The 70364-nt window shown below is 50.3% G+C and overlaps 2 protein-coding genes and 1 long non-coding RNA gene across 3 annotated transcripts; 1 reads left to right on the top strand and 2 right to left on the bottom strand.

Annotated features, from left to right (window-relative positions):
• Positions 1-1987: 1987 nt before the first annotated feature.
• Positions 1988-9834, bottom strand: KRT8 (keratin 8). Its single transcript, XM_058742666.1, has 9 exons — positions 9389-9834; positions 6241-6449; positions 5565-5625; positions 5019-5114; positions 4219-4383; positions 3825-3950; positions 2916-3136; positions 2718-2776; positions 1988-2412 (listed from the first exon to the last, which is right to left on the bottom strand). The coding sequence occupies exons 1-9, from the start codon at positions 9728-9730 to the stop codon at positions 2222-2224; spliced, it is 1470 nt and encodes a 489-aa protein (XP_058598649.1). The 5' UTR covers positions 9731-9834; the 3' UTR covers positions 1988-2221.
• Positions 9835-41884: 32050 nt separating this feature from the next.
• On the top strand, positions 41885-45826 carry KRT18 (keratin 18). Its single transcript, XM_058742663.1, has 7 exons — positions 41885-42387; positions 43165-43247; positions 43604-43760; positions 44314-44478; positions 44585-44710; positions 45032-45255; positions 45645-45826. Exons 1-7 carry the CDS (start codon positions 41971-41973, stop codon positions 45763-45765), a joined length of 1293 nt encoding a protein of 430 aa, XP_058598646.1. The 5' UTR covers positions 41885-41970; the 3' UTR covers positions 45766-45826.
• On the bottom strand, positions 45821-48602 carry LOC131519531 (uncharacterized). The gene is made up of 3 exons (XR_009265692.1): positions 48545-48602; positions 46261-46359; positions 45821-46033 (listed from the first exon to the last, which is right to left on the bottom strand). It is a non-coding gene; the product is annotated as an uncharacterized LOC131519531 (long non-coding RNA).
• Between the last annotated feature and the right edge of the window lie 21762 nt (positions 48603-70364).

The raw sequence follows: 70364 nt of genomic DNA, 5'->3' as shown, positions 1-70364 counted from the left end.
TAAGCTCTGGTATTTTGTTATCTCCTGAGTGACCTTGATCACATAGTAGGTACACAGCAACTGGGACAGGAAGGAGGGGGAGGGAGGGAAAAGGAATTCTCCCCGAAGCTTTTCTGTCTTTCCCTGAACAAACACCTGGGGTGTGGAAGGAAATTCTAGGAGGCTACTGGTGGGACCCTTGGCTGCCCCCTGCATGCCCACTGTCCCGGGGGCAGGGCCTAATAAGACAGGTGGCTAGCTTCAAGAAGGATTGGGGAGTGCACAACAGACAATATTGACTCGGGGCCTCAGTGGGCAAGAGGTCCCTTTCACTTCGTGGTGGGCCTGCTCTGGGCTCTAACACTACCCTGCCACCTCCTGGGACCTGGTGAGTCAGTCACACGTGAGCAGAAGGCTGGTTAGCATTGTATATATACCTTTGCAAGTTGCGACAAAAATGAATTTCTTACTTCAAGCTGCTGCCACAATAATTAGAGAGATGATCCTGTTCTAAATTTCTTGGTTACATTTCTTTATTTTTGAGAGGGAGAAAGAGAGAGCACAAGCGGGCAAGGGGCAGAGAGAGAGGGAGACACAGAATCCGAAGCAGGCTCCAGGCTCTGAGCTGTCAGCACAGAGCCCGGCGCAGAGCTCGAACTCACGAACCATGAGGTTATGACCTGAGCCCAAGTCACTCAACAGACTAAGCCACCCAGGCACCCCAATGCTGTTCTAAATAATGGTGCTTAGTCTTATCATTGAAGAGAGAAGTCCTTTATTGCAACAGAGTCCAGAACCCTGGCCCCGGAAGGGGGTGGGGCAGTAGAATGAGGGGAATCAGTCTGGAAGCAGCTTCACTGAGGTGGGTGGCTAGGGAGGTAGCAAGATAGAGTCCAGAGGCTGGGAAACCAAGGTCTGGGGACAGAAACTTGGGAGACCCACAAGCAGGACCAGAACTTGAACTTCCAGTGCCAGCTGTCCACACTTCTATATTGTCTTTTTTATTCTCCCGTGGTGTTTCGGAAAGTAAATAAGGGCCTGTCCACACTTAGTCTAGGGGGCCAACATATCAGCCTCGAACTCCCTGGTCGTGGCAGTGAAACCACAGGCCAGGGATGCGCTGCCCCACCTCGCTGTGTCCTAAACCTCTGGTCCTGCCCTAGACCTTGGAGGCTGCATTTCAGCAAAAACAGGCAAACCCCTTTACACATTCCACAGAATATATCCACACCCATATACACACAGCACACCCTCCACATGCAAACACAGAATGCACACGCCCTTCGCATACTCAGCTGTGTCTATAATATAAAAAGTGCATTTAAAAGGGTGGAAAGCGGGGGCAAAGACCACTGTAGGGTGGGTGCAACCATGAGTGGAACAGGGAAGAGCCCACTTATCAATGCCACGTCCTATACGATCTCGGCTTCTAGAAATTGCAGGTGTGACACACACCCAGTTACTAGAAATGGACTCTGGGCTTCTGAAGGGATGGGAAAACCAGGACTGCTTGGTCCTCAGCTGCAAAGGAATCACGACGGTAAAGAGACATCTGTGACCACCAAGAAAATGCCATGTGCCTGGCTGAGGAGGAAGAGGAGAGGCTTGGGAACTGAACTGGGTTCCAATACCAGACCCTCCTCTTTCTAGCTGGGCCAGTTACTTGGCCCTATGTGCAAGCGGTCCTGTGATGCTATAGAAAGGAAACTGAACTCTCTCCTGATAATTCCACCCAAAACCTGCTCTGCTGGCCTCGAAGGCTTTGTTGCACAGGTAAAATGGAATGGGTATTTAAGAGCACATTAATGGGCAAGGCGTCATCTGGCTTTCAGCAAAGAATTCTCTCTGGGAGCAGCCTAGAGAAGGCCAGACTTTCCTCCCCGGTGCCCCCTACTTTCCAGGACCCCCTCCCCCCAGCTTCTGAGTGCCAAGAGAGGCCTCCCGACCACCTCTCCCCCACCCCACCCCACCCCACCCCACCCCTTAACACGGGCTGCACACAGCCAAGTGGGATTGGCAGAGCCATCTGAGGCTTTATTTGGGAAAAGACTCTTGAATTGGCTTTTAGCTGGGGGCAAGAGGGGGTACCCAGGGCAGTGGACTCCCCCGAAGGGTAGGCCGAGGACTGGGGCGAGGCTTAGGTGGGCCTCCCGTTCCCGATGCTCCCCTGCACAGCTCCTTCCCCCACAGGCTCTATGGCAGCCACTGGAGCGGGGAGGCTGGGAGAGACCACAGTGGTTGTTCACTTGGACAGGACGTCAGACGACTCGGACACCAGCTTCCCATCACGGGTCTCGATCTTCTTCACCACCACAGCCTTTGAGGAGCTGACACGGCTTGAGGAAGCAGAGCTCCCACCAGAGCCCAAGCCAGACTGCATGGCATAGCTGAGGCCAGGGCTCATGAGGCCCCCGTAGGCTGAGACCAGCCCACCTGGTCAGGGATAGAAGCAGTCACATGAGCACACAAGGCCATGTACACATCAGACTCCGTGTCCCCTGTTCCCTGTCACTCCCTACATAGTCCGCAGGCCTGGGAAATCACCCTGCTTCATTATTTTAGGATTACTGGGGGGAAACCAGGAGCAGGGTAGGACAGAGCTTTGAATTAGTTATGTGACCTTGGACAAGACATCTGACTGCACCCCAGTTTCCTCACCTGTACAAGAGGGAGACGTATAGGAGCTGGCTGAAAAGGCCCCACCCTCCTGCCCTGCACCCCAGGGCCAGGACACTCACCTGAGTAGCCGGTGGAGGTCTTAGTGTGGATACTCATGTTCTGCATCCCAGACTCCAGCCTGGACCCAGAGGACACACGGGACATCAGACCCAACTCCTGACCCTTGTTCCAGGACCACGGGACTCAATTCCCACCCCTCCCCACGCCAGGTCCCAGGGCTGGGGCGCCAGGGCCGCTCAGAGACCCCCAACACCCACCTGCTCTCCTCGCCCTCCAGCAGCTTGCGGTAGGTGGCGATCTCGATGTCCAGAGCCAGCTTGACGTTCATGAGCTCCTGGTACTCCCGCAGCTGCCGGGCCATGTCCTGCTTGGCCCGCTGCAGGGCGGCCTCCAGCTCAGCCACCTTAGCATTGGCATCCTTCACAGCCAGCTCCCCACGCTGCTCGGCATCAGCTACGGCGGCCTCCAGGGAAGCCCTCTGTGGGGGCAGAGAGAAGGTAAGCAGGTCAGGGCAGAGCCTGGTTATCTCCTCCCCCTGTACCCACCTTCCCTTTCCCTTTTTTAGGGACCAGAGCCTCTCCCTGACCTAGATTAACCAACTCCACCTAGCACCAAGAAAATGCTACCAATGAGCTTCAGGAACCCAAATAGAGTGGGGCGGGGCAGTGGCTGGCGGTGGTGGAGCATGTGACTCTTGATCCCAGGGTCATGAGTTCAAGCCCCACATTGGGTATAGTTTACTTATTAAAAAAAAAAAAAAAAAAGGAACCAGAATAGGGAAATCCAAGCAGTTCCCAGACTCTTCCTTGCACAAACTTCTCACCTGGGACACCATGAAGCATCATCCCCGCCCTAACTGGGCCAGCTCTCTGCTTTCCAGACTGTGTTAAAAGCAGCAGAGCCTGACCTTACCCTGATATACAAAACAATAAAATAAAGCAGACTTGAGAGAACCCATTCTGGACCCCAACCTGCCTGTCCCACCCCCTCTGGCCCCTGCGACAGCCCCAGGAACCTCTTCCGCACCCTTCAGCCTCCCAGCAGCAGCCTGAGAACCTGGAAGTCCGGTTTAGGATTCTTTCCCAGGCCCCTCACTCCCTGCTGCATTGCTCGCTGTCACCCACACATGTCCAGGCATCCTCTCCCACCGCCAGCCCAGCCCATACCTGGTTTTTGAGGCCCTCAATCTCCGCCTGGAGTCGGTTAATGTTCCGGTTCATCTCGGAAATCTCCGTCTTCGTGCGACGGAGGTCATCCCCATGCTTCCCAGCCAATGTCTGCAGCTCCTCGTACTGCAGGTATGAGGCAGGAGTGAGGCAAGTGCCCTGCTCATCTCACCTCACTCCTGCCCCACCACACACACACACACACACACGCACACACCACTGCTGGCCTTCTTCCAGACCTCCAGGCACACGGATATCCCTGTCTCCACAGTACCCACTCAGCAGGCCCAGCTCACAGCAGGCAAGGTCAACTTTGAAATCCTGCTCCCTCCTTAAGTACTAGGGCACAGAACCAGCCAGAGGGGAGGGCCAACCTAGTGACCCCACTCTTCACCTTGATCTGGTACATGGTCTCAGCCTCAGCCCGGCTGCGGTTGGCGATTTCCTCGTACTGGGCCTTGACTTCGGCAATGATGCCATCCAGATCCAGGGAGCGGCTGTTGTCCATGGACAGCACCACAGACGTGTCCGAGATCTGGGACTGCAGCTCACGGATCTCCTGTAGGGGGCAGGTGGGGTGGGGGTGGGGGGGTGGGGGTAAGGCCCTGTCCCTGCACCCAAGAAGTCCCCTCTGGCAGAAGGGACTTCTTTAGGGACAAAACAGGGAGGCCAGCAACAGAGGAGAGAAGCAGGTGGAATTAGAGCTGGGGAGAGGGCCACGTTCCTGAAGAAGGAAGACATGTCAAAGACCTGAAACCTGGGGGGAAGTTCAGGTGAAAGAAGATAAGGATAATAAGGCAACCTGGCTTCAGGTGAGTAACCTGAGCAGCAGCACCCTTCCACACTCAGCTACCAGCAGTAAGCCCCTGAAGAGCTTTCTAGAAGGCCCAAAGATTCAGAACAAAGGCTCTGGGGACAGAGCAGGTTCAAGTTGTAGCTGGGTCACCACTCTGTATGAAGACCTTGGACAAGATACTTCATTCCCGAGCCTGTTTTCTCACCTATGAAATAGGGTAATAAAGCCTCCCTCACCCTCATGCAGGGGGGGCAAAACATATAGAACCACCATGCTGGGTTATGTCAATAATTGTAATCATTCAGTGGTGATACTCATCTGCTGATCCACTGGGGGCTGGGAGGAGCCTCTGATGGGGGGCGGGGGGGACCCTCAGTCCTCAGCCCCCAAGAACATACCTCTTCATACAGCTGCCTTAAGAAGTTGATCTCGTCGGTCAGCCCTTCCAAGCGGGACTCCAGCTCTACCTTGTTCATGTAAGCTTCGTCCACATCCTGGGTGGTAGGGGAGGGGCAGCCTGAGCTGAGTGTCCACACACAACCCCAACCAGGGACACCCAATGGCCCAGACACAGAACCTCTAACCAACTGACTTTTCCACCTCACTCCATGGCCTGATTCTCCAGCCTCAGCCCCATCACACCTGTATCCCCAGCCCAAACACGTTTACCTCAGTTTCTGCAGCCCTCCTCCTCCTCCACTAAGAGGCCCTTCCATGGCCAGACCTCCATTTTCTTAACCACGTCCTAACATCAATGTTCAGAGTTCTGTCCAAATGTACCCAAGTATCCCTCAGTCCTTGTCTATCTTTCTATGCTGTATACCTGGGAGGCACCCAAATGCCCCATTACTTGGACACATTTAGGGACAGAACCCGGAAAACCTCCTAATCCAAGTCTCTAAGCCCCGCCTTCCATGTCTGGTCGGGGAGGAGTGTTCCCTCACCTTCTTGATGAGGACAAATTCATTCTCCATGTCTGCACGTTCTTTGATCTCCTCCTCGTATCTGGTGAGGAACAGAATTAGAATCAGAGGGTGAAGGCAAAGGTGAGGTTATCCTGAGTATTTGGGGAGGCAATATCTAGGAAACTCAGTTCATGAAGGATATGAAGGCTGGTCTGGTGCTTCCGCCCCAACCAGTCAACTCTTTCCCCACCCCTACCCCAGGCTATCATCACCCAGGGGGGAGGCCTGTGGCAGGAAATCCCTCTCTGAACCCACGTGTGCACATTGGATTAGGCATATGAAGAGGGTTAGCAGCGGGGATTGACAGGAGACCTCAGACAGAACTTTCTGGGGTGTGCTGGAAATCAAGGGTAAGGAAAAAATAAGGCTAGGGCTGCAGGTACGTACCAGAGGCCTCTCCCATCTGATGCTTATGACGTAAATATTAACATATACCTTGTTGTCCAAATCTGGACAGTTCTGAGATCGAAAGGGGGTGGGTGCTGTTAACAATTATGCCTGGACAACGGGCATAAACCTAGACTGCCCTGGAAAGCCTGGTCCTCTGGTCACCCTCATTACATAGGACTGCACTGCCCAACAAGCAGAGGGCCCTGGGGTCTTAGGCAGGGCAGGAGGACTTCAGTCGGTAGGGGGCGGTGGGAGGGCAACTCACTTATTCTTGAAGTCCTCCACCAGGCCCTGCATGTTGCCAAGCTCCACCTCTAGCTTCAGCTTCTCCTGGCCCAGGGTGTCCAGCTGCCGTCGGAGGTTGTTGATGTAACTCTCGAACATGTTGTCCATGTTGCTGCGAGCGGTTTTCTGCTGCTGCAGGAGGTTCCACTTGGTCTCCAGAATCTTGTTCTGCTGCTCCAGGTGCCGCACCTGCATGAGGGAAGGAGGGAGCAAGAAGGTCCACATCAGGCCATCAGGTGCAGTGTGGGGGGAAGCAAGCACTGTCCTTTCCTCTAACCCACTTCCCGGGCAGTGGGGTCTCCAGAACCCAGAGAGCTGGTTAGCTGTTCTGGGAGAATCACCAATGGCGTGAAAGAGACAGCACGGTGGTGAGTGGACTAGGGGGCCATGTGCCTCTAGTGCTGGGGTGGGGACAAGTGGGGATGATAGGCAAGCGCATAGACGGAAGGGATCAGCTAGGGGAGTTACGTTGAAATGACACTTGTAGAACGAATAGGTCTTCTTTACTTACACTGTGTATTACAAATCAGCAAGAATAGCCAAGTTGCGATTAATACTTTATGTAAGGTTGAAAAGGAAATTCAAGGGCTCATATCAACTATTACTGTCATCATCATTATTATTGGGAGTAGCCCTGAGGGACTCCTAGAGATTACAGAGAAACTTGAGCTCTTCGGCCTGGAGAACACTGACCAGAAGACCCAGGTTTTAAATTTTTTTTTTTTTAACGTTTATTTATTTTTGAGACAGAGAGAGACAGAGCATGAACTGGGGAGGGTCAGAGAGAGGGAGACACAGAATCCGAAGCAGGCTCCAGGCTCTGAGCTGTCAGCACAGAGCCCGACGTGGGGCTCGAACTCACGGACCGTGAGATCATGACCTGAGCCGAAGTCGGCCGCTTAACCGACTGAGCCACCCAGGCGCCCCCCAGGTTTTAGCCAAATGCTGCTACCAACCTGTGCCGAGCAACATTCAGTTGCTTATTCTCTCTGAGCCTGGGTCTCCCCAACCCTGTGGTAGCCTAGAGAAGCCCAGGCGGGCCGTTTCAGGAGCCTATCTCTGTGCAGATGTCACTGGGCGTTGGGAAAGGGGCAAGAGACCAGGCAGATCTATGTGCAAACCAAACACCCCCATCTCCACCACACTCCCTTTGTGATTCTCCAGCATCACGGAGGTCTTCCCACTAACCTCCCCACAGAATCCACAGCCCTCTCTTCCTGCCCCAAACACAATGTTTCTGGGTTCCTTGGGCTCAAGGGATCCAGATTTCAGGAAGAAACTAGGACATATCAAAAAGGATTTTTTTTATAAGATTTTATTTTTTAAGTAATCTCTACACCCAACATGGGGCTTGAACTCACAACTCCGAGATCATGAGTCACATACTCCACTGACTGAGCCAGCCAAGCTCCTCAGAAAGGAAATTTTTAAAAGAAAGAATAACAGACTGGTTCCAAAAACAAGAATGTGTTTTTCTTAACCCCAAGTCGTCACTTTTTCTGTTCTTTAACTTGAGGGGACGTAAAAGAGAAGGTGGATTTAAGGGTCTGGTCTAGAGCCAACAAATTCTTCTCTAGAAATCCTTTCTTCCCCATGTCATTCAGCCCCCAAATTATAAAAGAGTACATGATTTTAACCTTTAGCCTTACTGGACTGCTTATTATGGGCCAAGTACTGCTAAGCTCTTTACATACATCATTTGCTTGAATCGGCAAAACCTCTTTGATTTAGGGATTATCAAGCCCATTTTATACCTGAGATCAGATTTGGCAAAGTAGCCCCATCAAAGGGAAGGGCAGAGTACTGTGATCCAGGAACTCGGACTCAGAGCCCGTGCCTAACTACTCACTTGCGAGGACCCCAAAGCTAACAAAACCCCGTCAAGGAGTAAAGTCAAGGGTGCTTTGGGCCAAGGGGGCAGCAAGCCGGCCACAAACAGGGGAGTGCCAATTCCCTGGGGGACTCCAATTCCTAAGGGCGTTACTCTGCCCCAGGATTTGCCTCCTTCCCTTCCCACAATGCCTCCAGGAGCCACTCAGCAGGGAGTGGCCCAATCCTCCAGCGCGCTGGGCACTCCCCCCACCCCCACCCCCACCGGGGCCCCTGGGGCAGCAAACATCCAGGCTGCAAAACCCGGCCAGGTGCCTGCCGTCGGGAAAGTGGAGCCAGGTTGGGGCGGAGCCGGGGTAGGAAAGAGTGAAAGGGGCCAAGGGCCGAGTGGGGAGAGGGGCGTTGGCAGACAGACACCTTATTTGAAGCCATAAACTATGGGGTTGAACGGGACACGAAACCTGGGCGAGGTATCCAACGCCCGCAGACTTTGAATCCTGGATGGAGCTTTCCCGAAGCCAGGCCCTGGCGTCCCCTCACCCCGACCCCACCCCCCAGAAACTTAGAGCTCCCCAAGTAGGGGAGCACCCCCCCACGATGGAAGGCCTCAGCCCCTCGCCCCACGGGACGGGGCGGGGGGGGGAGGGGAGACGGGGGGGGGGGGGACACGAAGCTCTGCCCCGCCCGACCCCGCCCACCCCGCGGGTTCCCAGGGCAGGGGCCGGGTGATGACTCATCTCGGTGCCCCCACACCCGGGCCCTGGGACGACAAAGGCCTCAATCAATATTTGCCTGGTTGAGTCAAGGCACCCGTTTCCTTCTTCCAGAATCCTATCGAACCCTATTTAAATTAAAAAAAAAAAAAAGAGCAGAGGGGCACCTTTGGGGAGCCCTAGGGGCAGGGCTAGGGAGAGGGTGAACCTGGACAAGGGGCCTCCCGTCCCACCCCACAACTGAACAGCTAAGGCTCTTCCAGGCCTAAAGTTTCATAGCCCGGTCAGCACTCGGGTAGGGGTGAGATGCGTAAGGGAGGAAGCCTCAAGGTTGAGAGTCAGAAGCGGCCCGGACCCTCTCCCCACAGCTGCCCCAGCCCCAACCAAAATGCACGGGAGGACTGAGTCATCGCTGGAAGGGAGAGTGTTGCGGGGTGGGTGGCGCCCAACAGGTCGCCAGTGGAGAGCTGGAGATGTACCCACAGACTGGGTGACCAAGAGACCAGTCGGGACCCCTGGCAAGCCCCAGGCACTGCCAGCCACGCGGGGGGCGGAGCGGGGGGGGGGGGGGGGGGCAGTCCTCACCTTGTCGATGAAGGAGGCAAACCTGTTGTTGAGGGTCTTGATCTGCTCCTTCTCCTGGGTGCGCACGGCCTGGATGTTGGGGTCCACCTCCAACTTAAGGGGGCTCAGCAGGCTCTGGTTCACTGAGACAGCCGTGATGGCCCCCATACCGCCGGGCCTGCCATAGCCCCCAATCACACTCATGCTGCTGCCCAGGCCACCCCGGAAGCTGCTGCCGCTGCCCACCCGGGACAGGGCAGAGCTGATGCGGGAGCCAGGCGCGCTAGTGAAGGAGAGGCTGCTGAAACCCCGGGGGCCGGAGGAGGACACCTTGTAGGACTTCTGGGTCACCCTGATGGACATGGTGGAGGCCGGTGTGGAGGCTGGAGTGGAGGCGAGTAGGCTGAACCTGCCTGAGGTTCGAGAAGAAGCCGAGAAGCTGCTTCAATGGTGGGAAGAGCTCCCCAGGGTTGGCCCTTTATAACAGAGAGCACAGCCCAAGGGGAGGGGGATCAGCCTGGTACCTGAGTGGCTAGGCCCTGAGGGGGCTGGGCCTAACCCGACACCTGCCACCTACAGGCCGGACTCAGGTGGGGGCAGCAGAGAGCTGCCTCTACCCAGGAGCCCACTCTAGCACTGCCCCAAAAACTCAGAAAAGAAGGATTACGGAAGTGTAAAACTGGGGAGAACGGTTGCCTTGCAGGGGCCCCACATAACAAAGAGACTTGCTTGGGGTCACCGAGCCGCTGCAGTCCTACTCTGGGCGTCATCTCCTTCCCTCCTTGGAGAAATAAATGCAAGGACTCAGAAGCATAGCAGGAAAGGGATCCCTGAACCCCCAACACCCCAAAGACACCACCTCATGTTGTCTCCATGTTGAGTGATTATGAAACTCTGCTCAGGCTGGAGGACAGGCCCTCTAGGTTCCAAATCCTTGAACCTGAGGCCAACCAACTGTCTGGTATCTCCTTGGTTGCTTTTTTTTTTAATTTTTTTAACATTTATTCATTTTTGAGAGACAGAGCATGAGCGGGGGAGGGGCAGGAGAGAGGGAGACATAGAATACAAAGCAGGCTCCAGGATCTGAGCTGTCAGCACAGAGCCCAACGTGAGGCTCGAACCCACGAGCCCTGAGATCATGACCTGAGCTGAAGTTGGACGCTTAACCGACTGAGCCACCCAGGTGCCCCAGGCATTCTCCAGTGACTCCCTGACTTCCACTTCCTGTCACTCAGGTCACCCACACCGTTGTCCTCACTGCCACAAGTGGGCCCCTTTCAGGCCTTCTTTTAGTCTCTGTTTCCTTGGCCAGCGCCGTGGAATGCCAGGCTCTGGGGACCAGCCCCTCTGTTTCCCTTCTTGAGGAACAGGCATATTATCCTTTGTAAGTAGGGATTCTGCAGTGATCTAGGTTGGGGCTTTGGCCTTTTTTTTTTTTTTAATTTTTTTTAATGTTTATTTATTTTTGAGAGGGAGACAGAGAGGAACCTCAGTTACTTTTTTTTATAGTGCCCAAAGGGGCTAGGTAAATAATTGTGGCATAAATGCACACACACACGCACTCACACACACATACACACTGGTTGTCTTCCCTCTGGGTCTCTAGGTACAAGATAAAGTGAGATCCAACAGAGCACTTTTCCTGGACACGGCCTAGTGCCTTCCTCTCCTCCCAAGATCCCAGGATTCCCCGGGGCCAGGATGAACACTGTAGGCCTTACTAAAGGGCACAGAGAATGAAAAATAAGGACTAAGGAAAGATGGGGGAGCCCAGGAGAGAGGGAAGCTGCATTATAATTGCTCCTTGGAAGAGTGAATCATTCCCATAGCGCCCAGGGGATAATTCACAGGAAGGGAGGCAGGATCCTGAGGCAGGACCGTGTGGGGTGGGGTGGAGTTGGGGGCACTGATGGTGAGTCAAGCTGTAGCCACCTGGCCCCTCTTTCTCTTCTCAGGCCGGAGGAGATGGAGGAGTCCCTGCACCTGTCTCCCTGAACCCATTATCAGAATGAGTCAGGACAGCAGGTTGGGGCAGAGCACGCACCTGTAGAAGGTTGGAGAATGGGGAGCTGTGCAGGGCACCCCGGGGCCTGGGCGGGCTGGGCGGGGCAGGCTGCAGGTGTAAGGCAAGAGGTTTGGGTCCCTGAGGCAGAGATTCCAGCTGCAATTAAGTGATGACTGGGGCTAGATTCTCGGAAAGTTCCTGCAGGGCATGAGGTGGGGACTGGGTGACATCCAAGTTGATGCCAGAAACCTGAGTCCCTTGGAGGAGACGGCTGAGCAGCACACGCCCCCCCCCCACCCCCAGGGAAAGGGGTGACAGTGACTGCCCCCACCTGCCAGGAGGCCAGGTATACAGGACCCTTCCCATCCTTCAGCAGACACGCTCAGACTTCCAGAAGGAGAGACACACAGACCCCTACCCAGAGGGACAGAAAGACCCAGCAGCCCCCTCTTTGGCGACGGAGATAAATCCAAAAAGAAAAACACACAGAAAAGCTCCACTCAGACCAAACGCACACACAGATACACACAGAAGTACACACTCGTAAGTCCCTTCCAGAAAGATGAGTCAGAGACTCCCAGAGGGAACACAAAGACCACATTCCTTTCTCCCCTCCCCTCTTTTCTCCTCCCCACTCTCCCCACCACCTCCTGAGGTGCTGGACCAACACGGCGAAATCCAGTGAGTACCTGTTTGCACCAGGCCCTCTCCCAGCCCCTTCAAAGAAGATTTGATTTCCAAAAAGTGAATCGAATGCATGCCCCCCTACCCCTGCAACAAACACCCACGCTAGCAAGGCAGAGAGACTTCTCCTTCCAGAGACCAAAGGGAGGGCATGTGGGCCCACGGCCAAAACCAGGGACAGAGAGCTGAGCTGGAAAGAGAGAGGGAGGGGCTGGTCAGACAGGTATGGCAGCCCTGAGGAGGGAGGACACCAACTCCCCACTTCTTCCCCTCCCCAACAACTGTCGTCAGGTGGACCAGGGCAGATTAGGGGCAGAGGTGGCAGGGTGGGTGGGGAGGAGGGGGGATGTTGCGGGGGGGGGGGGGGGGATCCTACAGGAAGTAGCACAAAAGAACTACCCAGAGCCAGTCCTGACATCTCAGCCCCTCTGCCTCCACCCACCTGGCTTTCTGGTTCCTAAAGTGCGCTTTGTTTAAGGTGAGGACAAAGGGGGTTACAAGGAGCCCTGTGGTTTTCAAGCTGTGGGGCTGTGCAGAACTATCCTAGGCTAGAAGTATGTGCATCTCATCTGACAGCTCCCTGTTGCCCAGAGACCCCAGCCAACCCCTCCCCTGATGCCCCAAGCCAGCATCAATGCAAAAGAAGGCTCGAGCTGCCCTCTCCAAGGGCCCTTGCCTGGGATTCTGGGGTTGGAGGCAGAAGGGAAAGGCCCCGGACTAGGGCCAAGTGGTGAGTGAAGAGAAAACCAGCCTGGGGCAGCCCAGGGCCCAACTCCTTATAAGGCTGTCTCTGGTCCCTGCGGTCTGCCCAACAAAAGGGAAAGTGTTGACTGTGCCCGACCCTGACAACCCAGATGACTCTGCCCCAAACTGCCTTTCCTAGAGAACAGAAGGAGGAAAGAGGAGACAGATGGTATAGCTGAAAGACCCCAGGAGGCCTTGAGTCATGGGCAGCTGTGTCAGGAAGCGGGGGGAGGGGCAGAGGTGGGTGGGCAGGGTAGTCGCTACCCTCACGTCCCTCGAAACCATCAGGAAAGACGGTCTGCACAGAGTTCCTCTCGGTGATCAGGAGAGAAGACACAAGACACCGCATTCATAGCAGCACTATTCGTAATAGCCGAAAAAGAAACAACCCAAATGCCCACCAACTGATGAATGAATGGATAAGCAAAATGTGATATAGCCGCATGATGGAACATCATTCACATTAAGAAGGAATGAAGTCGTGATATATGTTACAATATGGTAACACTTTCACTGCTAAGTGAAGGAAGCCATACAGAAGGCCACATACTGCATAATTCTATTTATGTGAATTCTCCAGAACAGGAAAATCTGTACAGACAGAAAATCGGTTCATGGTTGCTAGACCACCTCCAGCCTGGGCGGGGAGTGGAGGTGATTGCTAAAGAATAAAGGTATTCTTGGGACACCTGGGTGACTCGGTCGGTTGAATGTCCAACTTTGGCTCAGGTCATGATCTCACAGTTCCCAGGTTTGTGGGTTTGAGCCCTACATCAGGCTTTGCACTGACGGCATGGAGCCTGCTTCAGATTCTGTCTTCCTCTCTCTCTGCCCCTCCCCTGCTTTCTCTCTCTCTCTCTCTCTCTGTCAAAAACAAATAAACATTAAAGAAAAAAAAAGAACAAAGGTATTATTTTGGGAGAGATGAAAATATTTTAAATTTGATTACGGTTATGGTTGCACAAGCTCATGAAAATGCTAAAAACCATTGAATTGTATGCTTTAAATGGTTGGATTGTACGGTGTGTGAATTACGGGTCAATAAAGCTGTTACCCAAAAGGACCACAAAAACATAAATTAGCCACATATATAAAGCAGAGATTTGTGGGCCAGCATAGGGATCAGGGGACAGGAGGGAAGATTTTGTTTAGATGTCAAAGGTCAGCAGGTTCCCTGCCTCTCCATTAGTAACCAGGGCAGTGTTCCCAAAGCACCGAAATCACTCGAAAAGATGGGCAACTTAAAATCTTAATGTTGGTATAAAAATAGCTGAGTTTAGCTCGTAGGCAGCAAGAACAATTAGTTTAAGTGGCAAGCCACAGATGTCGGGAACACCCATCAGTAAACCAAATCATGAATAATAAAGTGGATTTTATGGTTGATTTTTGTGCTGTGGGCCTCAGGCCTAAATTGTTCAATGTTCACTAAGTGGTGACTCTTTTTCTTCATGATAAGTGGCGGCTCTGATGATTAAAGCCAGAGTGAGAATAGACTGCCTAGAGAGACAGCAAGCTCCTCTCCTGAGAAGTACTGAGACAAAGGCTGGCTTAGCAGCTGCCCACCAGGCTCAGGGAGAATTCCTAGGTCAGGTAAGGATTAGGACTAGAACTTGCAAATCCTCCACGCTCAGAGCCTTTGATCCATATTCTGCCACCATAGAGCTTTACACATAGAAGATTAGACGTCCACGAATGTTCTCTGAACTGAAATTTTGATCCTGATAGGAGATGTGATTAGAAGTCATTAGCAGACGCCTGGGTGTCTCAGTCGGTTGAGCGTCTGACTTTCGCTCAGGTCATGATCTCACGGTTTCATGGGTTGGGACTTTCGCTCAAGTCATGATCTCGCAGTTCGTGGGTTCGAGCCCGGCATCGGGATTACTGCTTTCAGCGAAGAGCCCACTTTGGACCCTCTGGCAACCCCCCTCCCCCCTCCCCCACTCACACACTCTCTCTCAAAATTAAACCAAACATTAAAAAAGATTTTTTTAGGGACGCCTGGGTGGCTCAGTCGGTTGAGCATCTCACTTCAGCTCAGGTCATGATCTCACAGTTTGTGAGTTCGAGCCCCACGTCGGGTTCCAGGTCAGAGCCTGGAGCCTGCTTCAGATTCTGTGTTTCCCTCTCTCTCTCTGCCTCTCCCCTACTCGCACTCTGTCTCTCTCTCGAAAATAAGTAAACATTAAAAAAAAATTATTGTTTAAGATTTTTAAAAAATATGTTACTAGAACAAGTATGGGAAGAAGGACAGCAAGATAGGCCTCATCGCAGAGGAAAAAGACACACAACCTCGTGTTCAAGGAGAAAAATTTCCCTTTACACTTCAAGATTCTTCTGACTGGTCTAAGAATGAACCTGACATGAGACAGATAAACAGGAGAAATCAAATTTAATTATGTATGAGGAATCCTCATAAACATGAGAGATTCCAGAGACAGTTGGGCAAAATTAGGTGTACATGTCATCCTGAGCTAAGGACAAGGCTATAGGGTCTGGCACTTCAAGGGAAAGGAAAGCAATTCACAGGAAGGTGGAAAAGAGTAAATGTTTGGTAAACAAATGTAGGCTGGGCCATAAGGAAACAATGGGACACAGAGAGGAATTTTAACAGACTTTGCTGAATTTCTCATGTCTACCACCTCTAGTTCATATTATTCTGTAATCAGTGGTGATAGCTCCCTTCCTGGAACAGAGGTCCTCTATCTAAATCCTTTAGGTAGCTAGGGGGAACATCAAAGTTTCTTTCTGAGTCTTTTGGGCCTTGGTTATCCTCAGCTCAAAAGAATACACATGCCAAAGTGGCCCATCTTGGGACCAATCATTTTGCAGTCCTCCACCCAACAGCCTGGAGATGATGAGGTCTCCCTCCCACCTCAACCTCCTCACACCCTGATCTCCGCACATATCAAACTGGAAGATGCCATCCATCGGGTGAGCCAGCAAGCCGAGGTGGGAGGGAGCCACTTGGAGTCCTTCCCCTTTACTTAGGTTCCGTCTGGAGCCTGCACACCCAAATCATCCAGGCTGCAATCCATCTGGTTTTGTTGAAAGCTTCCTCCCTTAATCCAAGGTCGAACACAAGACTTTAGGTCTGGTTGCACCATCCAGACTTCCAGGAACACACTCTTCTCTTCCCAGAGAAAATAGGCCAACGCCCCCAGGACGGTTGGGTGGCTCAGTCGGTTGAGCATCTGACTTCAGATCGGGTCATGATCTCACGGTCCATGAGTTCGAACTCCGCGTCGGGCTTTGTGCTGACAGCTCAGGGCCTGGAGCCTGCTTCGGATTCTGTGACTCCTTCTCTCTCTGCCTCTCCACCTCTCACACTCTGTCTCTCTCTCTCAAAAATAAATAAACATTAAAAAAATTAAAAAAAAAAAAAATAGGCCAAAGCCCCAACCCAGATCACTGAAGAATCCCTACTTACAAAGGATAATATGCCTGTTCCTCAAGAAGGGAAACAGAGGGGCTGGTCCCCAGAGCGTGGCATTCCACGGTGCTGGTCAAGGAAACAGAGACTAAAAGAAGGCCTGAAAGGGGCCCACTCGTGGCAGTGAGGACAACCGTGTGGGTGACCTGAGTGACAGGAAGTGGAAGTCAGGGAGTCACTGGAGAATGCCTCCCAGGGGAGAGGGGAGGAGCCCTACGGAAGGAGTCACACGGGACCCCCATAGCTCCACGGCAGGAAAAAAGTTTTCCTCCAGAGTGTGTTCGGGTTACCAGACAGGAGTGCAGGACGGAGGAAAGAAAAAGCAGGACCTGAGGCTCAGCCCCCAGGCCCACCCCCACCCTCCAGCCCTGTGAATTATCCCGGGCAACAGGCAACAACGGAGCTCTCATCCAGAGGTCTATTGTTCTGAATTTCCTGCCTAGCAACTTGAGCCGGAAGGTGGGGAGTTGGGGCAGGGACCCACGGTCTCGATTCCCTCCTGCTTTTATTCATTCTCTCATTCCTTCATCTATTCATTTGCCTATCAGGCACCAACCTGAAAAGTCTGGGGAGATAGCTTTTGGGGTCCTTTCGCACCAGTTAGGTACACGTGGGAGCCTCCTTTGGCCAAGGCAAAGTGCATCTTGAAGATCTCTATTGCAAAGTGACCATTAGGAGTCCTCCGTCACTGACTCAGTACATTGGTGGCTGGCTCAACACTGGGCACGTGTTGGAAGGCTCTGGGGGAGCAGGGTCCTTAATGGCCTTCACTATACGTTGAGGGATTCAGAGAGACACGTAATGCCACTCACTCGAATACTTTAATAATGATACTTACATGGTACGAAAGAGCAGGGGGCAGGGCCTGAGAGAAAGGGCTGAGAACAGGATGCCACCACGAGCCCCAGGGTCCAGCAAGGAGGATGGTGAAAGCTGCGGAGAAGAGCTTCCTCACCTCCACGCTGCCTGAAGTCACTCTTGTCTAGGATGAAAACTTCCGAGTCTCCATTTTCCAGCCCCCTCCCCCCGGTCCCAGTTGCTCAGAAAATTATGGGGCTCTGCTTCTAAAGGAGATCATCCATAACACAAGGGGGTTGGACAAGAACCTTTGAATCCCCGATACCCCATATTGGCAGATGGCCCCAGGTTAGGCACACACTAACGTGTAGCCCAAGGCACCCTCCCTTCCCCCCGGGTGAAGAGAAGTGCTCCTCTGTTGCTTGTGTTACACAGGAGCAGTGAGCCTTCCACACCGGTTACAGAAAAGCCAATGGCACAGCACCGGCGGGGTCCTGAAAAGTCATGCGTGAAGCCTGCGCCTCTGAGAGGTGCTCTTCAGGTCTCCACCTCATTCAGGGATACGGCCACTGCTTAGGCCTTTCCTAACCTTTTCCACAGTTGTGGATCATGGTATATAAGAAATGGTCATCTGTGTATGGCAGGTTGGGGTGAACAGAAGGGTCAGCCTGAGACCAGATGCGGTCAGGCCTGACTCAGACATTCAGAGGGCTGAGTGGCCCAGTAAATCACACAGTAATAGCTCATTTCTGGCATGGTGGCTGGGACACTCTGGCTTGGGGACACCAGTCTGTTCTAGGGAGGTGAGGAGCTGAAGGAGGAACAGGATGCAAACAGCTAAAGCACAGCCCTCCCTACAGAGAAGGCTCAGGGATCAAGGGCACCCATCAAGGGAAGTCATGAACACCCCTGTATCTAATACCCCGGTATCTACGCACAGCCAGAGGTTAATCACCCACCATAAAAGCAACCATAGCCCATGGAGAGGCAGGACTGAGGAGGGGTCTCCTCAAAAGTGAGCTGCCCCATGGGGTGTCTGGGTGGCTCAGTTGGTTGGGCGTCTGACTTCAGCTCAGGTCATGATCTCACACTCTGTGAGTTCGAGCCCCGCGTTGGGCCCTGTGCTGACAGCTCAGAGCCTGGAGCCCGCTTTGGATTCTGTGTCTCCCCCTCTCTGCCCCTCCCCTGCTCATGCTCTGTCTCTCTCTGCCTCAAAAATAATAAAAACATTAAAAATTTTGTAAACAAAAAAAGTGAGCTGCCCCAGGGGTGCCTGGGTGGTTCAGTCCATTGAGCGTCCAACTCTGGCTCAGGTCATGAACTCACGGATGGTGAGTTCGAGCCGCACGTCAGGTTCTGTGCTGACAGCTCAGAGCCTGGAGCCTGCTTTGGATTCTGCTGTGTCTCCTTCTCTCTCTGTTGCTCCCCCACTTTCTCAATCTCTCTCTCTCTCTCACACACACACACAAATAAATAAAGATTAAAAAAAAAATTTTTTTTAAGTGAGCTGCCCCAATGCCAGCCTTGCCCACCCCTGTCCCTACCCTATGGGTTAAAAGGAAGTAACAAACAAGGAGTCACACACCCTGAGTCTCAATTTCCTCCTCTGATATTAGGAGTTGGTCTAAACAGCCTCGGATATTTCTGACTTACTCAAGAACATCACGTTTTATGATTCCATATGTCACTCAAGGGTTCCAAGCAATTTGGCCTCAGTCTAAAAACAATGAGGGTTTTCTCTGAAGGGTGGAGGCTACTGATGATAAACAGGGGTTTTCTGAGCAATCGCTGGGTTCTCCCTGAGTATATAGAGACACAAAGCTGGACTCCTGCCCTCAGGACACACAGGAGGCAGGTGTTTTGCCAGAACAAACAATCCCTCACATGTCCACCCCCACCTATGCACACACAACCCCAATCTATACCCCACATCCCCTGTCCCCACGTACACATGCCTTCACAGCTAGTCACATCAGCCTCACCCCACAGGCTCGCGCACACACACACACACACACCACACATCGCCCTGCCTCACGTGAGCATGTGCCCGCCCCCTCACCTTGCCCACCCCTCACAGCCACATACACACCACTCTCCAATGTATACCACACACACACCCATGGACAAGGGGCCATATCATCCACACCCCAGCACGCAGATACACATTGCTCACGACTCTTGCTTGCAAGCGACTGAGATCCAACTCAAAGGGGCTTCAGGGTCAGAGATCACTTATTTGCTCGCCCAATTGAGAGGATCAGGGGTGCATCTGACTTTTGGCATAGCCGGATGAGGGTCTCTCTCTACTTCTCTTATTTTCCTCTGTGTCACCTTCCTTCCCGGGCAGACAGGCTCCAGGCTGCGGCTGGAACGACCACCCCGTCCTCCCAGCCTAAGGGGCAAGGCCGACTCTCCTTGGGCTGTCTTGGATCACGTGCTCATCCCGGAACCCACCGATGCGGCCAGGGCTGTACAAGACTGTAAACCTTGATAAGACCAGATCACACACATGGCCAGAGCCTGGAGAGGGGTGGTCCGCCCCACCCAAACTACGGGAAAGTGGTAGTTTGGTGATTCGCCAAAAAAGGAGGATGAGATATAGGACAGGTAACAACAACAGATGTTCACTACCTACACTAATCCAAATGTACACAAAGGAAGGCATGGAAATCTAGAGGGCTGCAGGGGTGTAAAGATACCGGCGTACACGCTGAGCCCTTGTGCAAATATAAATTCTGCCTGGCCAAAGTCTACCTTTTGTACCTTTTCAATGAAATATTGATTTCAAATACATGAGTGATCCAAACATACGCTGTTAGGACTTTGAAGAAAGCGAAGCACTGTTTCAAATGGTTTGGGGCTTGATTGAGTTGAATTTACAAAAGAAGAATTTGGATGGAAAGATCCAGAAATGCGAGGAGTCATTAGACGGGAACAGGAATCCTCTGGAATGGAGCAGAAAAACTAGGTAGTGAGGAGGTGGGGGGACTGAGGGTTTCAAAGTCCAGACGAGAGCTCATCCTGCAGGTCACAGAGGCAGCGAAGGTGTGGGGCAGGAGGGCAACATGGTTAGAGCAGTGTTTTAGGGAGATTAAGTGAGTTGAGATGTGTAGGTTAGGTGGTAGAGGCAAAACTGGAGGCAGGAGACTAGACGGGGGCTACTGCAGACCGTAAGTGGGGAGCCCTGTGGTGGGGTGGGAGCAGTGAGGCGGGAAGGCAGGGATGGAATCGAGCTTACGGTAAGAAGAAAGAACCAACAGGATATGGCAGTTGATTGCAGGGCTGGGTCCAAGGTGAAGGGAAGCAAGATGGTGGCTCAGATGCACTTCTGGCAGCTCCCCGCTCAACCCTAGCACCCACCTTCTGCTCCAGCCAGATGGGTACACGCATTTGCCAGAGCGGCTGCTGGACCCACCCCTGCCATCGCGTTTGTCCCACCGGCGCCAGACCAGAGCTCCTTGCAGACAGGTCGGGGTCCTCTAGTGTCCAAGTCTGGTTCCTATCTCTGTGCCGGCCTCTGCCTGGCAGGGCACTGGCCCGGAGTGGATGTTGCAGAGTGAGTGTGCAGACCCTCCCCTGAACAGTTTACACTTGCCTCCTTCCTTTTGTTCATCACATCACGAGAGTGCACGCCTTCACTCCAGCAACAGCATGATGAGGCCACCATGGAACTTCTGTGGTCCTAGCGTGCCTGGGTGGCTCAGTCGGTTAAGCGTCCAATTTCGGCTCAGGTCATGATCTCACAATTCTTGAGTTCGAGCCCCGCGTTGGGCTCTGTGCTGACGGCTCAGAGCCTGGAGCCTGCTTCAGATTCTGTGTCTCCCTCTCTCTCTGCCCCTCCCCTGCTCATGCTCTGTCTCTCTCTGTCTCAAAAATAAATAAAACATTAAAAAAAATGTTTTTTAAAGAACTGGGATCTGAATCCCGTGGATTCCTCACTGCTGGGATTGTCCCCGTGCACATGCTACTGCCCCACAGCCAGGTGTGACGGAAAGCCACAGGATGGTGAATGCAATCAAAAGAATTTTGGAGCCACTTCCTAAGTGTGCGGAGCTGGGCGAGTTACTTAATCTATGTCTCTGACGTTCCTTTTCTTCAGCTGAAAATGCAGATACAGACAACTACCCAAGAGGGCTGATGTGAACATGAGATAAAGGAACGTTTCCCCAACAGTTGCAGGTTTCCAGTCAATGTCAGCCTGATTTCCACCGCCTCTCTTTTTCGCGTCCCCCTGCCTTTCCTAAAGCCTCCCTCCATGCAGCTTCCCCACCCCTTCTCCCCCTTCAGCACCACCCCCGTGGAACTTGAGCAGGCACCTGCTTGGACACATTGGCCTTGTAAGAATTAAAGTCCCAAAAATGAACAAATCAGGAAACTATAGATGCTGGTGAGGATGTGGAGAAACGGGAACCCTCTTGCACTGTTGGTGGGAATGCAAATTGGTGCAGCCACTCTGGAAAACAGTGTGGAGGTGCCTCAAAACATTAAAAATAGACCTCCCCTATGACCCAGCAGTAACACTGCTAGGAATCTACCCAAGGGATACAGGAGTGCTGATGCATAGGGGCACTTGTACCCCAATGTTTATAGCAGCACTCTCAACAATAGCCAAATTGTGGAAAGAGCCTAAATGTCCATCAACTGATGAATGGATAAAGAAGATGTGGTTTATATACACAGTGGAATACTACTTGGCAATGAGAAAGAATGAAATATGGCCTTTTGCAGCAATGTGGATGGAACTGGAGGGTATTATGCTAAGTGAAATAAGTCAGTCAGAGAAAGACCTATCATATGTTTTCACTCATATGTGGATCTTGGGAAACTTAGCAGAAGACCATGGAGGAGGGGAAGGGGAGGAAAAAAGTTACAGAGAGGGAGGGAGGCAAACCATAAGAGACTCTTAAGGACTGAGAATAAACTGAGGGTAGATGGGGGGTGGGGGGGAGGGGAAAATGGGTGATGGGCAGGGAGGAGGGCACTTGTTGGGATGAGCACTGGGTGTTGTATGGAAACCGATTTGACAATAAATTATATTTAAAAAAAAAAATTGAAGTTCCAGTATTCCCTCTTGCAGGGTGGAACAGTATCTCGTGCATCGTTGTGTCCTCCAAAGTGCTTACCCAGCCCACGGTAGGTGCCCAGGTGGGTTCGAGCTGGTTCACAAGGGCTGAGGGAGGTGGCAATTGGGCCTGTAAGGAGGACTCTAGGGGAGAGTAATAAAGGGATAGCATGCAAAAATCTGCCACCATGCAAAACACAAGCTTGCAAATCCAATTCCTAGGGAGCTAGCCATGCAAACTGAGCCCTGCCACCCTCTTGTCATCCCCAGCTCTCAGCCCAGGGCCCCTTTCCCTGCCAGCAATGGTAGTGGTGGTGGTGGTTGTCGAAACAGTGGGGATAATGGTGGCAGCCCTCATTTATTGGGTCCCCACTAATATCAAAGTGTCAGATCTCAGGGCACCTGGGTGGCTCATCAGTTAAGCCTCTGACTTCGGCTTGGTTCATGATCTTGCAGTTTGTGAGTTCGAGCCTCGCATTGGGCTCTGTGCTGATGGCTTGAAGCCTGGAGCCTGCTTCGGATTCTGTGTCTCCCTCTCTCTCTGCTCCTCCCCTGCTCGTGCTCTCTCTCTCTCTCTCTCTCTCTCTCTCTCTCTAAGGTAGATAAACATAAAAAAAAATTTTTTTAAGTGTCAGATCTCTTGCATATATTATTTGTATGAGGAAGGTACCATTAACCATATTTTACAGATCAGGAAACTAAAAGCCCTTCAAGACTTGACCTCAAGTCTGGACTAAGTCCAAAGCCTGCACATGCTCTTCCCAGTGACGCTTTCTTACAAAGTCAGTATCCAGGTCTTTCCACCAAGGGAAGCGGTAATGTGGATAATCCAGAAGAAATTGTCCAAAGACGGTTTTCTTATTTTAGTTAGTAACTTGAAAATATATCTATTACATTTATTCAATTAGTATATGGCAAACATCTAAATTAGACCTCCTACTTTAGTGATTCTGACAGACTTAGGGGACCTCTCCCACCAAGAGGAAAAAGCTCCATACAGGCAGGGACCTTGACTGTCTCATTAATGACCATAATGGCAGCATTAGAAATGCCAGGGCACCTGGGTGGCTCAGTAGGTTAAGCATCCAAATCTTTTTAAAAATTTTTTTTAAATGTTTTATTTATTCTTGAGAGAGAGAGAGAGAGAGAGAGAGAGCAAGCATGAATGGGGGAGGGGCAGAGCGAGAAAAGGACACAGAATCTGAAGCAGGCTCCAGGCTCCCAGCTGCCAGCACAGAGGCCGACGCGGGGCTCAAACTCACAAACCGCGAGATCATGACCTGTGCCAAAGTCGGACGCTCAACTGACTGAGCCACCCAGGTGCCCCAAGCACCCAGCTTGATCTCAGCTCAGGTCATGATCTCACGGTTTGTGAGTTTGAGCCCATGGGAGCCTGCCCTGACAGCGAGGAACCTGCTTGGAATTCTCTCTCCCTCTCTCTCTGCCCCTACCCTACTCATTCTCTCTCTCTCTCTCTCTCTCTCTCTCTCTCTCTTCTCTCAAAATAAATAAATAAACTTAAAAGATAATAATAAAATTTTGGGAAATGCCTTGCAGGCATGCCACCAATAATAGGATGAATGAATTTACAAATCAGTAGCTCGGGTCAAGGAAGGGCCTGCTATCTATCACTCAGAAACCAACCTACCTCCCAGATCCCCTGGGATCTAAGGGCTAAGACAACACCAGAGCAGGACACAGTGACTCACTCGTAGGTCTTTTGGTAAGCCTACTGACCTGAAAGGTAGGAATGGACTCAGAAGAAGGGCCATTGGTATGGCCCGGCCAGTTTAGCCTCAGGGAAGTGTTAGGCAGGCTCCCATGGCAACACAGCTTGGTGTGTGTTTATGTGTTCCCAACAGAATTCCAGGCTAAGGCCATCTATTCCCCAAGGCCAGGGGCTGCCTCATCTCCTTCCTTGACTCCTCAGGTTTCCCAGGTGATCATCTCTGGAAACCAAGAGAAGCCTGAGCAGCAGAAGCAGCCTTCAGAACATAGAAAGCAGAGGAGAGTCTCAAAAAATTAAAAATGGAACTACCCTATGACCCAGCAATTGCACTACTAAGTATTTATCCAAGGGATACAGGTGTGCTGTTTCGAAGGGACACATGCACTCCCATGTTTATAGCAGCACTATCGACAATAGCCAAAGTGCGGAAAGAGCCCAAATGTCCACTGATGGATGAATGGATAAAGAAGATGTGATACACACACACACACACACACACACACACACACAATGGAGTATTACTCGGCAATCAAAAAGAATGAAATCTTGCCATTTGCAACTACGTGGATGGAACTGGAGGGTATTATGCTAAGTGGAATTAGGCAGAGAAAGACAAAAATCAGATGACTTCACTCATATGAGGACTTTAAGAGACAAAACAGATGAACATAAGGGAAGGGAAACAAAAATAATATAAAAACATGGAGGGGGATAAAACATAAGAGATTCTTAAAAATGGAGAACAAACAGAGGGTTAACGGAAGGGTTGTGGGAGGGGGGATGGGCTAAACGGGTCAGGGGCATTAAGGAATCTACTCCTGAAATCACTGTTGCACTGTATGCTAACTAATTTGGATGTAAATTAAAAAAGAAATAAATTATTAATAAGAAAAAATAGATAAAATATATACTGTTTGTGCAAGACTTAAAAAAAAAAAAAAAGGCAGAGGAGAGAAAGGCCTACCCAAGGAGAGGGCCGTTTCCCCTCCCAGATTTGGGCTTCTGTCTCAGAAGTGTCCAGCTACAGGAGTCAAACTCGTGGGTCCATGGCTCCCATGGCTCCCACATCCAGCCACACTGACCCTCCACCTCCAGCCACCCCTTCCCACCCATGACCTGACCCTATTCCACATGGCATCCAGCACCTACACAAACCCCCTCTCTACCTGCACAGGTCACCAGACCAGGGACCCTCCTTCTCTCTCTCTCTGTCCCTCCAGTCTGGTTCTACCCTAAGCACCTCCTTCAGGAAGCCCTCCCAGACATTCCTTTCCAGGCTTCTCCCCACCAGCCCTCCAAGCCTGGACTCTGATTAGACACCCTCAGCTCTGACCTGGTCTCCCAGACTCAGGCGCGGGTTCAGCCACTCCCAATGGCCTAGGAGTTCCCCTAAGACAGTAATGACTACATTTCATCCTTACAGAAACTATGAAACAAGTGCTATCTCCATTTCAGAGCTGAGGAAACAGCCTAGAGGTCAAGAAAAGCTTGGGTTGCACAGTAGCCAATTGGAAAGGCAGAACTGGACCCTCTCTGCCCCCAGAGCCTTGTCTCGCCTTCCTGCCTTACACCTCCCTCTCTCCCTGTCACTCCAAGATAGTGCCAGATGCCAGGGCACTCCCCATACCATAGACCTTTTATAACCCCATTCAAGCCTCACAATTAAGCCTATAGGAAAGTACAAATAGCCTCATTTTACATCTGAAGATACGGAAGCTCAGAAACTTTCGAAATATTTCCTAAGGTCACAAAGCACTTAAGCGCCAGGCTCAGAATTCCACCCAACCCTTCTGGCTCTAAAACCCAAAGTTAGCTTTCCCAAGCTCTTAGGTCTAGCCAGAGACAGGCGGAGGGAGGCAGGAGATAGCAGCATCGTCTGCAAGCCAGCAGAGAAAGCCAGCACTTCTGATAAAGGAAGATGCCTTCCAGAAGGCCTCCAGACGCTGCCTTGTTGATCTGGGGAGACCCAGGAATCCCAGAACAGCTGAGCGCCCGCTGGCGTAGCTGGCATAACCGACCTCTGGCTCTCCACCCTCCCTCCTTATCCTGCCAGCTGACATGCCCTCAGGCCCTTTCACATCTGCGAATTCCTACCACCACTAAGTGCTCTTGGATTTGGGATTAAGATGAAATGGAATGAAAATTAATTTCCATTTTGAGAATTGTTTTATTCTTTTAATATTCATGTGTTTTGAGAGAGAGAGAGAACAAGAGAGAACAAGCAGGGAGGGGCAGAGAGAGGGAGAAAGGGAGAGAGAGAATCCCAAGCAGGCTCCACGCCCAGAGCAGAGCCCAATGCGGGGCTCGATCCCACAAACAGTGAGATCATGACCGGAGCCAAAGTCAAGAGTGGGACGCTTAACCAGTTGAGCCACCCAGGCACCCCTTGAGAATTGTCTTAAACCATTCCTAGAACAAGGTAAAGTAGCTGAAAAAGATAAACTTGGAAATCTAATAACATGTGTTCTGATCTCAACTCAGTCTCTAAATTGCTGTGTGACATTGGACAAGTCACTTCCCCTCTCTGAGTTACAGTGGCATCTGTGTAACGAAGGAGAAGCACCATTTATTTCTGGAATTCCTTCCAGTTCACGTAAATCCATGTGGTTTTTAGAAGTTAGAATTTCCCGAAGTTATTGCAGCATAGTGGGGACAGCATTAAACTTGAAATCATACCTGATCTTGGCTCTCAGCTATAATTCTCTCGTATATCAAATGAATTCTATGGTGACAGTATTTGCAAGAGACTTTCTTTGCCCTGTAAAGTCCCTGTATAGGACTCCTACTGTGGTGGGAGAAAACTACAAACTCTTCTCCAAGAATTCACCCTTCCTCCTGTCCTTCATCTCCCACCTTTACTTAAAAGGCCCCTGTGATGAAGCATGCCTTCGACAATACTCTGGAGTCGACCATAGCTCCCTCCTACTGCAGTAATAGCCAGTGAACATGACAGCATCCTCACCTTCACGGAGCATTGAAAGGGGCCAAAAGATAGACTGGACGAAGGACTGGCTCATCCAAGGAGTAATAGGAGTAGCACTGAGTGACTAGGGTCACTAGAGGCTAGGTCCCCACTCGGACCTAGACTGGGTCAGGCCTGCTCAGAAGCCAAAGAACAGAGGACAGTGGGAGCAGCAGGAGCACAGCAAGGGCGGGACAGTGGGGAACTGCCCTCAGGGATGAAAATGATGCTCCCAGATGGTCTGCAATTCTAGAAAAGACTGAGTAAGGCAAAGTCAGGCCCCGGAAGGAATGCAGTTGAAAGTGTGTGTGTATATAACAGACTGCCTCACGGAGAATGGGCCCATCAGAGTCGTAAACCTTATCTCCCACCTTGGGAGAGCAAAAATAGTTATCTCTGAGTTCCCAGGGGCTCAGGCTGAGTCAGAGCTGGGGGCTGAGGGGGTGGTGGACCTGGGCAGCGTGCCTCCAGGGTGTGTGGTCCATGAGGAGATGGGACCAAAGGAGGTGGGAGCAAAGGGGGAGAAGAGTTGGATCAGGATGACTGATCCCAGCAAAGGCTAAGGTCTCAGATTCCTAGTGGCCAGCCCCGAGACAGAAAATTCCCTCCCAGGGAAGTTCAGTCCCAGGGCCAGTCAACACTGTCACCTCAACCTCTGGTTACTGAGCTCTGGGGTTCCCTCACAGCTCTTCCTGGAGCATAATGGAATCTCTCTCTCTCTGCCACCAGTAACTACTCTCTAGCTTTAAAAACCACATTGAGGGGCGCCTGGGTGGCTCAGTCAGTTAAGCGTCCGACTTTGGCTCAGGTCATGATCTCACCAGTTTGTGAGGTCGAGCCCCGCGTCGGGCTCTTTGCTACTAGCTCAGAGGCTGGAGCCTGCTTCGGATTCTGTGTCTCCCTCTCCCTCTCTGCCCCTCCCCCACTCACACTCGGTCTCACTCAAAAATAAATAAAACATCAAAAACTTAAAAACACACACACACACACACACACACACACACACACACATTGAATCACTCTTCCTCTTAGAGGACAGGAGCAGTACCCAGAAAACCAAAGGACTCAGGTCCCAGCTCCAATCCTGGTCTTCTCCCCCCACCCCCTTACTCTGAGCTGGGCTCTGAGTCCCTAGGAGGGGCGAGGAGAAAGGAGGCAGTGTTCTTTGGCTCTCTGGGTTCCTGAGAAATTCTCCACCTTCTTGTGATGTTCCCTCCTCCTTCTTGCAGGCAGCTGAGATGGGCCCTGGAGACGTGCTGGGGTGAAGGGCCCCCCTGCAGAGTGGAGGGGGAGATGACACTATTACCTGCCCTGAAGCTCTGACACGTACACATTCTCCCTCCACCCCTCTGTCCCTGTGCCCCTCCACCTCCCCAAGTGGCTTTGCTCTGAAACGTGCTCTCACCATGCCCAGCCTGATTGATCCTCTATAAACACCACTTATAGTGCCGTCCGTCACTCCCCAGCTCGGGGCTTCCCATTGCCTTCGGGAAAGGCCAAACTCCTCCTCTGGTTGAGCTGAGCCTTCCCCGCCTGGCACTAGCTGCCTCCTTGCCCCAGCCCCAGGGCTGTGCCCTTCCCTCCCACGACACCTCCCTACCACTTGCACCTGCTGAAACCTTACCCTTCCTGCAGGCCCTGGCTCCCGCACACCCCATTCATTCTGCAAACATTTACTGAATGAAAACCACACACCAGGCACCTGCCCACACAGCCTGCCCCCATCACACCACCTCTGGGAGTTGGCACTCCCAGAGAGACCCCCAAAACCAGCCTTTGTTACACCCCTGGGCTGGGTTACCCTTGCCCGAACACCTCCCTGGTTGTAAACCTGATCCGCAGGCATCTAACATGCCTTGAACATCAGCTAAGGAGGCAGTCTTGCATATTTGTCTCGTTTGGTCCTCCCAATTACCTTGGGGGATCAGTGTCATTATCCTTCCTCACAGATGAGGAACCCAAGGCTCAGAGAAGTTACTTGCCCAGCAGCTAGTAATTGGGGCATAAAACAGAATCCCCCAAATGCCAAGTAGAGGGCCCTCACGTCAGCACCGAGTCACTTACCTTAAAAGCAGGGTGGTGTCTTATACGTGTTTCTGTTTCCCTTGGTACTCAGCACAAAAAGCGGTTTGATTCACGACATGAATGAATGAATGAATGGTTCTATGATTCTACTCTACCTGGGTGAGTCTTCTTTACCACTCTGATCCCCATTTCCTCTCTCCCACATTCCTTTTTTCTATCTTCTCCTCTCCTTCACTCTGGGCCCCAAGGATCCAGAAGATAAGGGAGAAGAGAAGCCATGATTATTCTCACTGATACCAGGGAGTGGATGGGCCTCAGGAAGGCCTCCGTAGCCTGGAAACAGCCTGAAGGAGGGAATCCAGGATAGAAAGGTTCCTCCCTACACCCACCGCCCAGTCCGATAGGCCAAATGAGTCTCAGTCCTTATCTCCATCCCTCAGCAATTCCAGCGGGACACAGGCTGGGCAGGAAGGGAGCAGCAGGGACAGTGAGATAACAGTGAGGGGGCAGAAAGAGGCTTAAATTCTGTGACTCATCACCTTGTGCCTTTCCCAAGTGGGGCAGTGGGGGGGGGTGCCTGCACACTTGAAATTCCAGCCCATCCCCGGAGAGACACTCGAGTGTCAGTGAACTGGACAAGAGGAGGAGGAAGAGCTCTGTTTACCCCCAAACCAAGGGGCCGCCATGGCAACGGAGGCCAGGGCCATCAGAGCAGGGAGCAAAGGTCCCAGGCAGAGTAGGGGCCTGGCTGCCAGCCTGCCAACGGGGCGGGCTGCCCAGACCATGCCAGCCCCCTTGTGGCCTGAGCTCATCCTGAGAACTGAGGAGAGGGCAGTCCTGAGAGAGAAGCCACCCGTTTTACAGATACACATATGTCCTCATCCCACCCCTCCCCTTTCTGGGTGCTTTCTCTCCAGAGACCAGACACACACAGACAGGTACTGAAGCAGGGGGAGCTCTTTGCCTCTGTGCTGGAGCAAAGAAGGAATGAGGACCTGAGCCAGCCGCTGGGAGAGGCGGAGTGGGGGTGTCAGTCCGGGAAGACTTCCTGGAGGAAGACAAGGCAGAGCAGAAGGAGGAGAGGGTCCCAGACCAAGGAAAACGCCACGAAGTCTTCAGAGCAGAAGAGGGTGTCTCCTTATCTGGAGACATCACGCCTCGCCCTCTGCCAGGCACCAGACTCCTAAAGGGGCTCCCGAAAAGACTTCCATGGCTGGCACCACCTTAATGCCTCCCTTGCCTGTTATCTGTATTCACCCCCAGCCTTCACTCCTTCCTGCAGGTGGCACTTCCTGCACTCAGGGCCAGGCCTTCCACCAGTGCTCTCAACTCTGCCCCCTCTACTTGCTCCGTCAAGTGGCCTCTCTCTCGGTCCTGCTACCCCCACTGCCATGGATTTCTCCCCTCTTCCTGTATCCATGTGCAAGCCCTTTCCTCCTTAAAAAAAGAAAGGAAGGAAGGGGAGAGGGGAAGGAAATTATCCTTGACCCTTGACGCCTCTCTGTCTACACCTAAGTTTCCCAAACGAAGAGGCCATATTCATTCTCAATTCTCGCTTTACCCTGCCCACTTCCCCCAGCCACCAGCCATGGAAATCATTAAAAACACTAACGATCAATTAATAGCTGAATTTGGTGGACTCTTTTCAAGTTTCCTCTTATCTGACCTCCCTAGAATTTTGGACTGGACACCACTGACCACTCCATGGTTCTTAAAGGACTACTTTACTTCCTTGGCCTCCTGACATCTCCTTCTAAATTTCTTATTATCTCTCAGGCCATTCCTTTCCAATCTTCATTCTTGAATCCTCTTTATCTGCCCACGACTTGTATCTGGGGTCCTTTATCTCTTTGATGGACCACGTACTCATTTGGCACGATTACAGATTGCCAGCATCTCCAATCTAACTCAAGAGGCCCATGTACTCAGGAAATCTACCCACAGAGGCCAGACCGCGAGCCTTGGCCTCAAGCTCTTTTCCTCTGGCCAATCCCATCCACTCCAGGATGTTGGCTCCCAGACTCCCAAGAGAGCTGCAGAACTGTGTTTCCTTCCAGTCACCATCTGGATGTCTCACCCAAGTCTCAAAATCAGGAGGTTCCAAGCTGAAGTCATTATATAACGCTACCCGCCTAGCCTCACTTCCTCTCATAATTCTCATCTGATGGACAGCATCACCCCTTCCCAAGCAAGAAATCTAGCAGTCACCTGAAGTCCCGGGGATGATACTATCATCTGCCTCATATGGTTGTTATAAAGCTAACTAATGCGATATGTGTAAAGCACGTAGAATTGCACCTGGCACATCATACGTTCTCAATAATTGTTAGTTATTATTGTTGGTATTCGTACTTCTTCCTTCCCCATACATCCAATAGACACCAAGGCCTGCCAACTCTAACTTCTAAATTTTCCTTGAATCTATTTTCTTCCTTGTGTTTCCACTCATTTTCCCGTAGTTCAGGCATTCATTATCACTTGCCCAGATGACTGTCATAATCCCCAATCTTGACCCTTCATACGTTTCTAAGACATCCAGCTGGAATAGTCTTGCCAAAATGCAAAATGATCACAACACTTACCTGCCTCAAGCTTCAATGTCTTTCCAGATCCTGAAACAGTAGCCCACAGCCTTTGGTGCATCCCTGGGGAACTTGTTATAAATGGAGGCCCAGACCCCAATACCAAAGAGTATTATTCTGCAGGTGTGGGGGGGGGGGTGCAACTTGGACACCTGCATTCATAACATGTTCCCCAGGGACATGGAGGCCCTCTTTGACCTGGCACTCACCAACCATTCCCACTTCATCTTCTGCCTCTTACTTTTCTCTGCTACCTATTGGCTCCCCATATAGTTAACACATATCTATTGCTCACCTAATAAGTGCAGGGACTAAAAACACAACGATGAGCAAAACAGACATGTCCCTTGGAGCTTACTATCTAGTTAGAGAGAAAGATAATAACCGAGTAATCACATTAATGAGGATATAAAATAAACTGCTATAAATTATTTTAATGAAAGAAACATGATCCTATAAGAGTATATTACAAAAGAACATGGCCTAAATTTGAAGAAGTTAAGGAAACTTCCTTGAAGAAGCAATACTTGACCTGAAATATGAAGGATAAGTTAATAGAAAAGGCTGCAGTAAGGGAAGAGAATGATCTAGATATAGGGCATTGCGTGTGCAAAGGCCCTGGGTACGCAGGAGTACAACATGTTCCAGATATTATCTCTCACCACTTTTATTCAACATCGTACTGGAGATGGTAGCAAGTGCAATGAGTCAAGAAAAATAAATAAAAGGCATACAGATCAGAAAAGAAGAAATGAAGGTTTCTTCATCTACAAATGAAATCATATTCTACGTAGTAAATCCCAAAGAATATACAAAAGGCCACCAGAACTAATAAAAGAACTTAGCAAGTTTGCAGGATAAATGACCAAAAGTTTAAAATCAGTTATATTTTTATATACTAGCAATCATCAATCGGAAATTGAAATTGAAAGCACAATGTCATTTATAATTAGATTTAAAACATAAAATGCCTTTCAATCAAAAAAAATGTACAAGATTTTTGTGCTGAAAGCCACAAAACATTAATGAGAGAAATTAAAGAAGACCTATATGAATGGAGAGATATACCAAGTTCATGGACTGAAAGACTCAATATTGTTACGATGCTAATTCTCTCTCTGAATTGATCTATAAGTTTAATGCAGTCCCAATCACAATATCAGTAAACCTTCAGTTAAAAAGTGACAAAACTATTCTAAAAATGTATACAAAAAGGCACAGGGCCTAGAATAGCTAAAACAATTTTGAAAAAGAAAAAGAAAATTGGACTCACACTTCCCAGTCTCAAGATTTGCCATAAAGTTACAGCAGTGACATATCAGCATAGGTATAGATGTATACATTAACAGAACATAAGACAGTCCAGAAAGAGACTCACATAATGGTGCCAAGGTAAGTTATTGGAGAAAGGATCGTCTTTTCAACAAATAGTGCTAGGACAATTGGACATCCTTGTGCAAAGAAAAAAATTAACTTCAACCCATACTTCACACCATAGACAAGAATCAACACAAAACATAAAACCCAAGGGCGCCTCGGTGGCCCAGTCAGTTAAGCGTCTGACTTTGGCTAAGGTCTTGATCTTGCAGTTCGTGAGTTTGAGCCCAGTGTCAGGCTCTGTGCTGACAGCTCAGAGCCTGGAGCCTGCTTCAGATTCTGTGTCTTCTTCTCTCTCTGCCCCTCCCCTGCTCACGCTTTGTCTCTCTCTCTGTCTCAAAAATAAACATTTTTTTTAAAAAAAGAAAACATAAAACTATACAACTTCTAGAAGAAAAAATAAGAAAAAAAATCTTAGAGATCCTGGGTTAGGTAAAGATTTCTTAGATTGAACACAGAAAGCACATACCCTACAAGAAAAACTTGATAATGAAATTTTAGCAAAGTTAAAACTTCAACTGTTCTAATAACATTGTTAAGAAAATACAAAGATAAGCCACAGATTAGGAGAAAATATTTTGCCAAACACATTAACTCAAATGAATCACAGGCCAATATGTGAAACCTAAAACCATAGAACTCTTGGAAAAAAAGATAAGAAAGATCTTTGTGACTTTCACATAGGCAAATACTTCTCAAATACAGCACCAAACCATGATTCATAAAATAAAAACCTGATAAATTGGACTTTTTCTTTTTTTTTTTTAATTTTTTTTTCAACGTTTTTTATTTTATTTTTGGGACAGAGAGAGACAGAGCATGAACGGGGGAGGGTCAGAGAGAGAGGGAGACACAGAATCGGAAACAGGCTCCAGGCTCCGAGCCATCAGCCCAGAGCCTGACGCGGGGCTCGAACTCACGGACTGCGAGATCGTGACCTGGCTGAAGTCGGACGCTTAACCGACTGCGCCACCCAGGCGCCCCAAATTGGACTTTTTCAAAGTTAACAATTTCTTTTCAAAAGACATGGCCAAGAGAATGGAACGGCAACTGTAGATTGAGAGAAAATCACTGTAAATCACATAGATGATGAAGGTTGTAAATCCAGATCTATAAAAAAAAGTCTCACATTTTAAAAATAAAAAAACCCCAGACAACCCAAAATTTTAATGGGGAAAAGACTTGAATAGACACTTAATCAAAGAAGAAATACAGATAGCAACAGAAACCCACAAAAATGCTCAACATCATTGGTCATTAGGAAATATAAATTAAAACCACAACAAAATACCACTATGCACCTAGGAGAAAAGCTATCATTATTAAAAAAAAAAAAAAAAAAAAAGGACAGAAGATACGAAATGTATAAAGGATCCAAAGCAACTGAAACTCTCATGCATTACTGGAAGGAATGCAAAATGATAGAGCTATTTTAGAACAATTTGGCATTTCCTTACAAAGTTAAACACACACTTATCATACAACCTACCATTCCATTCCTGGGTATTTTACCCAAGAGAAATGAAAACATATCCACACAAAGACCTCTACATCAATGTTTATAACAGCTTTATTCATAATTCACTTTAAAAACTGGAAACAGGTTAAATATCCAAGTGAGTGGTGAATGGATAACCAAATGATAAGATCTCCATATGGTGGAATACTATACAGCAGTAAAAAGGAGCAAACCAGTGATAGGTGCAATAACATGGATGAGTCACAAAAGCATTGTTTCAAGTGAAGGAAGCCAGAGACAAAAGGCTACATGCTGTATGATTCAATTTATAGGGCATTCTGAGAAAGGAAAAATTATAGGGACAGAGAACAGATCAGTGGTTGCCAGAGCTGCGGGTTGGGTCAGGGACATAAACTATAAATGAACACAGTGGGACATTTTGAAGTGATTAAAATGTTTTATGCCTTGATTTATGGTGGCAGTTTTACCACTGTATCCACTTGTCAAAACCTAAGGAATTCTAAGGGGCGCCTGGGTGGTTCACTTGGTTGAACGTCTGACTTCAGCTCAGGTCATGATCTCACAGTTTGTGGGTTCAAGCCCCGCATTGGGCTCTGTGCTGACAGCTCAGAGCCTGGAGCCTCCTTCAGATTCTGTGTCTCCCTCTCTCTCTCTGCTCCTCCCCCACTTGTACTCTGTCTCTCTCTCAAAAATAAATAAAACATTAAAAAAAGAAACTGAGGAATTCTATACCTAAAAAAAGTGAAGGTTACCCTATGCAAATTATACCTAAAAAAAATCTGAATTGTTAAAAATCAGGAAAAAAAAAAACAGACGCAGAAAGATTATAGGTTCAGTCTTAGATCTGATAAGTTTGTGGTGTTTTTTGTTTTGTTTTGTTTTGTTTTTAAGCAATCTCCATGCCCACCGTGGGGCTTGAACTCGCAACCCCAAGATCAAGAGTCATATGCTCCACGGACTGAGCCAGCCAGGCACCCCAGATCTGATATGTTTAAGATTACTTTGAAAGCTCCAAAAGGGAGTAATATCCACTGACCAGCAGGAGACACAGATTTGGAACTCAGAAGAGGGTAATGTGTTAGATGCCGTAACAGGTCACAGTGCCCATTCAATCTGGAAAGCCTTCTTCTTGATCCCCTGGTCTCTCTAGAAAGCTTTTTTTTTTTTTTTTTTTTTGAGCGAGAGAGAGAGAGAGAGAGAAAGCTTTTTTTTTTTTTTTTGAGAGAGAGAGAGACAAGTGGGGGGTGGGGCGCAGAGAGAGAATCCCAATCAGGTTCTGCGCTGAGCCCAATGGGGGCTCACTCCCATGACTATATGATCATGACCTGAGCTGCAGTCAAGAGTTGGACGCTTAACCAACTGAGCCACCCAGGAGCTTCTTCCTAGCAAGTTTTTATTCATTTTCTGAAGCCTGTCCAAGCATTCCCTTCTCCATGAGGTTCTCCATGACCCCAATCCTTCAACACCAAGAATATACACTCATGAGAGCAGAAAGCTTATCTATCTTTTCTTTACTGTGTCCTCAAAGCCTAGAACATGTCTGGCAGATAGTAGGTGCCTTACAAATAGTTGATGTATTGGGGTACCTGGGTGGTTCAGTCGGTTGTGTGTCTGGCTCTTGATTTTGGCTCAGGTCATGATCCCAGGGTCATGGGATCGAGCCCTGTGTTGGGCTCTGTAATGAGCCTGGAGCCTGTTTAAGATTCTCTCACTCTCCCTCTGCCTTTCTCCCACTCATTCTCTCTCTCTCTCTCTCTCTCTCTCTCTCTCTCTCTCTCTCTCTCTTAAAAAAAAATAGAGTTGATGCATGAGGTACTCTCTCCTCTGATAGTACTTTGGAACTTTTCATAGCACCCATCACACTGTATTTTGCTTCTTCAATGATCTGCTCCCTCTAATAATGGTCTCTCCCCTCTAATAATGATCTCCCTGATTATTATTAGAGGAACTGAATAATAATCAGCTCACTGTGGAAGTGAACCAAACTGGAGGCTTGAAGGTCCATGGTGATGGTTCTTGCAGGAGAAGGAGGCAAGGGAGCACTCTTTTTTCTTTTCTTAATTTTTTTAAGTTTATGTATTTATTTTGAGAGAGAGAGAGAGAGAGAGAATGTGTGCGGTAGGGACAGAGAGAGAAGGGAGAAAGAGAATCCCAAGCAAGTTCTGCACTGTAAGCACAGAGCCTGACGTGGGGCTCAAACTCACGAACTTCGAGATTGTGACCTGAGATAAAATCAAGAGTCAGAGGCTTAACCGACTGAGTCCCCTGGTGCCCCCACGGGAGCACTCTTGAAAAACACCGGCTGTGCTCCAGACCCTACCAGGCACATTTGATTCCTGCAGCAACAGATGAGGAAACTGAAGCTCAGAGAAGCTTACTAACCCCACGTTATCCCAAGATCGTGATCCCGTGATCCCATGGGGTGATCAAGGTCACTCAGAGGCAAACAGCAAAGCTAGGGCACAAACTCAGATCTGTCTGATTCCAAAACCTATGCTCTCTCTCCATCCTCTCTCTTCCTTGAGATTCTTGATTTTCAGCCACCCTCCAATGCCATCATCTGCTCTGACCCAAACTCTGAGAACACCTCTCTGACATTCCATGTCTCACGCTCCCTTGTTCCTACATAACTGCTGCCATCGGTCTTGTCAACTCCCAGTCCCTGGACTCTTCCTCCTCCATGGAGGTCTCCTGGATGCCTTTGCTTCCCCACTCAATCCAGCCCAAAGTCTGCCTAGACCCTCTGCCCCTGAGTACCCACTCTTCTTTCCCTCTCATCTCTCAGTGAGCAATCCCCCAGGAGAGAGATCATCACAGAGCTATGCTGTGTCACTTCCGCTGGGACCCCCAACTATTCACACCTGGTGGGGAGGCCTTGAATCCCACCGCATAGGGTGCAGTCTCCTCTCCCTGTGTCCCCACTACCCACTGGTAGAGAGGCAAGAGTATGTAGAGGCGACGCATGGCAAGTCCCAGCTCTGCCACCCATAAGCACTATTCCCTTTCAGCTTCCAGCCTAAATGTCACTTCCCACAGGATCTTAGGCTAGGTTAGCAGCTGCTCCTCCGTGCTTCCATCGTGCCTGGCCTTGCCTTCGCACGGCACCAGCCACACTTTATTGTTACTGCTTGTGTAACCATTGACCAGCCTTGCTGAACTGCACCATCCCAGGGAAGGCTTCCAGCAACCTCACTACCTACCATAGCGTGTCCCCCCATTTTCTCCTTTCCCTCCCCAACAAAGTCCTTGAGAGAGAAGTCTAACGCTCCGCCTCCACCGTGTCACTAACCACTCACTCCTCAGCCTTTCGCCACCTGCCTTCGGTCTCCACCACTTTCTGGGCGTGCCCTTCTTGTCCTCAGCCTCTGTGATCACTTTTTGTATCTGCCGCGTGGACCGCTTCTCCTTGAAACTCCTCCTCCTTGGCTTTCCTGACCCCTCTCTCATGGTCTTTTCTTGGGAACTGGCAGGAGCCTGGGCCCCCTCCCCTCTCTCTTCTCCTTCCCTCTGTCTCTTCCCCATCTTCTTGCCTTAGGCCTCTGTCCACTTTGGTCCGATCTTTTTCCATAGGCCATCTCATCTGTGCCAGAGTTTTCCCCAAATCCTCCCAGGCGGGTGGCTCCAGACAGAGCCACCACACCTGTGGTGCAGGTCGGTCAGTGCACAGGTCAAGGAGACAAGGACGAGGCTGCCTTTTTGCAGTTTGTGCAGTGGGGTTGTACCTGAAGAGAGACCAGGAGCAGCAGGGTCAGAAGAGAAAGAGGTCATAAGGTCACTGACTCTGCCAGAAAAGGCCGCAAGAGGGCCCAGGGTCTAAGGGGACTCAGAGAAGAGCCAGCTTGCCGGGGCTCTTTCCTGAGCTTCCGCACTGGAGGTTCCTGGGCCCACATGCCCCTCCGTGCTGCTCTTTCCTTCCTTTTCCATGGGGAATAACCCCTCGGGTACAAACCCAGCCAAAGCAATTGATCTGAAAGTGCCAGGGCATCCTTTGACCCTCCCAGCCTTGGGAAAACGGGCCTGGCCTGAGCCTTCAGAAACCATCCCTGACTCCACACCAGACAGGCAGCGCCAGGGCCGCCAAATGGGACTAGGGACACCTCCAGAAAAGTCTCAAAGTCTCGAGAGAGTCAGATCCAGTCCTGCATCCACCCCGGCTGCAACCCCCCATCCTCCTCCCTGCTTCTGCAGCCTACCCAGACTCTCCCAGCCCCACCCCTGCCCTTTCATTAATTGTTTATATAAAAATCTTCTACAGAGCCCCCCTTACATGCCAGATGCAGGGCGAGGGGTGAGGGAGTCCCACTCTACCCCCACACTTCTTTCCCTGAGGCTCTGCCCTGAGCTCAGCAGCCCTGGGCCCTCGAGGCAGTGAGGAGAGCTGAGGGGAGCCTCCCAGGTCAGGCTGTCACCCACCTTACTGCCTCCAACCTCCCCCACCACAGAGGCCTCTCCTTTCCTCCAACATGCACTCACACCTATGGGAAGTCCTTTCTGAGGTCCTCCTCAATCCTTCCAGAAGATGATGGGCACCATTCCCTCCCTGTCTGGGCTACAGACCCCCACCCTTATACCTCAGTCGGTCTCCTAAACATCTCCCTCCTTGGGGCCCCAAGTAGGAAATTTCCAACCTAAATGATGAAGCCAAGCCTGAAGGACTGCAGGCCCCCATGACCCTCCCTGCCCCCTATCCCCCCACCATCTAGTCGTCCCCCCTCCCCCCACCCCGGGGCTGCCGGCTCCACCCTCCCTCGGACAGAGAATGTGGGAATGGGGAGGAAAGGGCTGACCTCCTTATCGAAGGTCATCGCTGAGTTTACTCAGGAGTTAAACCTGCTTCTCGGGAAAAGAAAAAAAAAAAAAACTGCTTCTCAGGAAAAGAAAAAAAAAAACACCTGCTTCTTAGGTTCCCCACTCCTCCTCAGCAGGACACCAGAATGTGGGGTCCAATGGAGGGGCAGGAAACCCTTTCTCCTCCCCCCAGGAGCCCCCTCTGCTGGGTCTCTGCACTCTGCAAGCCCTCTGTCTTTGTTCCAGAAACCTCTCACCAGGGCATCTCCTTCTCCTGCATCTCCCAGGACTGGCCTCAGAGACACCTACTCCCCTTTCCATCTTGCTGCTCATGCTACCCCAGACCCGCAGTGCTGGGAATCTGGAGACTGAAACTCTTCCCTCCTGCCCCTTTCCCCCACCCCTCCCCCCAAGCTCTCTAACTGAGTGAAAAGGCCCTGAATCACAGAGCAAGCTGGAAGTGGTGGAAAAGGGCAGGCCGGTGCTAGAAGGCTGAGTTTGGTATTTGCCCGATGCTGCAAGAGGTCAGGAATGTGGCCACTGACATCAGCTATGGGAGATAAGACCCAGCTGGCAGCTCTCCCCTCCTGCACTAGACTGAGCCTCCCCAGGCCCCAAAGGGTCCTGAGCAGTTGGAATGGGTCAGGGATCAGAGAAGCACCTGGGAAGGAGTTTGGATAAGAATCTGGGGATCTGGGCTTGATCCCCAATGGAATTCAAAGTCCCCCAGGGGTCTTAAGTGACTTAGACCTCATAGCATTGAACCATCTTTACATTTAAATTGACCCCCCCCTCCCTCCACCTCTGCCTTCCTGGATGTGTTAAAGACTTACTCTGCGGTAACTAGTATTTGTTCAATGAATGAGTGATAATTGACATTCACATCCACTGCCACCCAAGGGGATAGACTGGACAGACTTTATTATTCTCCCTTTACAGGTGAAGAAACTGAAGTTCAGAGTGAACTGACTTCCCCAAGGTCACACAGCTAGCCAGGAGCCCAAATCGGCTGACTTAAAGCTTTGCAAAAACAGCAAAGGCAATACATCGCATGTATAACCTATGTATCTTATTGTGCAATCCTGTGCCACATGACAATTCTGGAACCTAGCGGGGAACACGAAGGTGAAAACAGGAGAAACCCCTTTGTCTGGCTGGCGCCTCTCATCTCCCAGAAACCTGCCATGCAAAAAAAACGAGGAGGCACTCCTTTGTCTGCTTTTTGCATCCATTCGCCTTTTGGCCTTCGGCAGGCCCTTATCTGCCCCTGGCCGGCTCCCACCGAGCTCTGTGAGGCTTTCCCCACCAGAAGGCGGCAGGCCTGGGAGAATCCAGGGCCAAGTCCCCCATCTAAGCCGTGTCTCCCCTCTGGCAGGTCCACTGGCCCAGCTATACCTCTTTCTCTCCCAGGCCTACTCTCCGGTCTGCCCCCATCTCAGTTCAGCTGGCAGCTTGATTAAAATCAATAGGTCCACTCCAGACCAAAGAGCACAGACAAGTGTACAATGCCAGGCCCTGCCGGACAAACAAGCTGCTGATGGTGACAGACTCGAAGGCCCTGTACCTCAGGATTCCCCCAGTTCGTTCAGCAGGGGAGTGGCCATCTGCCCCATCCCCCTGGTGCAGGGAGCAGTGCAGACGGAACAAAGGTCCATCCTTTTGACCCAGGTCCTGAGGAGAGCTTCCTGGAGGAGGCAGCCCCCCAGGGGACCAGCTTGGGATCCAGAGAGCCTTTTGAAGGGAGGAGGGTGGGAAGGAGGGTACCTGCAGAAAAATCCCAGTAAGGACGGGGAGGGGGCTGGCCAGAATGACCGAGTCTCACTCAGCTGGAATATTTCTAGGCGTGCACATCCGTCCTCTTAGACTCTGCACCATGTGGACACATTACAATCTTCAGGAGGGATTTCAAATGTCTGTTACACTGTGGTCCTTCTGGCAGCGACTAGAGCAGGCTCTGACACACAATAGGGGCCCAACAAATATTTATTGAACTGTAAAGCGCTCAGGAAGTATTTGTTTACCCAAGGGTGTGGGGAAGGCTGATACACAGATGTTTAGAAGGGAAGAGTGTCCCTTGTTTAAATCACAACGTGTCCCACTGAGGGCAGGCTTCCAAGGCAGTGAGGGGAGGGGAGAGGTGCACGAGGGAGGGGATTCAGAGAATCAGTTTGTTTCCAGGGGTCTGAATCCACGCAGTGAGTGAATGTGTTTGCGGGTGTTTGACGAGACACGTCTATGTGATGTGAGTGTGAGGGTGTGCTAGTGAACACGGGCAAGTGGGCGTGTTTGGGAACCAAGTGAGGTGGGGGTCGAGTGTGTACAACAGCAGATCTGGGGCTCAGGATTGAGCTTCTCCTCCTCTTCTCCAGCCCCAAACTTTTCTTCCCCAGCATTCCTGGGGCTCAAGGATCCCCCCCTAGATCCCCTCTGCAGGTGGGACCTTGGGCTGCAGGCTGAAGGTAGTTACAGAGATTCACACCCGACTTCACTCACTCGTCCCCTAAAAACCTCCAAATTTGCAACCGGCGAGGACCTCCTCTACCTGGGAAAGGGGGGGGGGGGGTAATAACGTCATTTCCTGCCCCGAAATTACACCGCCAAAGCGGACTCCACCTGCGGTCCTGGTCGGTCCAGGTTATTCCCCTCCCCCCGCCCCCCCCCCCCGTTCTGGGGGTAGGGGGGTCGAGGATGGCGTTGGCGGGAAGGTGCTGAGGAGGCTGGGGGAAGGGAGGCTGGGGTGGGGGGCGGGAACGGAGGGCGTGGAGTCCCGCCGCGATCCACCTGTGGCCCAAGCTTCCTGGCGACTTGGTGGCGGGGGCGGGGCCTGCCCGGGCCGGTCCCCACCCCCTCCCTCGGCGATATAACTTGAGTCGCGGACTTGACCCCCCTCGTGGCCCGAGCCTGAGTCCTGGCCTCTCCTTTTACTCCTAGAACAGCATGAGCTTCACCACCCACTCCATCTTCTCCTCCAACTACCGGTCCGTGGGCTCGGTGCAGGGGTCCAACCACCGGGTCCGGCCGGTCAGCAGTGCAGCCAGCGTGTATGCAGGCGCCGGGGGCTCAGGCTCCCGGATCTCCATATCCCGCTCCTCTAGCTTCCGGAGCGGCTGGGGGTCCGGGGGCATGGCCGCCGCGATGACCGGGGCTCTGGCGGGCATCGGGGGCATCCAGGGCGAGAAGGAGACCATGCAAGACCTGAATGACCGCCTGGCCTCCTACCTGGAGAGGGTGAGGAGCCTGGAGGCTGATAATCAGAGATTGGAGATCAAAATCCGGGAACACCTGGAGAAGAAGGGACCTCAGGTCAGAGACTGGGGGCACTACTTCAAGACCATCGAGGAGCTGAGGGCTCAGGTAAGGGGACCTCCCCCGACCCCCAGCCATGTTTGACCCTCCAGTTATCCACTCCCTGCTTCTCCCCCGCCTCCCCCAAGGATAGGAATTTTAATAGGGGTGGGGGTGCCTTGACTCCTTCCCGCTTCCCCTCGCCACCCCGCCCACTACTCCGCCCCCTGCTCCCCAGGTAGGGTGTCGGCAAGCCTTGCATTTCCATACATCCCCCTGTCCCCTGGGACCCCAAGGGTGGCGACTGGGCATGGTTAGGCCCTTTCCCAGGAGGTGGTGGGAAGGGGAGAGGGGGGAAGCCTTGCAGAGGAAGTAGACACATGGAAGGAGGTGAGGCAAGGCCCCATAAAAAGGACCCTCTGGCTTCTGGCCAAATGGAGACAGTTGGAGGGTTAAGCGGATGTGGCTAAGGCTGAGTCATCTAGGAGTAAACAGGAGGCCTACCTGTGGGAGGGGCCAATGGGGGGAGCCGGGGAGAGGTGAGCAGGTGCACCTGGGAAAAAATGCCAGGAGAGGGCCAGAGAGAGGACTTGTTACTTTAGGACGGGAAGGCCAGCAGAGGCCCCAAAAACGGGGCAGTGGGAGACCCGTGGGAGCTCTGGGATTTGGGACTCCATGAAAGGAGGGAACAGTGTGAGGGACACAGGTGGAAGGGGATAGGTGTTCAAGGAGAGCCTCTGGCTATTCCTTGGGACCAGGAAGTGTCACTCAGACACATAACACCTTCCCATACTCAGCCCATCGTTGATTTCCCATTTATGGAGCAACCTCTCTACAATCCCCCAGATCTTTGCAAATTCTGTGGACAATGCCCGCATCGTTCTGCAGATTGACAATGCCCGTCTTGCTGCTGATGACTTCAGGGTCAAGTAAGCCTCAGGGTGCTAGGGAGCTGAGGGTGGGGCCAAGAACGGTCTGTTACAGGCTGGGTCAGGTAGGGGCTCACAGTGGGATCTTCAGCTGTGGTCGGAGCTGGGTGGATAAGAGAGAGTTAAGCTCCATCAGTTTATTCATTCATGTAACGCAGTTAAAGAATACTGTCCCCCAGGTGCCAAGAACACTGCCCAGAGGATTAGCACCTGATCTTGACTCAGGTTGCTGAGTCAAAATCAGGTCACTGCAAACTCCATAGTTTGCAATGGCCAGAGGGGCGCTATTAGGTGGCATGGCCCGTGAAGGTTCTGGAATAGAAATGAGGCCCCTCTGATCGCCTCCACCCCCACAGGTATGAGACGGAGCTGGCCATGCGCCAGTCCGTGGAGAGTGACATCCATGGGCTCCGCAAGGTCATTGATGACACCAATGTCACTCGGCTGCAGCTGGAGACAGAGATCGAGGCTCTCAAGGAAGAGTTGCTCTTCATGAAGAAGAACCATGAGGAGGCAAGCAGGGGGCCAAACAAGTCTGGGTGGGGGAATAGATGGGCCGGGTCACCTGTAAGTAGCTTACAGGGAAGCCTGGAACTCCCAGCCTGGGCTCTTCTGAATCACACGGCTGCCATACTCAGTGGGTCACCTGAATGACAGCGTGAGGGGGTCAAGAGGACATGGGTGAGAGAGCGAGGTGAGGACAAAAGGTAGAAGCAGCTAGCACTAAGGGTGAGGGCTGAGGGGGGAGTGAGAGCAGGTGGAGCCGGCAGGGCTTCCTGGAAGAACGTTTGAGGAGCAGGTTTGTGGAAGGAGGGTGGATGCAGGGACAGAGCAAAGTGAGAAGAGAGAAACCACCTGTGGGTGATAGTGAGTGGTGCCGTTTTTTCCATCTGGAGTAGAAAGCCCAGACCTGGCATCGGGCAGAGCACAACACCGAGAGTCTTCTCTGGTCCTGTCTCCAACTGACCCCGCAGGCTTCCTGCAAGAGACAGTTGCAGAGGTGGAGCCTTCCTGGAGTTCTGGACCCGAGTCCCCTCTTTCCTCACTCTGGTCCTCTCTCCTTCAGGAAGTAAAGGGTCTACAAAACCAAATTGCCAACTCGGGGTTGACCGTGGAGTTGGATGCCCCCAAATCTCAGGACCTCAGCAAGATCATGGCGGACATCCGGGCCCAGTATGAAGAGCTGGCTAAGAAGAACCGAGAGGAGCTGGACAAGTACTGGTCCCAGCAGGTGCACGAAGGGAAGGGATGGGTGCCAGGCTAGGAGCAGAGGACTGAGGGTGTGGAAGGGAAGCAGACGGAGGAGGAGGGACCTGAGGACTATCCTGTCCCTGCAGATTGAGGAGAGCACCACAGTGATCACCTCCCAGACTGCTGAGATAGCAGAAGCTGAGAAGACCCTCAAGGACCTGAGACGCACGGTCCAGTCCTTGGAGATCAACCTGGACTCGATGAGAAACCTGGTGAGAGTCCTCACATCACCTGCCCCAACTACTCTTGGTCCCGCCCTCTGTCAGCCTCAGACCCAGTCCTATCTCAGCCCAAATCCTACCCCCTTCCATTTTAAGTCCCTTATGCTCAGAAAGGGTGGTTTCTCTTTGCATTTTCCCACTGCTCCTACCCACGACCCTAGTATCTGGCACACCCTAAGTTCTCGAAGACATTTCCGAGAGTGAAGGGATGAACGGTCATGGGATTTGGACTGTTCTGCTGAAAAATCTGTGGAGACACTCCCTCCACCCCATCTCGGGGCTCACCCTCCCCTCCTCTCTGCGCCCCTGCAGAAGGCCAGCTTCGAGAACAGCTTGAGGGAGGTGGAGGCCCGCTACACCTTGCAGATGGAGCAGCTCAACGGGGTCCTGCTGCACCTGGAGTCAGAGCTGTCCCAGACCCGGACAGAGGGGCAGCGGCAGGCCCAGGAGTACGAGGCCTTGCTCAATGTCAAGGTCAAGCTGGAGGCTGAGATCGCCACCTACCGTCGCCTGCTGGAAGACGGGGAGGACTTCAGGTAAATGGGGCTCTCCTCCCACCCTCACGAGCTGGGGTCAGGATACACTTCTCCCCAAAGCCTGAGCTTTTGTAACCCACCCCGCCCCCCTCATCCCTGCGCATCGGTGTCCACTGAGCGCTGGGCCGGTGCTCTGTGCGGGCTCCTGCGTCTCCAAGGGAGTAAGAGCTTCAGAGGCTCCCTCCCTGGAGAAGAGAACAGACTGAGTATTGCCCCAGCCGTACTTAGAGCACACGTGGAGTTTGGCTTTGGGTTTCCCTTTTCTGGAGGAAGCAGCCAAACGGAGTGTGGAGATAGAGGCAGGGATCAGGAGGCATTTTTCCTCCTCTTCCTTGACTCCCTTCTACTCTGCGAGCTGTTTGTAACTGGGGCTTGGTTTTCTGTGACAGTCTTAGTGACGCCCTGGATACCAGCAACTCCTTTCAAACCATCCAGAAGACCACCACCCGCAGGATCGTGGACGGCAAAGTGGTGTCTGAGACCAACGACACCAAAGTTCTGAGGCGTTGAAGCAGCAGAAGCAGGCTACCCTTTGGGGAACGGGAGGCCAATAAAAAAAATTCAGAGGTCACTTTTGTGTCTTCCTTGCTTGTCTTCAGGACACGTGCCAACACCCTGACCCAGTAGTCCTATCTCTGACCAGGCAGAGGTCACTGCTGACCGCAGGGGGTTCCTATGGGGGAGGGGGGGGCTCTTCTGAGGATGCACCTTCTCCGAATGAGGAGGGAATGGTCGATGAGAATTTGTCGTTTCAAACTGAAAAAGGTATACAAGCAATCTGCGCAGAATCCAAAAGGAAAGAAGGAAATCAAATGAAATACTTCCTACCCCACTCCAGAGGCAACCACTTGTAAAATAGTCCCTTAAACTGGACATACACGAATGTGTTTCCTTTTATTTTATGTATGTGGGACCGCACTATTCTGCAGCCTGGACTCCCAAACTCTGCCTTCTTCATCTCAGTGTGTCTTAGACACCTTTCTAAAGCAGTATGTGTAGACCTACCTTGCTTTTTATGCCCGGTTGAGTGAATTTGGAGTCTCTTCTACCCTCATATGGAATCCACATGCATATTCCATTCTCCGAAAGGAAATTGATGATCCGCTATGGAGGGAAAAGGCATGGAATTGCAGTAACTCTGCACTCTATCACCTCTCCTGTTTTGATAACCATTCTGATGATTTTTTTTCCTCCCCATCATGCATCTGAATGTCTATATCACATAAATCTTCTCTTAATCTGCAACAAAGAGTAATTACCATGCTCCAAATGCTTCCAAGAATCAGAAGCGTGATCTGTATAATGGCCAGTCATGGTCAAGAAACCAATTTGATAGACGATATCTAGGTCTTTCTTGACCTGTTGCTTAGTAATTAGTCCTCCGTCTCCTTTGAGCGACGTCGTACAAAATATGACATCATGTTACGTAAAACTTCTTGTATCTGTATAGGAATGCCATTGGGATCATTTTTTTTAGAAGGATCCCCAGAATGATTTTCTTTCAGGTCTCAGCAACAAAAAAACTTAGATTTGGTAGCAAAGGACTATTCTATTTAATCTGTACATTGTACACCCTATTCTTAAGAGCTGCCTGGTACTATGGTGTGTAGAGTACAAATGTACCTAACCCAGGTCTTTTCATGATGGACATCTTGATTGCCAGTAGTTCGGTTTTTACAAAAAGTTGCGATTAGGGGCACCTGGGTGGCTCAGTCTCTTAAGCACCTGACTTTGGCTGAGGTCATGATCTCACAGCTTGTGAGTTTGAGCCCCGCATTGGGCTCTGTGCTGACAACTCAGAGCCTGGAGCCTGATTCCGGTTCTGTGTCTCCCTCCCTCTCTGCCCTTCCCCCGCTCACACTCTCTCTCTCTCTCTCTCTCTCTCTCTCTCTCTCTCAAAAATAAACGTTAAAAAAAAAAGGTTGCAATTAATGTTAGCTAATATGCTATTAATATCTGTAACTAATATGTACTAATGTGTGAGCAGATCTATAGGACAAATTTCTCGAGATGGTATGCTGGGCTCGAAATGGTATACATTAACGAATATTTAGGAAGTGCCTACTTTATGCCAGGCCCCATGCTAGAGCGCTAACAGCCTAATGGTCAAAAGTTATGTGCAGTTTTGGAGGGCCTGGCTGGCTCAGTCTGTAGAGTATGTAACTCTTGATCTAGGGGTTGTGAGTTCAAGCCCCATGTTGGGTGTAGGGATTACTTTAAAAAATAAAATCTAAGAAAAAAAACGTGCGTTTTTATCCATTCTTTCAAGAAATACTTGCTGAATATCTACTATATACCCGCTACTCCTCCAGGTACTAGAGATACATCAATGAGTGAAAAAGACAAAATTACTATCCTCATGGAACTCTATATCCGAGAGACAAAAGACCAATAATAAACCAGAAACATAACATAGCATGAACATATAGAAGGTAATAAGTGACCTGGGCCTGGGTTGAGCAGGCAAGGAAGATCACAGTGGGGAGAGTCAGGAAAGTGAAAGGGGTATGCCTGAAGATCTTCAATCAAAATGAAAAACGAATGGGGTGCCTGGGTGGCTCAGTCGGGTGAGCGTCTGACTCTTGGCTTTGGCTCAGGTCATGATCTCACAGTTTGTGGGTTCAAACATCGGGCTCTGCAGCTGGCAGCGTGGAGCCTGCTTGGGATTCTCTTTCTCTCTATCCTTCTCTCTCTCTATCCTTCCCCTGCTCAAGCTGTCTCTGTCTCTCTCGAAATAAACATTAAGAAAAAAAAAAAAAGGAAAGGCCGAGGGGGCACCAGGATGGCTCAGTTGGTTAAGCATCTGGCTTCAGCTCAGGTCATGAACTCACGCCTCCTGGGTTCACGCTCCACACTAGGCTCTGGGTTCAAGGCCTGCATGGGGGCTCTGCTGAAAGTAATGAGCCTGCTTGGGATTTTCTCTCTCCCTCTGCCCTCCACCCCCCACTCTCTCCTCTCAAAATAAAAAATAAACTTAAAATACAACATGTACTTTACCTAAAATACAGCATGTTTACTCTGCAACCTCTAAAACTATGGGGTACTTGGTGGAAAAAAGCTAAAGACAGCACTGTTCGAGACCCTTTGTCTGCGGGAGGCTCAGGGAGACAAAAGCCAGGACAGGCAGCCCTCCAGGCTAGCTGGCATGGGTGTGGGGGGGTGAGGTGTGTCGGGGTGGGGGGGGAGCTCCCCAGAGGGACAGGGCGGAAGTCTTTATCACTGCAGCGCCCTGAGAAGCTGCAAAGTGAACAGAGCAAGGGCCAGCTTCCTGAGTTACACAAGACGTTACCTGGAGCTTCTGTGAGCTGGGACACTTGCTTTCTCTGGGTTCCTTGGTGCTGCTACCTGGAGGAAAACATCCTAGCTGAAACCAAGGCACCCCGCTGAGGGGTTTCTCACCCTTCCTAAGCCTACCTCCCCAGAATAACCCTAAAAATCCCGTCCCACCTCTCCTCTCCCCATCCTCTCTCCAAGCCCTGCTTTGTCTATATCCTCCTCCCCAGCATTTACAGGAGTCTACAAGAGACAAAGCCCTGGGGCAGGGAGTTTTACTTTCTGAGATCTGTTTTAGGAAAGCAATCAGAGTGGTTTTCTTGCCCCATCTGCCCTACTATTTTCTAGATATGTAAGTGTAATACTGAATGTGCTCTCTCAGGCCACACGGAAGCCCCAGATCTGATGATGAGCCCCCACCTCCCCACACAAACCCCTGCAAAGGGCTGCACAGCCCTGGCTGGCCCTCAGTGTAACTTAGACACGAGGAATCCGGCCTTCCTTGGGCCCCTAAAAAGGAGAGACTGATGGCCCCGGCCACCAGATGTGGGACTGCAAGCAAACGTGGGATGCGGACGTGCCTGAAGGAGAAGCAGAAAGCCCCTGGCAGAGTCTGAGCAGTGCTTGCGGCGGAGTCAAGCTGACCCGGGTAACCCAAGACGATGCACCTGATATGACTATCCCTCCCCATCAGACAATGTCTCCCAGTTCCCAGGGCGCTAATGCATTTGATCCCTATTACAATCCTGTGAGCTATGCGAGGCAGAGGGTATTACTGGCTTTAGCTCAGAAAAGTAGGCACTGAGGTTCCCAGAGATCATGTGACTTGTCCGAGGCCACAGAGCTAGAGGCTTAAGGCAGGAAACCACCTATCCAGATCCCCAGTCCCACGCTCTCTCTTCCGTGTATTCTAACTTAGCCCAGGGTTTCTCCAGCCCTGGCTGCAATTCCAGTCACCAGAGGCATTTTACGAACAATACCAACGCCCAGGTCCCATCTGCAAAGATTGTGATTTGGTTGCCCTGGGGTGAGGACCCAGGCCTCCCGGCAAGTGTTAAAATATGAATTTGGTGATTCCAAGAGGCAGGCAAAGTGGAGACTCCCATTCAAGCTGTGCCTAGGGTCAACACCATGGCCTTCCCTCCTGACGCAGGTCACGGATGTGTGTGTTTTACACTGCACACTCCTGGAAAAGCCCAAGGCCCCTGGGGCAATCCTCCTCATCTCCCACTGGGGAAGATGACCTCTTGAGGGGCAGCCCACTTTGTGGCCAAAGGGGAATATTAGCAATTCCAAGGTTATATTATGCAGCCGTCTGTTTTCATTTCATCCTTCCTCTGTCTATGCATAATCCAGCCTGGATACTAAATTAATAAATGGTACTGGAAGGTGAAGAACTACGTGGATCACATATCCACTTTGTGGGGTTTTTCAAAGACAAAAACAACTATAGATAGATAAAATGTATATGTACTCATTGGTATCTATCCTTGTATATGCAAAGATCTCTGGAAGGATACACAAGAAACTTAAATTAATGATTGCCTCTGAGGAAAGAAATTGAAATAGGAGGAAACAAGGATGCCTGGGTGGCTCAGGTTGAGCGTCCGATTTCAGCTCAGGTCATGATCTCGCAGTTTGTGGGTTCAAGCCCACCTCAGACTCTGTGCTGTCGGTCGGAGCCTGGAGCCTGCTTCGGATTCTGTGTCTCCCTCTCTCTCTGCTCTTCCCCCACTCATGCTCTGTCTCTCTCTCTCTCCTCCAGAAATAAATGAAAACATTTAAAAAAAAATTTTTTTTAAGAAATAGGAAGAAACAAAGGTGGGAGGGAGGTTTACTTTCCATCGTGTACCTTTGTACCTTTTGAATCATATATTACTAATACACATACCAAAAAACTTTTCTTTGTGATCTTTTATAATGATACAGGAACCCACAGCTTTCCGGGGAAGAAAACTGTACGCCCATTTTTGTTGTTTCTGACCCACCCCATCGATTCAATCAGTCATTCCACAAACATTGACTGAGCCCCTGGGGTGTGCCAAGAACTATTCTAGGAGCTGAGGGTTGAGTGTGAGGATACAGACTAATAATCCTTATTCTTGCGGAGCTTACATTTTATTTCATTACATTTTTATAGTTTATTTATTTGAGAGAGGAAGAGTACCAGTGGGGGAGGGGAGCAGAAAGAGAGAGAGAGAGAGAGAGAGAGAGAGAGAGAGAGAGAGAGAGAATCCCAAGCAGGCTCTGCACTGTCAGCCCAACTCGGGGGCCCAAACCCACAAACCGTGAGATCATGACCTGAGCTGACGTCAGACACTCAACCAACTGAGCCACCCAGGCGCCCCTGGAGCTTATATTTTAGCAAATGGAGACAGACGACAAAAGATAAATGTAATGAGTAAATTATATTGCATATTAGAAGAGGTAAACATTATGGGAAAAAAGTAGAGCATCAGGGAATCAGGAGTTAGAAGGTGTATTGTTTCCTGTTATTGCTGTAACAAATAATCATAAACTTAGTGGCTTAACACACATTTGTTATCTTGCAGTTTGTCACCAAGAATGACAGTTTGCGAGGTCAGAATATTTACCTCTTCTAATATACAATATAATTTACTTATTACATTTATCCTTCGTTGCCCGTCTCCATTTGCTAAAATGTAAGCTCCAGGGGGCACCCGGGTGGCTCAGTTGGTTGAGCGTCTGACTTCAGCTCAGGTCATGATCTCGCAGTTTGTGAGTTTGAGCCCCGAGTCCTAAAACCAAGGTGTCAGCAGGGCTGTGTGCCTTCCAGAAGCTCTAGGGGAAATTGATTTCCTTGTCTTTTCCACCTTCTAGAGGCCACCTGCACTCCTTGGCTTGTAGCCCCTTCTGCTATTTTCAAAGTCAGCTGTGTATCTTCTTCTCTTTCTTTCTCTGACTTCAACCACAAGCCCGATCTCTTTTTCAATGAGCGTGGCTTTGGTTTTCAGTTTATAAATGGATCACAAAGTGTTTGTCTCTCTCCATCTGACTTATTTCAATTAGCACAATGCCTTCAAGTTCCCTCCACGTGGTCGCACATGGTAGGATTTCCTCGATTTTTATGGCTGGGTTATATTCCACCGCATACGTGTGCCACAACTTCTTTAACTCTCCATCCACCGATGGACACAGGTTATTTCCACATCTCGGCTATTGGAAAGAATGCTGCTATGAACGTGGGGTTGCAGGTAGGTCTTTGAGTTAGTGTTTTCATTTCCTTTGGCTGTATTCCCAAAAGCAGAATTGCCAGGTCATACGGTGGTTTTATTTTTAATTTCTTGAGGCTCCTCCATACCGTTTTCCATAGTGGCCGTATTTGACTGGGTTTGAAGGCAGTGAGGTCTCAGTAACCGCACGTCATGGAAAAACCGTACCTTACCACTTGGGGCTACCTGGAATGCCTTGGCCTTTTGGAGGTAGTGAGTCTTTGGCAGACTACACAGCTGTTAAGATAGACGAGGATGGTGGGAAAAGAGAAATCAAGGGCTCTCTGGGGTGGTCTGGCTGCTTTGGCCACACTGCTGGGATCAGAGAATGGAAATTGGAAGCGCCAAGTTTTACATTCTTGGCTCAAGAGGACCAGGCTGCTTCTAAGACTTCCTACACGAATCTTTCAACTCCTGCAGCCACAGGCCTGATGCAGCTGAAGCCTGACACTGCATCAGCGGTTGAAATCATAGGATGCCTGGATGGCTCAGTCAGTTGAGCGTCCAACTCTTGATTTCAGCTCAGGTCATGATCCCAGGGTCGTGGGGATAGAGCCGTGCACTGAGTGTGGAGCCTGCTTAAGATTCTTTCTCTCCCTCTGTCTCTCTCCCCTGCTTGGGCTCTCTCTTTTACTAAAATAAAACAAAAATAAGAATAATTTTTAAAAAAAGAAGTTGAAATCACAGCCAGGTCTTCTATGAAAGCCAAGACATTGAGGAGGAATCCTAAGAATGGGAAAAGGAGCTTTGGGACATATTTGGAGATGCTGCATGCCCAGACCATGCTAAATCTCCCTGACTGGCAGAGATAGCCCCTCCTTCTTTGTCTAATGAGGCTGGCCCTGTCTTGCTTGGACATTCTGTAAGGGCTTCGCCTGAGATAGTTAACGTATAAGAAATGACTCAGACACAAAACCAGGGGGAAAGAGTACAAAATAGGACCCTAGGGAAGACTCACAAGACAAAAGAATTGCAACGATTTTGCCAGTTTATATAGACACAAACTGGGGGCATTTGTATGTAGTTGGATTCTAAGGATGCTTAACCAGAAAGGAAGACACAGTTTTCCCACATAAATATTTATGTGGGTTTATTTATACGGACTCAGGGAATCCAAACTCAGTGTGCTGCCTCCAGCACCCAGGAATGATTTTATTGCTTTCCGTAGTTGTTTGGCCAAAACCTATCTCAGAAGTAGCATATAATAAGTGAAGCTGAGCTATAAGAAATCCTATTGCATAATTCAGAGGAAGGAATCTAAAGATTTACTGCGAAAGGAATGTCGGAATGATTTATCGTGGACAATCTACACACTCAACAGCTGACCACCAGAAGGGAAGCAAAGTGGGTTTGGTTACCTTAAAAGACCACAGGGTCAAAGCAATAATCAGAATGGTCTGACGCACAGGATTGTTTGGCAGTAATTACCTGATCATGGGGTTCTAGTTTTAAATTGAGTGGGCAGTCTGGTAAAGTCATCTCTTATTGTTTTATTATACACGGGACTACTGGTGGCTGGCTTAGTCGGTAGAGCATGCAACTCTTGATGTCAGGGTCATAAGTTCCAGACCCACATGGGGAGTACAGCTTACTAAATAAATAAATGTGACTACCAGAAAAACTTTTAACCATTTACAAATCTATACAAAAAGATACACTCAAAAAACACCATCAACTAATCAAAACGGAATTCGAAAATGGTTTGAGCAATCCACAGGAAGACAGGAAAAAAATGAAAAAGAGAGCAAATAGAGAAAAAAAATAAAACAGTAGACTTCAGTCCTAATATAACAATAATTACATGAAGTGGTATAAATACCACACACAATGGAGTATTACTCGGCAGTCAAAAAGAATGAAATCTTGCCATTTGCAACAACGTGGATAGAACTAGAGGGTATTATGCTAAGCAATATTAGTCAGAGAAAGACAAATATCATATGACTTCACTCATATAAGGAATTTAAGATACAAAACAGATGAACATAAGGGAAGGGAAGCAAAAATAATATAAAAACAAGGAGGGGGACAGAGAACAAACTGAGGGTTCTGGAGGGGTTTGTGGGTGGAGGGATGGGCTAAATGGGCAAGGGGCATTAAGGAATCGACTCCTGAATTCATTGTTGCTCTGTATGCTAACTTGGATGCAAATTTAAATAAATAAGTAAATAAATAAATAGGAAAAAAGCAAATCAGCAGAGATATAGAGGAAGTCAAAAACACCATCAATCAGTAGGATCTGATTGACATTTATAAAACATTCCACCAGCAGAGCAGAATACACATTTGTTTTCAAGCGCCCACTGAGCTTACACCAAGATCGACCATATCCTGAACCACAAAAGCAATTCAATGGAGAAAGCAGCCTTTTCTGACACAAGAGTGGTGTCAGAACAACTGGACATCCCGAGACAAAAATAAACAAACAAACAAACAAACAAATACCACAGCAACGATCTTGACCCAAGTCTCACACCTTATATAAAAATTAACTCAATGCTGATGACAAACTTAAGAGTAAACCATAAGACTCTAAAACTTTAAGAGAAAACACTTAAGAAAAAACAAAGAATAAAAACAGAGAAATCTGGGATCTAGGGCTAGGCAGAGTTCTTAGACTTGGGGACATCAACCACAAATCCATAAAGACGGAAAAGCTGTACTTAATCAAAATTAAAAATATTTGTTCTGTGAAAGAAGGTGTTCATAGGATGAAAAAATAAGCAACAGACTAGGAGAAAATATTTGAATACCACACATCTATGATGACTAATATCTAGAACATATAAAGGATTCTCAAAACTCAATGGTAAAAAAAAAAAAAGAAAGAAAGAAAGAAAATGGGCAAAAGATATGAGAAGACTTTTCCTGAAGAGGATACACAGGTGGAAAATAAGCTCATGAAAAGATGCTCCACATCATTAGCTGTGAGGGAAATGCAAATTGGAATCACAGTCAGATATCACTATACACCTATCAAAATGACCAAAGTAAACAATAGACAACACCAAATGTTGGAGCGGACCTGGAAAAACTGGATCACTCATACATCGCTGATGGGAATGCAAAATGGCCCAGTCACTCTGAAAACAGTTTAGCTGTTTCTTAAAAATCGAAACATATAACCCAGCAATTGCACTCTGGGGCATTTGTCCTAGAGAAATAAAAACTTATGCTCACACAAGAACCTGTGCAGGAAAAGCAACTCTATTCTTAATAGCTAAAAACTAGAAACAATCCAGATGTCCTTCAACAAGCAAATGAATGGTTAAACAGGGGGCACATCCATGCGGTAGAATACTTCTCAACAATAAAAAGGAATGAACTCTTGATACAGGCCATAGCCAGGATGAATCTCCAGGGAATTATGCTAATTGAGAAAAGCCAGTCCCAAAAGATTGCATACTGTGTGATTCCATGTATAGAACATTCTTGGAATGACAATATTCTAGAAATGGAGAACAGCTTAGTGGTTGGGGTGGGGGGTGCTGATTAAGGAGGAGATGGGGCCATAGGGAAGTGAGTGTGGCCATACAAGGAAAACACCAGGGATCCTGTGGTGATGGACCTGTTTTGTATCTTTCTTCTTATCAATGTCATTATCTTGTCTGTGATGTAATACTGTAGTTTTGCAAGATGATATAAATGGGGAAAACTGGGCAAAGGGTACATGGGATCTCTCTGGAGTATTTCTTACAACTCCATGTGCATCTACAATTATCTCAAAAATCTTAATTTTTTAAAACCTGGCACATAAAATGTTACGCATTTATTTTCTCAAAAAATAAAAAAAGTTAATGTGCAATTCTTAACCCTAAACATGTGCGCGCGTGTGCACACCCACACCGAGATTTTTCCTTCTGAAGGTTATGATAGGAAAGAGCTCCCTCTTATTTTAGGAGAATAGAGAGAGGTCGCAGGTGCCCCGGGACTCGCCCGGGGTTTTACCAGGAGTCTCAGGACAAACGGAAACCAGGAGACCCCTCCAGCTAGAGGCGGTGGGAGGCATGGCAGCCCTGCCCTGGGTACCAGACCCAGCCCGAGCGGGGGCCACGCGAAGCGCGGCCAGAGCTGCGCCCTCGCAGCTGGGGACACCCAGGTGCCACCCGCCGGCACCCTGGGGGCGCGCGGAGGGCGGGGGACAGGGGACGGGGTCCGCAGCGCCCTCCTGGGTCCACCGTCGGCCGCTTCCCGAGGGTGTGGGGACGCAGCGGAAAGCAACAAGAGCGCGGGCAGGATCGCGGCTTCCCCACGCCGCTTGCTGGGAAATGAGGCGAGACGGCTGGCGGCTCAGAGCCCGGGACAACACCGCCCAGCTCCAGAGCCAGTTCTAAAGCAGAATTTTTGAGATCCAGGGTTCTGCTTTCCGCCTGTCTCGGCTCTAGCGGAGCCCACCTCGCCGCGCGCTCCCCGCTGTCCCGGGCTCTGGCGCCTTCCCTCGGTTCCTCTCCGCACCCCACCCTTCCAACCTTGGCTGTGGCTTTAAGGGGAATCCCACCCCAACACAAAGCCTCTTCGTGTTCTTCCAGTTCGTTTCCGCCCCTCGGACCTGCCCACCGAGGAATGCGGCCGTGGAGGAGGCCTCGGAAATGGCCAGAGGAGAAGGGCGCGGCAGGTGCCAAGAGCGAGGGGGTGACCAGAAGCCCGCTGTGGGAATGGGAAGGAAAATAGGCTCCCGATCTGGGAGTGGCCGAGGCCTGAGCTCGTGAGAGGCAGACCTTGGGCTAGACTGCCTGGGTTCAAATCTCTGGTGAACCACTCACTAGCCGAGTGACTGTGGGCAGGTCCCTTACCTGTCCAGGCTTAGTTTCCTTTGTCCTAAAATAAGGCTAAAATAGTGCAATGCTCCTTGGAGTTGCTGAGAGGATTAAATGAATGAAGATATACAAGGTTTTAGGGCCCTGTCAAACCCACAACAAGTGCTATATGAGGCTTGATGTTATTATAAGTAGTTGAGCACCAGAATTCAGGGGTCCTCTTCCCAGGTTCCATAACTGCTGCTGCCCCTTTCCTCTCTGGAAGGCCTGCCACATAACCTCTGGAAGGTACTATGCATTGGTCACCAAGAATGGTAAGGGTGCTGGGCAGCCCCAGCCACCCACCCAGCCAGTCCCCTCACCCTGGCCCAGGTGCCTTTCCCCTCTCCCAACCCTGGGGAAAGCCTCAGCTCTCCTTGATGAAGGGAAGTAGGGAGAGGGATGTTCTGGCCTCACCTGGTCTGGATCACCCATCTGAGTGAGGAAAGCTGGGAAGGTCTAAAATCTGAATCCAGTCCCAGGCCTGTCACTACTTCTGTGACCTCAAGTCAGCCACTCTCTGGGCCTCAGTTTCTTCACGAGTGAAATAAAGACATTCGTGTGTGTGTGTGTGTGTGTGTGTGTGAGTTCTCTGCCCAATGTGGGGCTTGAACTCGCCACCCTGAGATCAAGAGTCGTATGCTCTACCGACTGAGGCAGCCAGGCACCCGAAGACGTGCCTTTCTCGAGCCCACATTTATTAGATGTGAGACACTGGACTGGCCTGCCCTATCTGAAGAATGGCTATGAAGATCACCCGGAATAATGCAGGTAGAGGTGAGTCATAAAGTTCTATACAGTTCCATACACACTACAATCCTCACATTATATAGTAGGCCTTCCAGGTCACCCTCTGCTTGTCTTCCCACTCCCCCCACCTTCCACCCATAATTCCCTCCAGGAGATTAGGGATTTCTGTCTGCTTCATCTTCAGTTGTAACCCCAGCACCTAGCACCATGCACATAATAGGTGGTCAATAAATATGTGCTGAATAAATCAATGAATGGTTCAAATTTGGCCTCTCCAAGTAGAAATCCTCTTTCTGGCCTTCCCAACTTTTTCTGTACAAAGATTTTAAACCAGCACAGCCCCCTTGGGTACTCTAGTTATTAGAACATTATCACTGCTTCCACTAGGCTGAAATCTGCCCCCTAACCTTCCAGACTCAGCCTTGCCGGCTAGAGCTACCCAGAGCTCCCTCTTCCATAAGGGTTCATGTGTGAGTGATTACTATTATCCTAACCTGGGTAGGGGGAGTCCAGAGCACTGTGTAAGGATGAGCCCCGCTGCTGGCCTCGGCCCCACCTGCCCCAGGCATGAGCTGAGGAAGCAATCCTCGGCTTAGGAACATCTCCAGGAGGTTTTTCAGCGATCCTTGGGTCTTGGGAGTCTGTCGCTACCGAAGGCCCTGATCAGAACACGATGAAGTGTCTGGTGCTGCAGCAAGAGGGATTTAGGGTAAACTGGGGATTCGAAGGCATTATCCTGCCCTGGGCCCAAAGCCCACAGAGTTCTCCCCCACCCCTTCCTCAGGCAGCAGGGTTGAGCGGGCCTCTGCCACATTGGCTAAACTTTCTCCATCACGCACCCACTCAGGAGATCTGAAGCCATGCATTTACGCTACTGAGCTTCCCCCCAGGCCCTTCCCACACACGCCTGTGTTTGAGTCCTGCTTTGTGTCCACTGCTAGAGCTGATGATTTACACTCAAGGCCCGATGAAAAGGCTGGGGAGCCAAGGCCAAAAGGGGACAGGAAGGCAGAAGATTTGAAGCCACCCAAGTTTGAGGAGTGCATTCCAGCCCCTTGGGGCTCATGGCCCCCCACCCAAGGTAGTCACCTTTGCCAGACAGACGCTGTCCCTTTCCCTCTTCTTCTTCCCTACACCGCAGGGGCCTCTTCCAGGATGCCTTCTCCACCTGCATCAACTCTGCGCTGCTCTGCCCCCATCACCCTGCCCCACCCCCACTGACATCAAAGCAGTGTTTTTCAAACTGCAGGGTCTGAGCACAAGAGTTGACTAAGCAGCACAAATTTTTTTTAAATTTTTTAATGTTTGTTTTTTTTTGAGAGAGAGAGGCAGAGCACGACCAGGGGAGGGGCAGAGAGAGAGGGAGACACAGAATCTGAAGCAGGCTCCGGGGTCTGAGCTGTCAGCACAGAGCCCGACACGGGGCTCGAACTTACGGACAGTGAGATCACGACCTGAGCCAAAGTTGGACGCTTAACTTACTGAGCCACCCAGGTACCCCGCATAAATGTAGTTTTAATAAAATGAACAGAATAAACTAGATCAGAGCATACTGTGTGGTAAGGTAAGAATGAATACTGTTATACTGTTTCTTGAAACATGTCACACACACACACACACACACACACACACACACACACACACACTCCATCTAGAGGACTTGGTTCTGTCATTTTGAAGGTCTAGCCTGGGTCTGGGTATATGACCCATTGACCTCACCCATTCCTCTTCCTCCTTCTGCTTCTAGACAACATCCAATAGAACTTTCTGCAGTAATGGAAATATCTGTGTTGTCTAACATGGTAGCCACTAAGTACATTTGGCTATTGAGCCCCTGAAATATGGCCAGTGTGACCGAAGAAATGATTTTTCTTATTATATTCAATTTCAATTAATTTCAATTTAACTCACCACAGTAGAGTCTAGTGGCTAATGGCTGCCATATTGCACCAGTGCCATTCTAGACTGTAAGCTCCCCATGGGCAAAGACAAGGCTGTTTTGTTCACTGTTATACTCCTAGGACTTAGCATGGTTCTAACATAGGCTAAGTCACCAATAAATGGAGGGGGGGAGGGGGGAGGAAGAGGAGACACCAAAGAAAAATGTAGCCCAGCCCAGACCTATAGAATTTTCCAATCCCCATAGTGTAAATACTCCCGTGGTGGTCAATTTCATGCTACTAGGGGATTCATTCTGGCAAGCAAAATTTCTGAACTTAGTGATCAGCTCTCATTAGCCTTGGAATGAATGAACAACAGCAACAACAACAACAACAACAACAACAAAAATGAACAAACAAGCTACCAGGATGGAACTCTGCAAGCAGGAAACCCCAGGGAAGGAGACATCAGGAGAGTGGACGGAAGGGATATTTTAAGTGGTCAATAATCATCTTTCTCCCTTTGTGGCTCCTCTCTGTACCAAGAGATAGAACGTGGTGGGGGGATGGCTGACCTTTCTCATTCTGTGGCCCCACTCCACAAACCCCACAACTTTAAGAAACCCCAAGGACTCTCCAGCAGGCCTAAGTCATTGTCACCAGAGGAAAATCCTATATGCCACAAAAGCTATTGAATGAATATCAAAGCACGTGGAATGAACCCTACGCTTAGTGTGAGGTAGTCGCTACCATTTTTTTAAACATGCCCCAGGTCCAGAAGTTACACAGTCTCCCTTGGTCACTTGGACAGCCTCTGTAATGGGGGGGGGGGGGGGGGGGGGGAGGGGGGGAGGTGCTAAAACTATAAATCTTGCTGTCATTTAGGAATGCTTAGTGCAAATGTTTATGGGCCCAAGTCACCTTTTTCCACCTCTCTTTTGAAGGGCGTTACAGTCCCCCCCTGGGGTCACGCCTGCATTCCACACATGTTCAAGGAAGGAGGGGCAGGTTGCCTACTTTGGGGATAGCCAGGACCCAGGTGGAGACCCTTGGTCTTAGCGCTAAATGATTCAGAACACAGAGCGTTCAAATAAAAATTCAAGTAACCAAACCAAAGACAAGGATGCAGGAAAGCCCGGGAGATGAATTCAGAGCAAAGGAACAGTGGGGCAGTAAACGCTACAGGCGTTCAGAGGAAGGATGGTGATCATGAGTCACGGCGGAGGCGGAATTCGAGGGAGGCTAGGGTTTGTGCAGTGGGAGAGGTGTGCATTCCAGATGAGAGAATGAGAACATAGCCCCCGAGGCCCAACTATCAGCCTCGCACATAATAGCGACTCCATAAACACGTGTTCATAGGGTCCCAGAAAATCTGAGTCTGCTCTTGGCCGTAGCCGTAGCAAGGGAGCACAGGTGGGCAAGTGCCAGGCCTCAGGCACTACATTACCAGGGAGATAACCTTGAGATGGCAGGAGCAGCAGAGGCACACAGGGAACGGAGCTGAGCCAAAAGCTCGGAACAAAAGGGTCTTGTCCCTGCAGCCACTCTCCAGGATTGCAACCCTCCGGCTGCCCCAAGGCTCCAGGCCTGAATAAGGAAGTAACACCCTGCCTGCAGAACGTTGCTCTGCCCAGCTGGGGTCTCAAAGGTCTGCTGCCCATCTTGGCACTGCCTTGAGCCCTGACTGGCACCAGGCCCAGCCACACTTCGCTCCTCAAAGCTATCAGATTCCTCTGTTGGCAGGGCTGAGGCGGGCTGGACGGTCGCAGCCCCGGTCTAATCAGAGCCTTCCCAGGGTTCCCTGGAGCTCTCTCATGTGCCACCACTTCCAGGCCTCGGTCACCCCACCCAGCCCTTCTCAGCAAGGTCTCTGGCTTATCCAAGCTCCCACCATATAACACAATCATCCTTAAAAGACAGAATCTGGCTATTCAACTCCTATCCCAACAATTCCAAATTCTAGAAGATCTGAAGACCAAAAGTTCTCTGTAATTCACTTACATGTTAAACCTGACATGGAGCTATTTAGTTTAGGTTGTTTTTTTTTTTGTTTTTTTTAATGCTTATTTATTTTTTGAGAAAGAGAGAGACAGAGCATGAGCAGGGGAGGGGCAGAAAGAGAGGGAAACACAGAATCCGACGCAGGCTCCAGGCTCAGAGCCATCAGCACAGAGCCCGATGTGGGGCTTAAACCCACAAACCATAGATCATGACCTGAGCCAAAGCCAGATACTTAACCGTCTGAGCCACCCAGGCACCCCGCGTTTTTATATATCCAATTTAGTGTGACTATTCCTGGATTTCACTGCAGAAATAAATGTTCAGTGTCTGATTCCATAATTCCAGGGGCCACCTCAAAGCCCACTGTGGTTTTCGTTATACATTATACATTTCATTATACATTATACGCACTACATTTCCTTTCTAAACTCTGAAAGTCAGAAAAAGAGTCATCTGGACCCAGGGCTTAGGTTAAGGGATTGTGTACTTGCAGCCTAAGCCCAGGCTTAAGCTCCTACTGAAACGATTTTGAGCCTGGGTGCCTGCTCCTTAGAGCTGATGGTGGGGAGGAATCCCAGGAAGACAAGCCAGGGCAGGGGGCACTTCAACAGCTCAGGCAGTGACAATTTACCAACAGGGACACCAGTGCAGTGTTTTGATGCTTTAACAACACGCAGCAGCCCAGAGGCATACTGGGAGCCATGAGACCCGGAGCCATGGCTTCCCCCTTCCGGCCACCAGAGTTTGAGACAAACTCCTATCCTCACCTGGGTTTCTTCCTCATTTGAATGAACCCACCTCGGTGCCCTGGGTGGGGGTGAAAGGAACAGAAGCATGCAGCACACTTAAGGAACTCAGTGGGTATCAGCTACTTTGATTGTTCTTTCATCCAGTACTTCTTGACCTGCTAGGCCCCTCTGGGCAAGACAATGTGTAATTTACAGGGTGAACTCAAGGAGAGAAAGAATGTGCACGTACAAGTAAAAGCAAGATTGGACTGAGCAGATTAAAATCAGATTTCGGACGAGAGTAGAGTCTGGAGAAAAGGAAGTGGGAAAGGTAAGAAACATGTCCTGGGCAGTGGCAGGAGACCCGATCAGGTCAGGCTGATACACTGGACAACTTTCCCATAGTTCTTTCCTCCCTGGGCCCAGTTTCCCCCTACATTTAGCCTTCTATCTCCTCTGAGTTCCTTTTCACTTTCTGTGATGCCAAATACCTGAAGTAAAATTGGACCAAGTCTTTACGACCCCCAGGGGTACAACCAGACCCAAACGTGGAAGCCACGGGAGGCCGATTTCCACTCAAATGAGGTACTTTCCCCAGGCGGTCTCCTGCAGAAAGGAGGTCTGGAAGGCTGGTCACCTCATCCTCATCCCAGCCAGAGGGCCTGGGTTTGGGCCTTGGGCAGAGTCAGAGCAGATGGCCACGCCCACCCAGAGGGGCTGGGGTGCTGTAAGCTGAACCTCAAAAGAGGCCCCATGTTGGGGCCCCTGGGTGGCTCAGTCGGTTAAACGTCCGACTTCAGCTCAGGTCATCAGTTCATAGTTCGTGAGTTCAAGCTCCATGTCGGGCTCTGTGCTGACAGCTCAGAACCCGGAGCCTTCTTTGGATTCTGTGTCTCCCTCTCTCTCTCTCTCTCTCTGCCCCTCTTCTGCTCCTGCTCTATCTCTCAAAAAAAATAAATAAATAAATGTTAAAAAAAAATTTTTTTTTTAAAGAGGCCCCATGTTGGCAGAGCCTTGGCCAGCTTACCAAACAGGTCCGTCTAATTCCATGGCTGCGGCAGGTCTGAAGATAGTGGGGGAGGAACTCAAGTCCCAGTCCTTGTGACTGGGGGTCTAAGAACCTGGGTGGAGAGAAGCAACATCCCCTGGGGTGCCCGGATATGATGCACATTGCGCTTTAAGGGAGGGGAATCTATCTATGCACATAATATACAAAATGTAAATTATACATCAAAGAGCAGAATATAACTGGTAGGGGCTTAGCTGTGGCAAGGGCTGGCAAGGGTTCAGGGGACAGTCTGTGTCCTCACAGCCTCTCCATTTGGGCATTCCTGCCCCTGCTCTCTTTGTCTTTCTCTGCCTCTCTGTCTCTGTCTCTCTCTCTCTCTGTCACACACACACACACACACACACACACACACACACCATACTTCTTTCCTCCCTCTGACCCCTCACCCCATCCTCTCTCCTACCCGATCCCCACCCACCCACCCAGAAGGGGATGAAGCCATTGCTCTTGATGAATGTAAAGTGTGGCCAGACAAAGCAGACATAAGCCATCCTCAGGAAACCACAGGGGACCAAGGTCCAGCAGAGTCTGCCCTGCTTCGTTACTGGAGAGTAGAGGCACACCCAGGACTACAGAAAAGGAGGCAGCCAGGGGGAGGAACTGGGGGAGAGGGGTTTCCTGGAGGTGGTGGGCATCTTGCTGATAGCTAAGGATAAGTGCAATGTAGGTGGAAAGAGGAAGGGGGGCAGGGAGTGGTGATGGGAACACCATAAGTCAGGGCTTGGAGAGTCATTTGCCTTGATCCATGGAAAACTCCCCTTCCAGAAGTAAAGGGGCCATTTTTGGAGAGGACCTAGGGATTGTGGAAGGGGGGACACTGACCTAATAATATGAAAATACCTCTTCCTCCTTGACATTAGGAAGCATGCAAGAGAGAGAGAGAGAGAGAGAGAGAGAGAGAGAGAGAGAGAGAGAGAGAGAGAGAGGGAGCTGGAGGCATCTCTGGTTCCAGAGCCATCCCGGGGCCAAATTATACCCCCACCCCAAGACTGAAGCACCTGCAGACAACACCCCGGCACCAAGCTCAGAGCTGAGCTGGCATCCCCCACCTTTCCAGCCCTGACCTGAAGGAGAAACAGATGGGTGGGGGAACCAGGACATGAAGAAAGGCAAGTGGCCTACGTTGGGACAAAGAGAGCCCTTCCTGTGAAAGCAGCCCCAAACAGCACGGTCCCAGATTCCCAGACAGGGAAGCCCAGGCTTCCCAGGCTATTAGCCCAGCCAATGCCCCTACAAGAACAACCCTAGGGAGGTCACTGCCCCCCTCCCCCTGTCTCTGGGACATTCTCCCAGACCCAAGGCTCAGCGTGGCTCTCCATTCCAGTGGATTCTTCCCTAGACCTGACCCCTGAGAGAGGAGGGAAAGCAGTGGGGGGCAGCAAAACTTGGGTCTGGGGATCACAAGGAGAGAGAGGGGACACTCTGGCCCACCTCTGTAGGGGTCCCCAGAGACCCAGCAAGCTTGTTCCAAACCGTCCCCCTTTGCTCTTGAGGCCTCGGTGAGAGAGCCCAGTGGCACACGGTCAACTGAACCCTTCCCTGGACAATGCCACGCCCTCAGGCCCAGAACAGTTCATCCTGTCCCATGCTACCCGAGACGCAGGGAAGGCTTTGAGGCCCCGGCTTTATTGTGGACAGAACCCCTGGCCAAGTGTGGACCCCGTGTCTGAGAGTCCCCAGACTGAGGCTTCTTCAGTTCCACTGATTCTAGATCTTCGCTCCAGGGACTTCTGGGCTGGCTGAGACAAGGGTCCCAGCTGAGGGGAAGAAGTGGGGGAGATAAGAAAGCATGGGGCCCTTGCCTCTCTGCCCTGAACAACAGTCCAAACTTTGCTTCCAGAATTATCTTTAAATCTGCATCTGTCCCGCTATCACCAATCCTTCCCCCAATAGTAAACACCTTTAATGGCCTCCCATTGTTGAAGGTCTAAAATCCAGTCTCCTTAAGCCTGCATTCCCTCTCTCCCACCACCCCCTCACTCCTTAACTCTTTCTCCAAGCTCCTCCTTCTCTAAACCATCCCCTCCACCTGAGCTGATCCCAAACAATGTCTCCTACATCCCAAACTTCCCTCCAGGAGGCAAACCACACCTCGTCCCTGAGGCCTTCCTTGTAACTATGGCACCGACTGGCTGCTGAGGTTCTCCTCCTCCTTAGCACCACCTGCCGAGATCATTCTTTTGGTACTTGGGGTGCCTGGCCCCATACGTGGGCTGGCATTGGTTATTTGCATGGACATTGTATTGGTCCAGTGACAGCACCTGCTCCACCATTCCGGAAGAGACAGGGCAGAGAAGCCCACAGCAGGGGTCAAAACCCCACAGCACAAACCCAAGAGATATCCACATACTGATTAAAATCAGAGGGCTCCCAGGGCATCTGGGTGGCTCAGCTGATTGGGCATCTGACTTCGGCTCAGGTCATGGTCTCGCTGTTCATGAGGTCGAGCCCCACACGGGGCTCGCTGCTGCCAGCACGGAGCCTGCTTCGGATCCTCTGTCCCCCTCTCTCTGCCCCTCCCATCCCCTCTCTCTCTCAAAAGTAAATAAACATTAAAAAAAAAAATCAGAGGTCTCCCTCCAGTTTCAGAAGGCAGAACCCGGCCTGAGACTGCTAAGCCATTGGGGTTACAAAAAGACCCAAATATGGAGACCAAGCCTAAGGTAGGGGGCGTGGAAAGCACTTGGGAGGTAGACTCCTTACCCCCAAGGAAGAAAATGAACAGCAGGAACTAGAGGGGGCAGAAACTAGCTCTTGGGAAAGAATGTTCTTGGGAAAGAACTAGCTCTTGGGAAAGAAGCTAAGAGAAAGAAAATGGAAGCTTTCCAGAGAGGAGGGGGGCCTGGTCTTATCTGATGTTTACATTCCAGAGGGCCCCTGTTGCTTTTCCTCGTGTTAATTAGAAAATACCTGAGGATCCATGTGTGCTGGGAGACAGGAATTCAGGCCCCTCCCCTGACCCCCACCCCTATCCTGCTCCCCTCACCTCTGACCTCCCAGCTTGCTGTGTGGATGGACTGATGGGGGGGGGGGGGGCTTCTCCACTTCTGTTTCTTCTTCTACATTGGGCAGATCCTCTAAGCTAGATTCCTTGGGTCAATTAATGTGAGAGAGTCTGGGAACCATCAGGGCTCCGCTCCTGCAGGGGAAAAAAATTAGAAATAGCTGCTGAAATAGCCAGTTCTCTCAGTCAGCCTACCGTGACCCCCAGCACCCTTACCCACCATCAGGATGGCCAGGGGGCTGACACTTCATCCATTCATCCATCCAACTGTTCATTCAAGATCACATATAAGGGCCTGCTATATATGTGTCAGATGCTGTGCTTGGGTACAGACACTTCTGTGGGAATCTCTGTGCTCAATAGTATATGATAAAAGCGATAATCCAGGGGCGTCTGGGTGGCTTAGTGGGTTAAGCACCCAAATCTTGATTTCAGTTCAGGTCATGACCCCAGGGTTGTGAGATCAAGCCCCCACATCCAGCTCTGCACAGAGCTTAATATTCTCTCTCTCTCTCTCTCTCTCTCTCTCTCTCTCTCTCTCTCTCTCTCCTGCTCCTGCTCTCTGTCTCTCTGTCTCTGCTCCTGCTCTCTGTCTCTCTCTCTCTTAAAGAAAGAAAGCTATACTCCAGCTATAAACATGCTGTGCAGGGTTGGAGACAAAGTTGTCTGGTAGGACTAGAGAAAGGTCCCAGAAGCAGTGACATCTAAGCTGGTTCTTGAAGGAACATACAAGGTGAGCCTGTGGTAAGGCAGGGAAGGCATCACAGGCAGAGGGAACAGCATGAGCAAAGTCTGGATCCCATCCTCCCTCCCTCCCCCTGACTCGCACACCTCGGCTGACCTTCTCTCTGCTACATCAGCTTTCTCTCTCACTCTGCTAGATCCTTCCCGTTAACATTCGAACATGTTCTAGTGTTGCCCACTTTAAAACAGGCTCCCCGGATCGCCTTCCCCTGCAGCTCCTCCCCTGGCTCTCCGTTCCTCTCTACAGGCTCTCCTCCTCCTCCCCCTCCTTCTCTCCTCAGGCCACACCAGGCTGGCCTGGGCTCCACTGCCCCACGGAAGCACTAGGCAAGGTTCCCAGAGACTCCACATTGTTAAAATCAACGGACATTTGACATTCCCTATGTTCCTTGACCACTGAGCTCTCAGCAGCTGAATGCTCCTTACTCTTTTTTTTTTTTTAAGTTTCTTTATTTTGAGAGAGTGAGAGAGAGAGAGAGAGAGAGAGAGAGAGCTGGGGAGGGGCAGAGAGAGGAGAGAGAATCCCAAGCAGGCCCTGCACTGTCGGCGCAGAACCCGACGCAGGGCTGGAACTCACAAACCATGAGGTCATAACCTGAACCGAAGTCGGACGCTTAAATGACTGAGCCCCCTAGGCGCCCCTACCTCCTTCTTGAAACACTCTCCTTCCCTCCTCTCCTTGACACCTCACTTCAGGCTTTCCTCCGGGTGTAGCTCCTCAGTCGCTGTCTCCAGTGCACCCTCCTTTATCTGATCCATCAATATTAACATTCCCCAGGGCTGGGCCCTGAACGCTCTTCGACAACTACCATGCACTGTCTCTTTGAGTAATCCCATCCATTCCCAGGGCTTCAATAGCACCTTCTGTATGGCAAAGGCTTCCACATTTAGGTGTCCAACCCAGATCTTTCTTCTCAGCTCCTAAACAGCCTACGGAGCTTTTTACCTGCTGCCCGCTTTGGGATGTATCTTTTTTGGCATCTCGGATTTAAACCTGTTCAAAACAGGGGTACCTGGGTGGCTCAATTGGTTCAAGCGTCCCACTTTGGCTCAGGTCATGATCTTACGGTCAGTGAGTTCGAGCCCCGCGTCAGGCTCTGTGCTGACAGCTCAGATCCTGGAGCCTGTTTCAGATTCTGTGTCTCCCTCTCTCTGACCCTCCCCCGTTCATACTCTGTCTCTCTCTGTCTCAAAAAAAAAAAAAAAAAGTTAAAAAAGTTAAAAAAAAAGACAAATAAACATTTTTTTAAAAGATTAAACTGTTCAAAACAGAAAACAAACTTTTGACCTTAGCCCCCCACCAACTCCTTAATCATTGCTCATCTTAGTAAATGACATACATCTATCTGCTTGCTCATGTCAGAAACCAGGGACTCATATTTGACCCCTTGTTCTCTCTTACCCCACCCCTTCTGCATCTAAGGAATTACTAGGTCTACTTCCAAAATATAGCCAAACCTATCCTCTTCCCCCCGTCTACATGCCGTGCACAGGCTGTGGTCATCCCTCCTCTGTACTCTTAACCCCTCCCCAGCAGAAAGTCCTTCTCTTGGCCACCTTAGCCTTTCTCCACACACCATCCAGTGAGGGCTTCTTTAAAAATCAATCTCATCACAGCCGTCACCTACTTAGAATCCTTCCGTGGTCTCGCAAAATGTCCAAACTGCACAGTCAGTCCCCTGACTCTCTCCAGCCCTATCTTTGTCAGTCTTCTCCTTGTTGACCAGCCTTCGGCCACACTAGGCTTCACTTGGTTCTTCTAACCAGTCCCATCTCTCCAGCGCAAGGACGTGGAAGCATGGTCCTCTCTGCCAGTCACACATGACGTGTCTACTCCATCCACATACATGGCCCTTTATGTAACTCCCTCCCACCTCATTCTCACGGGTCTTTCCCTTACCTTCCCAGGATCTGGTTAACTGCTCTGATGTCCAGAAGGTGCTCAGTGAATATGGGAAAGGAAGGGAGGACACAGGGAGGGAAGGAAAAAAGCATGGTAGGAGGGTAAGGCTCAGAGCAAGGAGGTGTTGGATGCGAGCCGGGGAGGGCTAAGGGAGGAACTTGGAGAGGCGCCCTGAGCTGATCCTTGGAGCGTTTGGTTCCAAGGTCCGTGCCTGTTTGAGTGATTCTGTTTTGTTCCTGGCACTTCATTGTTATAATGATCCATTTTACTGAATAGCAGCTGAGGGCATTGTAGACTGGTGACTCCAGCTGGCCCTGCAGAAGCCGCCCTAACCTTCCTCTGCCCCCTGGTGGCCTCATACAAGCAGACGACTGACTGTTCCAGCCTAACCCAGGACGGCCAAGCTGTGCTCTGATCTCCTGCCTTTTAGCACCACCATTTGGCCAAAACTGCTAATAGCTTCTCCACTGGCACTCCCTAGTTTCTTATCAAACTTCCTGCAGTTCAGAGTTCATATGGACAAAGTCCATCCAGAAGTTCATCCCGGCTTGCCATTTACTCTGGAGGGCCATCTAGAGGTGAGGGTAGAGTGGCAAATGACCAGCAGTCAAGGAGCCAGCAAGATGAATGTCAGGTGTGGGGTCCCGACCCCTGCCATCTCCCCTGTGCCCAAGCTATCCCAGGTTTCCTGCCCTGCCCCCACCTGCCCATCGTCCCCCGACTTACCTCTCTTTCTCCTTCCCCTTGCCAGGAAATTCTCCGACCTCCTACCAGATGCTTTTCCAGATTAGCTAAGTCCTATTTACACAGTCTTTGATCTCTGTCCATCTAACTGTCACCATGCTTTAAAACTAAATGCCAGTTTTCGGGGTACCTGGGTTGCTCAGTCAGTTAGGCATCTATGTCTCAGGTCATGATCTCCGGGTTCATGGGTTTGAGCCCCGCGTTGGGCTCGGTGCTGACAGCTCAGAGCCTGGAGCCTGCTTCGGATTCTGTGTCTCCCTCTCTCTCTACTCCTTCCCCGCTCGGCTCTGTCACTCTCTTGGAAATAAACATTAAAAAAATTTGTTTAATTAAAAAAATAAATGCCATTTTTCCTCATTACAAAAGTGGAACATGTTCACTGTGGACAATCAGAAAACACAGATGAGCAGAAAAGAAAATTTTGAAGCCTCCCAAACATCACCACCTAGAGATAACCATTCCCAATACCTTGAGGTGTACCCTTCAGGATTTTTTTTCTTTTACATTTACTTATTTTTGAGAAACAGAGTGAGACAAAGCGTGGGTGGGGGAGAGGCAGAGAGAGAGGGAGACACAGAATCCGAAGTAGGCTCCAGGTTCTGAGCAAGCGGTCAGCACAGAGCCTGATGCGGGGCTCGAAACCACAAACTGTGAGATCTTGACCTGAGCCGAAGTCGGACACTCAACCGACTGAGCCACCCAGGCGCCCCTTCGGGATCTTTCAACATGTACTTGTTTTCATTTCACAAAAGTGAGATTGCATTGTACCCACTGTTTTGCAGTCTCCTCTTAACACATAACGGGCATTTCTGTCCTTGACAATTAATATCCATCTACATAGATTCTCATAATATTAGTTTTCAGGAGTGAATCGTATTCTCTCAAGGAATGGGTATAGCATGATTTGTTTAACCAGTCCCCTTCTAGTTTTTTTTTAAGACTTTTTTTTACTTCTTTTTTAAGTTTATTTATTTATTTTGAGAG

This window comes from Neofelis nebulosa, chromosome 8 (genome assembly GCF_028018385.1).
Source record: "Neofelis nebulosa isolate mNeoNeb1 chromosome 8, mNeoNeb1.pri, whole genome shotgun sequence".
Classification (NCBI taxonomy): domain Eukaryota; kingdom Metazoa; phylum Chordata; class Mammalia; order Carnivora; family Felidae; genus Neofelis; species Neofelis nebulosa.
This window is presented reverse-complemented; position numbering and strand designations above follow the sequence as displayed.

Bases quoted from the DNA above. Each gene is read 5' to 3' on its own strand.
- KRT8 (XM_058742666.1), bottom strand. From the start codon at position 9,730: ATGTCCATCAGGGTGACCCAGAAGTCCTACAAGGTGTCCTCCTCCGGC. The intron at 3,951-4,218 runs GTGAAGAGTGGG...TCATACCTGCAG, and splicing joins AGACCATGTACCAGATCAAG to TACGAGGAGCTGCAGACATT. The intron at 3,137-3,824 runs GTATGGGCTGGG...CTGCCCCCACAG, and splicing joins TTGAGGGCCTCAAAAACCAG to AGGGCTTCCCTGGAGGCCGC.
- KRT18 (XM_058742663.1), top strand. From the start codon at position 41,971: ATGAGCTTCACCACCCACTCCATCTTCTCCTCCAACTACCGGTCCGTG. The intron at 43,248-43,603 runs GTAAGCCTCAGG...CCACCCCCACAG, and splicing joins GCTGATGACTTCAGGGTCAA to GTATGAGACGGAGCTGGCCA. The intron at 44,711-45,031 runs GTGAGAGTCCTC...GCGCCCCTGCAG, and splicing joins TGGACTCGATGAGAAACCTG to AAGGCCAGCTTCGAGAACAG.